Here is a 72,089-nt window from a genome sequence, read left to right on the forward strand (position 1 = left end):
GACAACCATAGATTTTAGTTACCTATATTATATAGTCATCAGTTTTAAATAATAACTTAGCTTGAACATTTGGCTATAAAAAAAGTAACCATATATGGGATTGGTTCCGTGCAAGTGCCATCTTACATACCTTAGTGTGTGGTTTGTAAGCCCATACGTACAGTCATATTTATCCCACTAATAGGTATTCAATGGAGGATCTAATCAATTAGGCCAATAAGATCTATATAAGTACACTCAAGATATTTGCAAGTAGGTAAGTGTAGTCACTAAGGCCTAGATTTGGAGTTCGGCGGTAGCCGTCAAAACCAGCGTTAGAGGCTCCTAACGCTGGTTTTGGGCGCCCGCTGGTATTTGGAGTCAGTGATTAAAGGGTCTAACGCTCACTTTTCAGCCGCGACTTTTCCATACCGCAGATCCCCCTAGCCATTTGCGTAGCCTATCTTTTCAATGGGATCTTTCTAACGCTGGTATTTAGAGTCGTTTCTGAAGTGAGCGTTAGAGCTCTAACGACAAGATTCCAGCCGCCTGAAAATAGCAGGAGTTAAGAGCTTTCTGGCTAACGCCGGTTTATAAAGCTCTTAACTACTGTACCCTAAAGTACACTAACACCCATAAACTACCTATGTACCCCTAAACCGAGCTCCCCCCACATCGCCGCCACTCGATTAAAATTTTTAACCCCTAATCTGCCGACCGCCACCTACGTTATACTTATGTACCCCTAATCTGCTACCCCTAACACCGCCGACCCCTATATTATATTTATTAACCCCTAACCTGCCCCCCACAACATCGCCGCCAGCTACTTAAAATAATTAACCCCTAATCTTCCGACCGCAAAGCGCCGCCACCTACGTTATCCCTATGTACCCCTAATCTGCTACCCCTAACACCGCCGACCCCTATATTATATTTATTAACCCCTAATCTGCCCCCCACAACGTCGCCGACACCTGCCTACACTTATTAACTCCTAATCTGCCGAGCGGACCTGAGCGCTACTATAATAAAGTTATTAACCCCTAATCCGCCTCACTAACCCTATCATAAATAGTATTAACCCCTAATCTGCCCTCCCTAACATCGCCGACACCTACCTTCAATTATTAACCCCTAATCTTCCGATCGGAGCTCACCGCTATTCTAATAAATGGATTAACCCCTAAAGCTAAGTCTAACCCTAACACTAACACCCCCCTAAGTTAAATATAATTTTTATCTAACGAAATAAATTAACTCTTATTAAATAAATGATTCCTATTTAAAGCTAAATACTTACCTGTAAAATAAACCCTAATATAGCTACAATATAAATTATAATTATATTATAGCTATTTTAGGATTAATATTTATTTTACAGGTAACTTTGTATTTATTTTAACCAGGTACAATAGCTATTAAATAGTTAAGAACTATTTAATAGTTACCTAGTTAAAATAATAACAAATTTACCTGTAAAATAAATCCTAACCTAAGATATAATTAAACCTAACACTACCCTATCAATAAAATAATTAAATAAACTACCTACAATTACCTACAATTAACCTAACACTACACTATCAATAAATTAATTAAACACAATTCCTACAAATAAATACAATTAAATAAACTAGCTAAAGTACAAAAAATAAAAAACAACTAAGTTACAGAAAATAAAAAAATATTTACAAACATAAGAAAAATATTACAACAATTTTAAACTAATTACACCTACTCTAAGCCCCCTAATAAAATAACAAAGCCCCCCCAAATAAAAAATTCCCTACCCTATTCTAAATTAAAAAAGTTACAAGCTCTTTTACCTTACCAGCCCTGAACAGGGCCCTTTGCGGGGCATGCCCCAAGAATTTCAGCTCTTTTGCCTGTAAAAAAAACCATACAATACCCCCCCCCCCAACATTACAACCCACCACCCACATACCCCTAATCTAACCCAAACCCCCCTTAAATAAACCTAACACTAATCCCCTGAAGATCTTCCTACCTTGTCTTCACCATCCAGGTATCACTGATCCGTCCTGGCTCCAAGATCTTCATCCAACCCAAGCGGGGGTTGGCGATCCATAATCCGGTGCTGAAGAGGTCCAGAAGAGGCTCCAAAGTCTTCCTCCTATCCGGCAAGAAGAGGACATCCGGACCGGCAAACATCTTCTCCAAGCGGCATCTTCGATCTTCTTCCATCCGGAGCGAAGTGGCAGGATCCTGAAGACCTCCAGCGCGGAACATCCATCCGGACCGACGACTGAACGACGAATGACTGTTCCTTTAAGGGACGTCATCCAAGATGGCGTCCCTCGAATTCCGATTGGCTGATAGGATTCTATCAGCCAATCGGAATTAAGGTAGGAATTTTCTGATTGGCTGATGGAATCAGCCAATCAGAATCAAGTTCAATCCGATTGGCTGATCCAATCAGCCAATCAGATTGAGCTCGCATTCTATTGGCTGATCGGAACAGCCAATAGAATGCGAGCTCAATCTGAATGCGAGCTCAATCTGGGAGGGCAGATTAGGGGTTAATACTATTTATGATAGGGTTAGTGAGGCGGATTAGGGGTTAATAACTTTATTATAGTAGCGCTCAGGTCCGCTCGGCAGATTAGGGGTTAATAAGTGTAGGCAGGTGTCGGCGACGTTGAGGGCGGCAGATTAGGGGTTAATAAATATAATATAGGGGTCGGCGATGTTAGGGCAGCAGATTAGGGGTACATAGGGATAACGTAGGTTGCGGCGGTTTACGGAGCGGCATATTAGGGGTTTAAAAAAATATGCAGGGGTCAGCGATAGCGGGGGCGGCAGATTAGGGGTTAATAAGTGTAAGGTTAGGGGTGTTTAGACTCGGGGTACATGTTAGAGTGTTAGGTGCAGACGTAGGAAGTGTTTCCCCATAGGAAACAATGGGGCTGCGTTAGGAGCTGAACGCTGCTTTTTTGCAGGTGTTAGGTTTTTTTTCAGCTCAAACAGCCCCATTGTTTCCTATGGGGGAATCGTGCACGAGCACGTTTTTGAGGCCGGCCGCGTCCGTAAGCAACTCTGGTATCGAGAGTTGCATTTGCGGTAAAAATGCTCTACGCTCCTTTTTTGGAGCCTAACGCAGCATTTGTTTGAACTCTCGATACCAGAGTTAAATTTATGGTGCGGCCAGAAAAAAGCCCGCGGAGCGTTAACAGCCCTTTTACCGCCGAACTCCAAATCTAGGCCTTAATGTTATAGAAAAACACAAACATTATTTGCTTCATTCATTCCATGTGGAATTACTGTATTTAATCGGAAAATCCAGTTAGTTTCTTTCTGAAGCAATATTTGTTCACAGCTTCCACCTCTTATCCCAGGTTTAACTTTTTCTAAGCCCCAAGATCTGAGCGCTCCAGTATTACCCCCATGGTGGTAGAGAAAATGTCTTGTCACACTTGTTATTTGTTTGTAATTGTCACTGTCTCTTTTTGCATTACGGATATTACTTAGATGTTCAATTTACCTAGCCTTCTAGTAGTCATACCCACATAGAAGCAATTGCATAAACATAATATGCAATATATGACGTTTGTACTTTGGCAATGTATATGTGTGTTCTCCATTTTTTATCAAATCTATGAACCATGGCTTCTTTCTTGACCATATGTGGGCATACTTTACAGTCCCCACAAGGAATGGAACCCCTATGTAATGGGGATTTCTTGGCATTTCTATTAAAATGGCTACTGGTAAGACGATCATTGAGATTAAGGCCTCTTCTGAATGTGAACAAGGGTCTCTCTGGTAATAGTGATCTTAGATGTTCACTCCCATCAAAATATTCCAGTGTTTACTGACTATATTTGCTAATTGTTCACTTTGATGATTATAAGTGAAGATGAATCTAAGTGTATCTGATTTATCACTCTCTTTAGGTTTGAGGAGATCTTTTCTATCCTTAGCCAGAGCTTTCTTATGTGTTCTGGTAAGTGATTTTCTAGAATATCCATGTGATAAAAGTCTCTCTCTTAATTATAAAGCTGCCTTTTTAAAGGATTCTAATGTGGTACTATTTCTCAGATATTCACCATATGGAAGACCTAAATTGTAGAGGGATGATGGTGACTTGATGCATTTAGGATATTATTGGTTGCGGTGGGCTTCTATAAATATCTGTTTCCAGTTTGTTGTCCACCATTTTTATAACCAAATCCAAGAGTTCCACATACTCCACATTAGCTGTATAAGTTAAAAAAAAAAGGCCAAATGGATTAGCATTTAGAATTTTGATAAATTCCTATAAGGTTTCCACTGGTCCATTCCAAATAAATAGAATATTATCTATGTATTTGGACCAGTGGGATATATGTTGTGTGTAGCCCTGTAGTGAGTCATGGAATACTACCATTTCCTCCCACCAGCCCAGATAAATATTGGCATAGGTGGGGGAACAAGAGGTGCCCATGGATGGCAGTGCCACATATTTGTAAGAAAAACCTATCATCAAATACAAAATAATTATGGGTCAATACATATTTAAGCAGTTTTATGATGAAATCTTTAGTTTCTTTGCTCATTTCCTGTTTTTTCTCCAGATAATGTGCTACTGCCTTGCATCCCCATTCTTTTTGTATACTTCTATACAGCGATTCAACATCGCATGTAACAAGTAAAGAGTTTGACGTTACTTTAATATCTTGTATCTTATTTAATATGTGCATGGTATCTCTTGTGTGTAATAGTAGAGCTTCAACTATATATCTAAGTCTAGCATCCAAATATCTGCTAGCTCCTTCGGTAAGGGAGCCGATTCCAGATACAATCGGTCTCCCCGGTGGACAACGAATATCCTTATATATTTTTGGTAGCAGATATAAGGTTGCGACCTTAGTGTTTTTGACTTCAAGAAATTTGTTTTCTTTCTTATCAATGGATTCTTCTGCTAGAGCATTATTAATCAACTTGTTGTATTGATTCAAAAATATTTCAGTAGGGTTCGCCAACAGGCATTTGTAATTATTTTTATTGTCTAATATAGGTTCAGGCACCTTCTTTTCAACAAGCAAAATCTCACACAGAGATATTGTTGTCTTTTCTTCGTTCCCACGGATGGAATGTGAATCTGGTAAAAAGCTCCCTTTCCCCTGCTACAAGAGTAGTGTTCTTAGGGACCATAATAGATTCTCTATTGATGAAGATTTTTCTGACAGAGGTCAGGAAAAACAAAATCATTTCCTCTTGCCTCTCTCTTCAGGCTACTGCTTATCCTTCAGTGGCTCAATGTATGGAGGTAATCGGTCTGATGGTGGCTTCAATGGACATAATTTCTTTTGCTCGATTCCATTTAAGAGCTCCCCATTTGTGCATGCTCAGACAATGGAATGGCGACCATGCAGATCTATCTCAGAGAATACAGTTAGATCAGTCGTCAAAGGACTCTCTCCCGTGGTGGATTTCTCAGGAACATCTGTCTCAGGGCACATGCTTTCGGAGACCTTCCTGGGTGATCGTGACTACTGACAACAGCCTGCTGGGCTGGGGAGCAGTCTGGAACTTATTAAAAGCTCAGGGCCTTTGGACTTGGGAGGATTCTGCTCTTCCCATCAACATCTTGTAGTTGAGGGCGATTTACAATGCTCTTTTGGCTTGGCCTCAGCCCAGTTTATCAGGTTTCTTGACAAAGGCTCCCTGGAGAGCTGAAACGCATAGAAACCACACCAGGACCCAGTTTGTTTGGAAAAGACACAGATGGTTTTTGGCTCCCAGGACCGTTAAGCCAGCACAAGTAGAAGTATCGCAACGTAACGCTGAGCAGACGGTAGGAGTGAAGACTTAAACTGTAAGTGTGCACACTTAGAAGAAAATAGAAACAGCAGTATAACAGTAAAACAACTTTATTACAAGAAAACGCTGCAGAATCATAGGCGAGTGACCGTAGCTTGCCACCTCCCATACCGGAACTCCGGGTAGGAGAGGATTGTGAGAGGGCTTACTAAAGCGGCGAAGAGAGAGAACTGACAGCAGCCGCTCAAACAACCGCCAAAATTCAAAATTGTATTTAAGAATGAACTATTTGCTTGACCGGTAGAAATTTGCTGTCAGTATTCTGACTATATCATCTAATACATCAGACTCTAGTATTAAAGTGTATGACATCCCCTCTGCAAAAAAGCAAAACACATTTGCAGAATAGATACTCAGCCTGCCGAGTCTTGAAGTATATGAGTCCCCAATTCTAACTTTGCTAACGATATTCACAAAGATATGAGCACTGTGTGATATTATCATTGCCTAATTTTTATTTCTTGTAACTTATTTTTAAGGATTGTTTTATTAAATTGGCTAAGTCTTACTTGCTAGTTAGGTTTTAGAATAGACACCGGTGTTTTTAGATAGTGATTGATTGGACCCTTTTTTAGATAGTGATTGAACCTTTATTTCAAAATGATTTTGACCATTATTTAACTTACCAATAAATTGTTTTTTATTTCTCTAAAAACTCACAGCTGTAGCAATTTGCCTTATTTACACATCCATATCTTGGTACACACTTTTTTCTCAATAATCAGATAGCCTTGATTGGCGCCACTTCCACCCACTTTGTATTTTCTGGATAGCCTAAATCGATTGCATATGTGGTGAAAAGTGCAATCAGGAGGTTGGCAAATCTGAGACTCACCTATCTCCAGCTTACACACTCTTTGCCTTTTACTTCTCTTTTGGCTTGGCCTCAGTTGTCCTCAGCCCAGTTTATCAGGTTTCAGTCAGATAACTTAACCTCTGTGGCTTACATCAATCACCAGGGAGGAACTTAGAGTTCCTTAGCCATGAAGGAGGTTACTCGGATTCTTCAGTGGGCAGAGACCCACAATTGCTGTCTATCTACCATCCACATTACAGGAGTAAACAACTGGGAAGCGGATTTTCTGAGCAGACAGAATTTTTCATCCCGGGGAGTGGGAACTCCATTCGGAGGTGTTTTCCAGCTTAGTCCTCAAATGGGGGGTGCCGGAGTTAGATCTGATGACGTCCGGTCAGAACGCCAAGCTTCCAAGGTACGGTTCAAGGTCAAGAGATTGGCAGGCCATTCTGATAGATGCTCTGGCGGTTTCTTGGGTTTTCAGGATGGTTTACCTGTTTCCTCCGTTTGCTCTTTTTCCACAAGTCATTGCTCATATCAAACAGGAAAGGGCGTCTGTGATTCGAATAGCCCCTGCATGGCCTCGCAGGATCTGCAGGATTTGCAGACCTAGTGGAGATGTCATCTCTCCCACCTTGGAGACTACCTCTGAGGAAGGATCTCCTGATTCAGGGTCCCTTCCTTCTTTCAAATCTCGTTTCTCTGAAGCTGACTGCTTGGAGATTGAATGTTTAATTCTGTCTAAGCATGGTTTTTCTGAGTCGGTCATTGAGACCATGATTCAGGCTCACAAGCCTGTTACTAGAAAGATTTACCATAAGATATGACGTAAAATTTCTTTATTGCTGTGAATCCAATGGCTACTCTTGAAGTAGAATTAGAATTCCTAGAATTTTATCTTTTCCTTCAGGAAGGCCTGGAGAAGGGATTGTGAGTCAGTACCCTGAAGGGTCAGATTGCTGCTTTATCAGTTTTACTACATAAACGTTTGGCGGATGTGCCAGATGTGCAATCTTTTTGTCAGGCTTTGGTCAAAATCAGACCTGTCTTTAAGTCTGTTGCTCCTCCTTGGAGCCTTAACCTTGTTCTTAAAGTTTTACAGCTGGCTCCATTTGAGCCGTTGCATTCCATAGACATTAAGTTATCTTGGAAGGTGTTGTTTCTTGTTGCTATCTCTTCTGCTCGAAGAGTCTCGGAATTCTCAGCTCTGCAGTGTGATTCCCTTTATCTTATTTTTCATGCCGATAAGGTGGTTCGTTGTACTAAGTTAGGTTTCCTTCCTAAGGTTGTTTCTAATAAAAATATCAATCAGGAAACTGTTGTTCCCTCTCTGTGTACTAATCCTTCTTCTTCCAAAGAACGTTTGTTACACAATTTGGATGTTGTACGTGCTCTTAAATTTTACTTACAGGCGAATAAGGATTTCGCCAGTCCTCTGCCCTCTTTCTCTGTTTCTCTGGGAAACGTAAAGGTCAGAAAGCTACTGCTACTACTCTTTCTTTTTGGTTACGAAGTATAATTAGTTTGGCTTATGAGACTGCTGTACAGCAGCCTCCTGAGAGAATTACGACTCAATCCACAAGAGCTGTTTCCTCTTCTTGGGATTTCAAACATGAAGTTTCTGTGGAACAAATTGGCAAGGCTGCAACTTGGTCTTCTCTACATACTTTTTCCAAATTTGATACTTTTGCCTCGGCTGAGGCTTCTTTTGGGAGAAAGGTTCTTCAAGCGGTGGTGCCTTCTGTTTAGGACTGCCTGTCTTGTCCCTCCCTATTTATTCGTGTCCTCTAGCTTGGGTATTGGTTCCCAACAGTAATTACTCAAGCCGTGGACTCACCATATCTTAGGAAAGAAAAACAAAAATTATTCTTACCTGATAAATTTATTTATTTCTGGATATGGTGAGTCCACGGCCCCACCCTTTATTTTAAGACAGTTGTTCTTTTTACTATAACCTCAGGGACCTCTACACCTTGTGTTACTCCTTATTCTCCATTTCCCTTCAGTCGAATGACTGGGGGTTGTGGGTAAGGGAGTGATACTTAGCAGTTTAACTGTGGTGCTCTTTGCCTCCTCCTGCTGGCCAGGAGTGATATTCCCCAAGAGTAATTACTCAAGCCATGGACGCACCATATCCGGAAATAAATACATTTATCAGGTAAGCATTCATTTTGTTTTTTTCAATCAGTTGACATTTACACCTCTTAGCCAATAGCCGCGCGGGCCAGCTGGCATTATGCCGGATAGCTAGCAAGCTATTGGCTAAAATCACCTCAGTGATAAAATAGCGTTCTGCCATGGGCGGCCTGAGGCGCTCAGTGCAGCAAATGCTGCAAATAAAGGAACTTTCAGCATGAAATATTTTATACTTCAAGACTGCAAGTCCCCTTTATTTGTTGCACTGGTAAATCCTAGTGTTTCACAAACACTAGGATTTAGTATCACTTTAATTGAAATAATTTAAATATGTATTATAACTCTATTTAAATCGATTTTTTACCTTTCTTTTCTTTTCTTTTTTATCCTACATTTGTGCAGTGTCCTGTACTTCATGTCACAGTTTAAAATGAGGAGGGGGCCTCTGCAGGAAGGTTTATCTTAGCCTGATGTCATAAAACTTCTTGGCTGGTTACAATTAAAATAGACTAGATAAAAGGGAGTCAGACTTGCTCATGCCTAGATCAGTCAGAATGTAGCCTACGTTTCAAAGATGTTAGCTCCCATATCACACTGGGATAGGGCTACACTGAGAATTTCTGAATGCTCATTATGCAACAAGTTTTTTTTTACACAATCTATTTTTTTTTTAGATTTTCTTTGATTTACATGTTTGTTTTTACAGGAGCACTGTTTAATATCGCTTTAATAATATTAACAGCTTTGAAAAATACAGCAGCTCTTCTAATTTTAAAGTAAGGATAAAAACACTTTTATGTTAGCTTTTAATTGTAGGTAAACCGTATTTTCACAATCAAACGGCGAGATTACGAGTTTTGCGGTAACAGGGGTGCGTTGCTAACGAGCCTTTTTTTTCACCGCTCCCTTAAGACAATGCTGGTATTACAGGTTTTTACAAACCCTGTAAAAAGCTGCAAAAAGGTGAGCGTAGAGCAAAATTTAGCTCCACATCTCACCTCAATACCTGTGCTGCTTACGGTAGCGGTAAGCTGGCTAAACGTGCTCATGCACGATTTCCCCATAGGAAACAATGGGGCTGATTCAGCTGGAAAAAAACCTAACACCTGCAAAAAAGCAGCGTTCAGCTTCTAACGCAGCCCCATTGTTTCCTATGGGGAAATAAAAGTTATGTCTACACCTAACACCCTAACATGAACCCCGAGTCTAAACACCCCTAATCTTACACTTATTAACCCCTAATCTGCCGCCCCTGACATCTGCATTATATTATTAACCCCTAATCTGCCGCTCCGTACACCGCCACCACCTACATTATACTTATGATTCTTGAACCCCTAATCTGCTGCCCCCAACATCGCCGACACCTACATTATATTTATTAACCCCTTATCTGCCCCCCCCAACGTTGCCGCAACCTAACTACACTTATTAACCCCTAATCTGCCGCCCCCACTGTCGCCGCTACTATATTAAATGTATTAACCCCTAAACCTAAGTCTAAACCTAAGTCTAACACCCCCCCTAACTTAAATATAATTTAAATAAATCTAAATAAAATAACTACAATTAAAAAAAATTATTCCTATATAAAACTAAATACTTACCTGTGAAATAAACCCTAAGATAGTTACAATATAACTAATAGTTACATTTGTATCTATCTTAGGGTTTATATTTATTTTGCAGGCAACTTTGTATTTATTTTAACTAGGTACAATAGTTATTAAATAGTTATTAACTATTTAATAACTTCCTAGTTAAAATAAATACAAATTTACCTGTAAAATAAATCCTAACCTAAGTTACAATTACACCTAACACTACACTATCATTAAATTAATTACATAAACTAACTACAATTAAATTAAATAAACTAAAGTACGAAAAACAACAAACACTAAATTACAGAAAATAAAAAAATAATTACAATTTTTTAAAAATAATTACACCTACTCTAATCCCCCTAATAAAATTAAAAAGCCCCCCAAAATAATAAAATTCCCTACCCTAGACTAAATTACAAATAGCCCTTAAAAGGGCTTTTGCAGGGCTTTGCCCCAAAGTAATCAGCTCTATTACCTGTAAAAAAAAGATACAATACCCCCCCAACATTAAAACCCACCACCCACACTCCCAACCCTACTCTAGAACCCACCCAATCCCCCCTTAATAAAACCTAACACTACCCCCTTGAAGATCACCATACCTTGAGATGTCTTCACCCAGCCGGGCACAAGTGGACCTCCAGAGGGGCAGAAGTCTTCATCGGATCCGGGCAGAAGAGGTCCTCCAAGCGGCAGAAGTCTTCATCCAGACGGCATCTTCTATCTTCATCCATCCGGAGCGGGTCCATCTTCAATCCAGCCGACGCGGAGCATCCTCTTCAAACGAAGTCCAAGCGAAGAATAAAGGTTCCTTTAAATGACGTCATCCAAGATGGCGTCCCTTGAATTCCAATTGGCTGATAGGATTCTATCAGCCAATCGGAATTAAGGTAGGAAAAATTCTATTGGCTGATGCAATCAGCCAATAGGATTGAGGTTGCATTCTATTGGCTGATTGGAACAGCCAATAGAATGCAAGCTCAATCCTATTGGCTGATTGGATCAGCCAATAGGATTTTTCCTACCTTAATTCCGATTGGCTGATAGAATCCTATCAGCCAATCGGAATTCAAGGGACGCCATCTTGGATGACGTCATTTAAAGGAACCTTCATTCTTCACTTGGACTTCGTTTGAAGAGGATGCTCCGCGTCGGCTGGATTGAAGATGGATCCGCTCCGCTCCGGATGGATGAAGATAGAAGATGCCATCTGGATGAAGACTTCTGCCGCTTGGAGGACCTCTTCTGCCCGGATCGGATGAAGACTTCTGCCCCTCTGGAGGTCCACTTGTGCCCGGCTGGGTGAAGATGTCTCAAGGTAGGGTGATCTTCAAGGGGGTAGTGTTAGGTTTTATTAAGGGGGGATTGGGTGGGTTTTAGAGTAGGGTTGGGAGTGTGGGTGGTGGGGTGGTGGGTTTTAATGTTGGGGGGGGTATTGTATTTTTTTTTTACAGGTAATAGAGCTGATTACTTTGGGGCAATTCCCAGCAAAAGCCCTTTTAAGGGCTATTTGTAATTTAGTATAGGGTAGGGAATTTTATTATTTTTTGGGGGGGGGGGGTTTATTAGGGGGATTAGAGTAGGTGTAATTAGTTTTAAAAAAAATTGTAATTATTTTTTTATTTTCTGTAATTTAGTGTTTGTTGTTTTTCGTACTTTAGTTTATTTTATTTAATTGTAGCTATATGTAGTTAGTTTATGTAATTAATTTAATGATAGTGTAGTGTTAGGTGTAATTGTAACAGGTTAGGGTTTATTTTACAGGTAAATTTGTATTTATTTTAGCTAGGTGGTTATTAAATAGTTAATAACTATTTAATAACTATTGTACCTAGTTAAAATAAATACAAACTTGCCTGTAAAATAAAAATAAACCCTAAGATAACTACAATGTAACTATTAGTTATATTGTAGCTAGCTTAGGGTTTATTTTATAGGTAAGTATTTCATTTTAAATAGGATTAATTTATTTAATTGTAGTTATTTTATTTCGCTTTATTTAAATTATATTTAAGTTAGGGGGGTTAGACTTAGGGTTAGACTTAAGTTTAGGGGTTAACAACTTTAAATATAGTTGCGGCGACGTTGGGGTCGGCAGATTAAGGGTTAATAAATGTAGGTAGGGGTCGACGATGTTTGGGACGGCAGATTAGGGGTTAATATAATGTAACTAGTGTTTGCGAAGCGGGAGTGCGGCGGTTTAGGGGTTAATATATTTATTAAAGTGGCAGCGATGTCCGGTCGGCAGATTAGGGGATAAAATATTTATTATAGTGTTTGCGATGTGGGGGGGGGCCTCGGTTTAGGGGTTAATAGGTAGTTTATGGGTGTTAGTGTACTTTTTAGCACTTTAGTTAAGAGTTTTATGTTACGGCGTTAGCCCATAAAACTCTTAACTACTGACTTTTAAATGCGGTATTAGTCTTGACAGGAGAGGGTCTACCGCTCACTTCTTCCAAGACTCGTAATACCAGCGTTAGGCAAATCCCATTAAAAAGATAGGATATGCAATTGATGTAAGGGGAAATGCGGTAAGCTCGAGTCACGGAAGAAAAGTGAGCGGTACACCTGTACCTGCCAGACTCGTAATACCAGCGGGCGTTAAAAAGCAGCGTTGGGACCTCTCAACGCTGCTTTTTAAGGCTAACGCAAGACTCGTAATCTTGCAGAAAATTTCCTCTTTTTTTTTCCTTTCTTTCTTTTTTTTACTACCTCCAGCTCCTCAACATGAGGTGTCCAGGATTTTCGTCTGGAAAAAAGCTTGTCCCCTTTATTTTACTTTAAAGGCAGTTGAAATGCTGCTGAACGTTTAAATACTGGACATTTGGCAACCCTGGGTATATTTCAAACGCTTGCCTATAATGTCAACCTCATAAGGGCATTGAGAAGAGATGCATTAAAGTATCTGCATCTGCAAACACATGGAGTAATTAAAAAAAACCCCACTGTAATAGTGTGTGAAACTGTGATTTCCAATTGAAAGTCAGGATTCTTCTGAGATACGGTTTTTATGATGGCCACAAGAAACCAGAGATTTGCGCTTCAAATACTCGCGTGTCTCCAACAGAACAGAAGAGAGTGGGATTTAGTCATATTACATAAAAAGGTCGTTTATTTACTTTACATTTCCTATTACTATGTCATTTGTAAAACCTTCTTGTGACCCTTGTTGATCGCGATGTTAGAAGTAGAACACCGTGAATAGTATATTAATATTAAGCAGCGCCACCTACAGTTCAATTTATAACTCCTGCAGGCGGAACCTATTCCACTATTGCAGTTTGCTGACGGAGAGATTTTTAGCAAGAACAGGAAGTTTTTGTTCTAGTGTCAAAGCGGTTGCTTTGTGTGAAACGTGGGACCCATGGGGACGAGTGTGAGTAAAAGGGCAGCTATTGTGTATTGGTGCTGATCTCTAGCAATACAGCAGTTGCCAATTTCTCAGGGGCTTTAGGCTACAGCGGAAAAATGGGACCGTCTGACATCAGCAAGGTACACTGTAGCTGGCGGCGTGTGTAAGCCATCACTGTGGACACTGAGCAGCATGTTATAAAAACCTGAATCCGTATAAGCATACTGGAAAGTCACAGGAAGTTTCGGATTTTGTTTATTATGTATCCACCATTAGCAGCACGTTAAATACTTGGAATGTAAGGTCCTTATAAAATTATACCTTCGTATGTGGGCGGAAATTCATCAGTTCTTCTGGAAAAAGCTGTATCTGGACAGCAATGCTTACAGTTATAGAGAGACTGGCTGGAAAAAATGAACTTAGCCATTCCAGTTAGCCACATTATTCACTTATGAAGACACAAATACTAATTACACACACAGCTAAGCGCACAACTAGGCCAAAACATTTATTCACGCACATATACTTTGGATCAGGGTGGATTTGATTAAAATTAAATTGATTGAAATCACTAGTAAATAAAGCCAATGTAAAGTGATTTAAATAATGGTTTTCATTATTAGAATAATAACTTTTAATTTTATTTTTCCGGTTATATCAGACCTTTACTGATTTGGTTATATATTATTAAATATGCATAGATAGATCATTGAAATTAATGAAAATATTGGGAGGTGAACTATTTCCTGTTCAATACGTTAATCCTTCATATTTGATCAACTTTTCAGCTGTACTTTATTGAAAAGAGAAAAATGATTACCTTAAAGTGATTGTAAGCTTTAATAGTGTAATCCACAGATTATAACAACAACCAATGGCACTTTAATTCATTAAAACATTTAAATATGTTTCCTTTTTAAAATATTTAACATCTAAGGATGGTAAACATGGCACTGTTCCTCAGCCCCCATCTTATACTTCTTTTCTGTCTTAGTTGACAAATCCGGCTTTATCCAATGGTTTTGTGCTCCATGTGGAGCCCAGCTCATTGGATGAAGCAGGTTTTGTCATCTAAGGCAGAAAAGAAGTATAAGATGCGGGCGGAGGAACGGCACAATGTTTACCATCACTAGATGGTAAATATTTTACAAAGGAAACTTTTAAAGTTTTTTAATGAATTAAAGTGCCCCTGGTTTTATAAATATTGTTATAATCTGTGGATTACACTATTAAAGCTTACAATCACGCTAATAATAACAATTTAAATAGTTTTATTTATCTAAAGAAAAAGAAACATAACCTTGACAATACCATTTTAAATAGTTTTATTTAACTAAAACAATAACTTTATATTTCATTTTTAATGCTTGCCTCTCCCTCCTAACACTTGGGTCCTTGTACAGATCTATTCCACTCCAAACTATTTTCTATTCAGTGAGCTTCTTGAAACTTAGTATTGGTTGATTCTGTGTACATAGATTTTCAGGACAGCAATGGCATTAAAGTGCCATAAAACATTTTGAGATATGTGCATATCCTTGCATAAAAAAAAATATTTAAAAATTGCTGGAAAGCATTTTAAAATAATTTAAAAAAATAAGCAAAATAGTAACATAGCCATGCTGTTTGGATTAGTCCGACCCAACACCCCTTATCAGTGTTTAGCATCAGAAACACGGGAATTATATTTCAACTGAGTTCACAGTAGCTTATTTGCTTCTAGGCATGCTCCAGCAGATAATGAGTGTTTAAGTCTTGTATTCTACCAAAGCAAAGGTAAATATAGATACAGCCATAGAAGGAATTGTGTGGGGGGAGTTAGAGCTGTACAATTTGGAAACTTAAAAGAAAGGGTTAATGGTATAAATTTGCAGGTAAAGTAATAAGTACATATTATTATATTTTGTCTGTATCCCAACTTGTTTTATGTCCATTTAAAGGGACAGTAGAGTCAAAATTAAACTTTCTTATCTGATTTGTTTTGTTATCTTGGTATCCATTGTTGAAAAGCATACACAGGTAGGCTCAGAAGCAATGTACTACTGTGAACTAGCTGCTTGTATCTTTACCCAATGTGTTCAGCTAGTCCCCAGTGGAGCCTTGCTCTCCTTCAACAAAGGATTCCAAGAGAATGAAGCAAATTTGATAGAATTAAATCTGAAAATTGTATGCTCTACCTTTTAAGGTCTATTTCTTAACTCTTTTTATGTTTATTTTATAACATTTGCTGTGAAGAAGGGGCATTTTATCTCTTCAGTTTTGAGAACTGCAAAAACAATACAATGTGATGTCTTCGAGATAGAAAATAGTCTGCCAGAAACCTCTGGTAGAGCATGGCATTGTGAATGAATTAACACTTTCCTGACAGGATTTATTTTTCTCCATCGGAACAAAGTTCAGATGGAAATAAATAAGTAAAAATTGAAATCATGTGGTCGCGTGATTTCAATGATGGGATCTGCCTATGATTCTAGTTACACTCTCCAGCACGCAATTTAGCAAGCGACTATGGCTTCAGGACCTTCCATACTGTCGTAATGGAGTTAAAACCCAGCGCAGTTAGGACGTTCCATGCCGTCCTAACAGCGGGAAAGAGGTAATGGAATAAATGTACCCAAAAAATAAACATTACAGCCATGAATATACAGTATCTTGCTATATAATTAAAAAGTAATCTATATTTCAGGATGAGTAACACTATTTTTAAGATATATTATAATCTTTAGATGGATTTTTCCTCAAAAAAGCATTTTGTTTAAAACAAAAAAACTTATCCAAAGCAAATAAATCTAATTTAAATAGGAAAAAGTCATTAATTTTTATCCACCCTGCTTTCAATGTTTTTTTGTTCATGTGACTGACTGCCAATGTAAGGCAAGAAGGAGGGCTGTGGGAAGCATATCCAAATTAAAAGCAAAATTTAGGCAGATCAGACTTACAAAATTGTGGCATACTGTAAATTTCCCCATCATCCAAGTATCATCCAAGTATGCCAGTCTGTCTCTTGGCAAACCTTTGCATCTGTTGAGAGAAGAAAGAAAGAAGTACTTTGGTGGCACACTTGTTATATATGATAGAGATTTACCAACAAGTATAAGGGGCGGGGGGAAGACTTATAAAATACAATTTAATTTTTAATAGTTAAAAAACTAAGACACATATTAAAATCATTAAAAACATACAAAATACATCTGCCTGCCCTCTGGAGAATAAGTCAAACGACTTAAATTAATTGTCACACTGGTGTCTACAAAAAGTTTACATAACGCTCAGTGATTGGTCATCCCGAACCACGTGATCGCTCTGTCAGCGAATCTTGATTAGTCTGTAACTCTAGGGGAAAGAATCCGGGTGCCTTTTGCCTTTGAGAAAGCAGTGGCGAAACGCACATCAGGCGTTCGCCCTGCCCTCTGTTTGATTATATGTTGGTGCTCACGCACAAATTCACACTTTAGAAACTTTAATTTTGTACCTAAGTAGCGAAGGGACTATCCCTGTCTCTGTATTAATTGAAATTTGACTCTTGACATAGGTATTATAGGAGTCCGTATAAGCCCTAGTGATTAACAGTTCAGATAGTGGCTAACACTTGAGCGTAACAGGGATCCCGGTGTCTATTGGCTACGGTGGTGCAGTGTGCATCTCATTAAGGGGTTATCTTTCAATGCGGTCTCCTGGTATAGGCCGGTATAAGTCAATACGCCTAAGACTAATAGCACATAGTGTGATTACCCCGTATTTTATGTATACTGTTTCACTTTTTGTAGACACCAGTGTGACATAATTGATTTGAGTCTTCTGAATTATTCTCCAGAGGGCAGGCAGATGTATTTTGTATGTTTTTAATGATTTTAATATGTGTCTTAGTTTTTAAATATTAAAAGTTACATTTTATTTTCAAAGCCTTCCTTCCCCCGCCCCTTATACTTGTTGGTAAATCTCTATCATATATAACAAGTGTGCCACCAAAGTACTTCTTTCTTTTCTTTCTTTCTTCTCTCAACATATACATTTAGCCAGTACTTGGCACTGCCTTTTGCAGTAACTTTGGTTTTCCTGCCTTAGGATTTTGAGTATTTACCTTACCTCCCCTCTCCTGTCTGAATTTGTTTTCAGACAACATTTTTACGAAACCTTTGAATCTGACATAAAACCTCTGATTCCTCGCTCACCTAAACACTTTGTTTTATAGTTCAATTGTAAATACACACTTTAGTGGTATTTAGAGATGAACTTAAAGGGATGGTAAATTTGTCTATTTTAAAAGAGTGATTATAAATCTGTGGTAGCTAAATATTCAAACTGCTAATTTTTTTTTTAATTTTTTTTTTTAAATAAATGATGACTTTTATCCTTACTGTAATACTGAGGTTTTCTCTGCCTCCTCCATTTCCTTTTTCTTGAAATCAAATAGAGAACTAAGAAAAGGGTCAATAAATAAAATATTACTATTAAATGGCGCATAAAAAGTAAGATTTGATGAATTAAGATGGCACTATAAACAAAAGTTTTGTAAGATTTTTATTTGTACACTGTCTAAAGTTACCATCAGTTTAATACTAATCAAATAAACAGCCTTGTATTATTACTGTGCAGTTTCAAATCAGAGCTTTATATATTAAAGGGACAGTTCACCCAAAAATGTTCTCCCCTTTAAATTGTTCCCAATGATTCATTTTACCTGCTGAAGTGTTTTAAATTGTTTACAAGTAGCTCCTTTACCCCTAATTTGGCACTTGAAATAGATGATTCAGCTTGTGGTTTCCCAACCTATACTGAAAGTTTCTATACTGGAGTATATTCTATTGAATAGCCTAAGTAAACACAGCCAGCAGAAGAGATTACACTCTCAGTGGGGGGCATGGTAGTTAAGTAATAAAATGAAAAATTTCCATTGTTCTCTCTAAGTATTGAGCTTTGGTTTTCTAGACAAATTTAAGATAAGGAAGCAAGTGTGTGTACACAAAGTGATAACATAATGAGATCTGATATTACCTGAAGCTCAACCCATTATAATAGGCTGTGGTTTAAAAGTACAAAACCAGCTACTTCATATACACAAATAAACCTGAAAATGCAATTTCTCATAAATTTTATACTCTGCAGCTGTTATAACAAGTCATTGAAAATACATTAATATAAAAACAATTTTACAGTGTACTGTCCCTTTAAACACGTTAGTGGTTATTACCTGGCTATGTGGAAAACACTTAGGGGCATATTTATCAAGCTCCGTATTTCTGGCGAGCCTTCAGGCTCGTCAGAAACACAAGTTATGAAGTTCTGAAGACCGCTGCTCCATAACCTGTCCGCCTGCTCTGGGCCGGCGGACAGACATCGCCGGAAATCAACCCGATCCAATACGATCGGGTTGACACCCCCTGCTCGCCGCTAATCTGCAGGGGGAAGCATTGCACCAGCAGTTCACCAGAACTGCTGGTGCAATGATAATTGCAGGCAGCGTATGCTGTCGACATTGATCGATGTGCAGCGGACATGGTCCGATATTGCTCGCACGATATTGCTCGCACAATGTTAAATCGGCCCCTTAATGTTTTAATTATGGTTATTATTATTTTTCAGGATTTTAGAACTGATGTAGATCTGGCATGCAGAGCAGCAGAAGAATTTGTCACTCTTTATTATGAAACAATTGATAAGCGCAGAAGGGTAAGTCTTTCCTTCCTTCCCTACCTCCCTAGTGGGGTATAACTTGTGACTACACACTTGTCATTGGTTCGCTAGGCGTTTTCAGCTACGTCCTAGTAGCAGACTTTGATTATGTGTTTAATACTTTTGCCGGGGTTAAACACACGGTTATGTACAATAATAAAATCCTCTAACATGTTAGAGTATTTCCCATTTTCACTTTTATATGCTTTTCCATAGGTTTATGGAAGTGAAGAGTGGAGCATTGAGGCAAAGTGCAATCATAATAAATATCCATTTATCTGAGATATTTCTTAAATTCCACATGGTGTTCTAAAAAATCATTAACATCTACTTAAAGTGAATGTAAAGTTGAATGAATTAGTGCCAGTTTTTTAACAATACAGTACTATTAAAAACAGGGGCACTTTCATTCATTAAACTTTACTTTGCAGTGTTTTTAATTTTTTTATTTTTAACTACTTACCGTTTTTCTTTAGGAAGCCCATACCGACGATCCTCTGCCCACAGCTCCTCTGTACTTACCTCAGCAACGATGACATTGTCTTCCTCCAATCATGGTGTGCACCCCGGAGTGTCCATCTTGTGAGGCCACACAACGATTGTAGGAAGCCGGTTTCGTCATCGATATGCTACGTACAGGGGAGCTGCAGGCGGAGCATCGTCGGTCTGGATTTCCTAAAGAAAAAGATAAGTATTTTAAAAATAAAAACGCTGCAAAGTAAAGTTTAATGAATGAAAGTGCCCCTGCTTTTAATAGTATTTTTAAAAACCGGGCACTCATTCATTCAACTTTTACATTTTACTTTAACTATATCATTTTGTTTTAAGTTAGAGAAAAAATAAAAAATTATTAATTTATGCAAAAAACCTTTGCAATATACCTTAATTATTAGTTTTGCTACTTTTCCTGTAATCGTGTTCTTTACACTGTCCCCAGAGAGGCTGAAGTATTTCCTATGGAATTCAGATCCCTGAAACTCCAACATTTTACACAACCATTGTTTGGTCATTGCAAAGACTTGTTTATATCTGTCCTTATTTAAGCGCAGCAAAGATGATGATGATCATAATCGGGGCATATCAAGGAGTGTGCCCCTGGATTGAAAACAACATAATTTGTTATAAAAGACGGAGAACATAATATGCATGGTTGTATGCAGGTTAACAGTGTTATTTGTAAAGACGGTACCCAATAGAATTCTGTGTATTAAATAGAACATCTAAAGGGAGTGATGAGGTGGTTTCTGTTTATGGTTATCTATGTGTTAGCAACACACCTTTTATTTTTATTGTGATTCCTTATTAAAAAAAAAAAAAAGGCATTTTTATTTGACACATACATTATGTATTTATATCTGACTGTATGTTTTCTCTTTCAGCAACTGATTAAACTTTATATGGACACAGCTACATTAGTATGGAATGGGAACCCTATATCAGGGCAAAACGACCTTATTGAATTCTTTGAAATGTTGCCGTCAAGTGAGTTTCATGTCAATATGCTTGATTGCCATCCTGTCCATGGTAAGTATCCTTTATGTGCATCCAAACATTGTAATAATAATATTTGTTTATATTGTGCCAATGGCATTGCGTTGCACAAGTTTATGGTTATAGGTGAGAAATGGAGTAAGCATAAAGATACAGGACTCTGACGCTGTTACTGTAATATCTATGTATGGTGGAGGAAGATAAGTGTATAAGAATAAATTCTGTTTTAGCAGAATTTTCTCTTCCTTTTTGACCAATTCTAATTGTACTGTATATCAGGTTAACATAGGAAAACTATAACCTCAGTGTGATGGTTACTGTAAACACTATGGTCAAGAATGTTTTCTTCATTTTTTGGTATATCTCCTTACTATATATGTTTTTTTATATTGGTCAAGAAACAAAAAATGTTTTTCTGTTTTTGTTGATCATCTGTAATTTTTCTTTCTTTGCTGTTGTACAAAATGTTCAATAAAAAATTTATTTAACTAAAGAAAAATAAATTGTTTGCTGCAAGATAAGTGATACAGTGAGACTAGAATTGTGTTTTAATGAGATATGTTGGTTGAGACAGGTTGCATGGTGCGTATTAGGTGAGAGTAAGGCCTATAAAATAGTAAGAGGAATCTATTAAAAATGAATGCTTAGAGTAGTTAAAGGGACGTGAAACCGATGATTTATATAGAGCATGCAATTTTAAACAACTTTCTAACTGGCAGCACTATTTTCTGCCATGTAGTGCTCTAAACACCTACCTAGGTAATCTCTTTAACAAAGAATACCATGGGAACTAAATAAATTTGATAATAGAAGTAAATTGGGAGCTTTTGTTTTTTAAATTGTATGCACTGTGTGAATCGCAAAACAATTTTTTGGGGTTACATATACCTTTTAATGTTGAAAGTACAATATATACCCAAACTATGGCCCATGGATGATGATTATTGTTGTCATTGAAGAAAACAATACAAAAGGAGAAGGGTGCAGATTCAAGGGGCACATGTGATTTGTATTTTAATGCACTTACATGCTTCCCTTTAAATCACCACCTCATAGTGCATGAATAGCTCTGCTGCAATCAACTTCTACTTTAACACTTGTAACCTGCTTCACACTATAGAATTACAAAAAATATCACTGTTCAAGAGGAGCGATAGCTAAGCTTCTTAATAGCGACAGTCTACACCAGAATTGTTATTGTTTGAAAAGGTAGATAATCCCTTTATTACCCATTCCCCAGTTTTGCATAACCAACACAGTTATGTTTTACCTCTGTGATTACCTTGTATCTAAGCCTCTGCAGACTGCCCCTTATCTCAGTGCTTTTGACAGACATGCAGTTTAGCCTATCAGTGCAGACTACTAAATAACTCCACGGGAGTGAGCACAATGTTATCTATATGACACACATGAACTAGCCCTGTCTAACTGTGAAAAACATTCAAAATGCTCTGAGCTAAGAGGCGGTTTTCAACAGTTTAGAAATCAGTTTGAGCCTAGCTAGATTTAGCTTTTCAAAAATACCACCAAGGGAACAAAGCAAATGTAATGATAAAAGTCAATTGGAAAGTTGTTTAAAATTACATGCCCTATCTTAATCATGAAAGTTTAATTTTGACTAGACTGTCCCTTTAACCATTAAAATAATATAAGAAACAAGGAGGCTTTGACCAGTAGTAAAGTAGTTATATTATACTAGCACACCAGTCAAACACCTAGATTACGAGTTTTGTATTACTGTGCGGTACGACTTTTAATGCTGAAAAATTGTCCATTGCCCTGGAATGGCCAGTAACGCATATTACGAGTCACGGCGGTATAGCTATACTGCAAGCATTTTAACCTGTAACACAACGTCCATTCCGCACTCAGAAAAAAGTGACGTTTGAGTGTGGGATTTCCATAGCGCTGGTATTGCAGGTTTTGCGGTCTGGCTAAAATGCTAGTGTTATAGCCAATACCGACACGATCCATACCGCAATCTGAAAGCAGTAGTTATGGATTTTGCAAAACAAAAATGTTTCATAAAACTCATAACTAAAATGTTACAAAGTTCACTAACACCCATAAACTACCTATTAACCTTTAAACCTCCACCCTCCCGCATCGATTTAAAACGTACTAACCCCTAATCTGCCGCCCACCCACACAGTTAGATTTTTTTTATTTTGGGGGGTTGGGTGGGTGGGTGGGTGGGTGGTGGGTTTTACTGTTGGGGGACTTTGTATTTTTTACAGGTAAAAGAGCTGTTTAACTTAGGGCAATGCCCTACAAAAGGTCCTTTTAAGCGCTATTGGTAGTTTATTGTAGGCTAGGCAGTGTTTTATTATGGGGGGATTTTTTATTTCTATAGGGCTATTAGATTAGGTGTAATTTTTTTTTTATTTTTGATCATTTCGTTTATTATATTTTGTAATCTAAGGTTAATTTATATTCTAAACTTAGGTTTATTTTTATTTCACAGGTAAGTTTTTATATATATTTATTTTTATATATATTTATTTTTATTGAGGTTGTGAGAAATGTTACATAAAATATTTGTCCAATGACAATGATAACATAGCATTAAGACATACATTATTAGCACATAAACATAGCAAAGAAGCAGAGAGGTATCGGCTCTAGGCATACATTCTGTGCGTCTCTAGAAGAACATAAGTACAATAACATGGAATATACAGCTATGTCTAGTATTCAAACTGCCTGCATGAAGATAAAGACATTTACAACATGTAACAAGTAAATGGAAGTGATATTGCAATACATGCATAACTAGTATGTCAGTAAAAAAAAAAAAAATTGTACCAAAGATAATGGAACCTCAGTTTTATATTATATAAATAGGAAATATGGTCCCCACATTGCCATAAAGAACATTCATGAAGTTATTTATTCTAGTAAAATTGGGGCAAGTGTGGATTAGTTTTTGTTTTGGTCGCTCTTGGACCAAATTAGTCAGGAAGGGGGAAGGGAAGTCCAGCGGGCAAGAGCCGCTCCAAATGAAGTAAGGGAGGGGATGAGGAGTGGAGCCATTTAGGATTAGCGCTGCGGAATCTGTTGGCGCTCTACAAATAACCGATAATAATAATAATAATACCAGTATGGTAATGTGGAGGGAGTGAATGAAGGTCATGTTATATAGCTATAGAGGTGGACTCCATAAGAAACGACTTACTGTTTAGATGACTAATAGGGAGGGACATGGCTAGTTCAAGGTATCATAATTAACGAAATGGGACTTGTCCGTTACATATGATACACATAGAGAGCCCTAGATATAACGTTGTGTTTTAGCATCAGTTAGATATTGTGAGTAATGCTCCATATGATGTGCAGCGACTGAAATATTTCACTGTTAATATTATCTAGTATTGAGCCATATATAATAGGTGATAATACTCTGAGGTCCCGGCCGCAGACCCAGTAGTACATTACTGTAAATGTTAGGCATGTTAAATACAAGAAAATTAGCTGCAACAACAAAAGATGTCTTGAGCATATATAGTACTATATACTGCTATCATGGAGGGTTACCACTCTTCTAGGTTCATACTAGAGCCCAAATCCTTGTAGATATGGAAGGAACGTCTATCTATCCTATGAAGACTGAGAGGATCAAAGATTTATTTTTATATATATATATATATATATATTTACAGGTTAATGTTTAGTTCTATACAGATCTCTCATATCTAATTGCCTTGATACGTATAATTGATCCTACTATTGACACATATTAGCACCAAAAGGTAGGGCTGCTCATAGGTATACACCCTCTTGAAGCCATAGTGCAGACATTAGTGTGAGTGTGTGTGTGTGTGTGTGTGTATGTATATATATATATATATATATATATATAATTTGGTTGCACCATATATAAAGTTATGTAGTTATGTAAGCTAAGTTCCTGGAGAGAGAGTATTAATATTAGTATGAATAGATAAAATCAACTTACTTAAAAGTTTATCATTCGATGGGCTTTATGTTTTTGGAGTAAATAGTAAGGCTAATTCTAGGGCTAGTTACTTAAATATATACATTATAACTACATTATGTTGAAAGTTCTAGTAGAACAGTCATTTAACCATATATAAAATAACACAAGTAACTAAACCTATCAAACCGTAAAGATGTATGCATTAAAGGTATCTGATGAACAGCATACTAGGCTTGGACTGAATTGGACCTATAATTCGTATACCAGTTTTGGAAAGTGAAGCGTGGGGAAAAGGCATCATACTACTTATCCAAATAATATTCTAGAGGGCTAAAATAGTATGTATAATTGAACAGTGGTCTGTAGTACTGTACGTTTATTTATTACTAGCCTTTTAAAATTAGTATAGATCTGAAGTAGATTGTGCCTATAACAAGTGGGTTGACAGACTGCACTCTTGCCGTCTTGCTAAGGTGGGAATAGTAATACAAAATAGATAATGATAGTCAAAGTATAATGAAATAAAAAATAATACAACAGCAGCAGAAGAAAACAAATAGTACAAAAAAAATTGTACAGAAAATGATAATAGTACTATAAAATAAAAAAGATAGAAAAAACAGAACACAATGCAAACATATACCTAAAGTCCAAATGTACTAATAATGTAATCCCAGACTCGAATGAGAAGGAATAGTAGACTTATAACATCCAAAAGTGGCTTTAGGAAACTGTAGAAGTCGATGCTCATTTGGTGATAATTCCACTGATCACCGGAAGTTTGAAGAAGCTGGAGCAGAGATGTAAGAGAAGCGCAAAAACGACTTAAATAATTTATTAAATATATAGAAACAAGAATACATAAAAACTTACACTCAGGTAAGCGCAGTCAAAAGTCCCCAATCAGGAAAAAGTCTAAGGCAGCAGCAGTCTGAGTCCTACTTGACATGAAACAACGTCCAAGTTCACAAATTGGCCGTCTCAAAGAAAGACAGACATCATCTGACGTCAACATGGAGAAAGGATCCGGAGCGTGCCTCTCAGGTTGTACAGCTGTCAGTGAAGTCTAAGTGAGAATATTCCTACGCGTTTCGTCCGTGACTCGGCCGGACTTTCTCAAGGTACCTGAGGGGTACTTGCCTGACGGGGGACGCTCCGGATCCTTTCTCCATGCTGACGTCAGACGCTGTCTTTCTTTGAGACGGCCAGTTTGTGAACTTGGACGTTGTTTCTTGTCTAGTGGGACTCAGACTGCTGCTGCCTTAGACTTTTTCCTGATTGGGGACTTTTGACTGCGCTTACCTGAGTGTAAGTTTTTATGTATTCTTGTTTCTATATATTTAATAAATTATTTACATCTCTGCTGCAGCATTCCTACAGCCAGACTGCAGTCAGTGCACTAAGTGCATGCGCAGTTTAACACAGGAGGGAAATGCGAATCAAGAAGTAATTTGATCTAACAATATCACAATGGGTTAGTTGGTCATAGTGAGTGACACATTAAGTACAAACTATAAGAAATAGAGCTTGTAATAGGAGGGCACAGGAAGAAATTCTGATGATTTGTAATTATTATTATTATTTCCTATATTATATGTTTTTAAAATCAGAGAATAACATAAATATATAACTTTAAAAAAATTGAATTTCAAGCATTACTGCTGGTGGTGGACTTATTAAGGTTAATTTGAAATCCAAAATGGTAATGATAACGTTGACAGGCCCCCACATTTCCTCCTGTGCTAAACACCCTCTCTGATGGTGAACTAGTTGCAGGAACAAGTTTTGTGCAAACTTGCTTAATTTGGGAAAGTTCATCTGATGTAGTTTTCCCACTATTGCAGAGGATTGTTCTCACTTTCAATGGAGGGAGAAAGCAGGTAGCTCTTCTGCTCTGATGCTATGGCTTCAAGTTGCAGAGATGGCTCAGCGGACTCATTCTTGAAAATGCTTCCTAAGACTTTCTTGATTACCTTGTGGGAGAAGGACCATCTGCTGCAGTTGCTGGCACTGTGTGTTCTACATCTTCTACAACATTTACAATTACTTTGCATGGGGGACTGCCAATTGCTTGACTTGGCTCCTTCATGACTTGCTGCTCAGACACAATGGCCATATCAGACATCACCCTGGCCTTGATGCTTGGAATTTTATCCACATTTATGTAGCTTGTCTTGAATCGTGGATCAAGGAATGATGCCATATCTAGAGCAGATCTTGAGTATCTTCATAATTTCTATTCATATATTCAAGAATTTTGGATTTATTTTCATTGTCTTGGTCAGGTCAGAATCATCTTCCTCCAGAGCCTCTATCTTTGTATTTAATAGATGCAGAAATGGTTTCAGATTTGATGCACTGACATAGTTCTCTCCATAAAGGGCATCAGTAAAATCTTGAAATTGACCCAGTGCCTTACTCAAAGATTCAAGAACATCTGTGCCCTGCATTTGTGGAACCAGATGTCTGGTTTTTCTGTCTGCAGAGAGAACCTGAGTCAATGCTCTCTGTTGCGCTAAAACTCTCTATATCATCTGTTGTCTTCAGCTCCACCTTGTTGGGCTTTCTGTTATAAGTGAATGCTTTGGCATTTGAAGTTCTTCCTGGGCTTGAGTTAATGCCATCTTCTTTTTGATGAAGTAGTGCACGGTTAAACTCCTATATGGCTCCATTGGTCGTCTTGATCACATATCTGTTGTTGTTGCATATAGTATTCCAATTGTTTTATCTCAGATTCAACTACAGTTTTGCATAAATTTCTGAGATTGCAACTACTGCAAAGTATTTGCGAGATGGCAGTTGGTATCTCTTGTCGAGTGTGTGTATCATATATTTTTTTTTTTTTTTTAAGCCTTCGTTACTAACCATGTATGCAGGCGCCATGTCTTTAAATATATAATATGCAACAGCGTTGGTTATTTCTATATGCCTTTTTGAGTTCTCGAATATGGTGATGTGCTTGCAAATGTCTTCATAATTGATTGTTGCACTTTCTGCTCAACTTTACCTTCACAGCTTTTTGGTGTTGTCTTTTCTCTGCCTGTGGTGTGTTTTTTTTTTTTTTTTTTTTTGCCATACATTGTTCAAAGATTTCCTTATGCCACTTTTTAAAGTGCTGGAACAGGTTTGTTGTGTTACTTCGTTTTGTTGCAACACTCATTCCACAAATCTTTCAAATTACTTGGTTCTATGTCACGTCAACTTTTCTGAATCCAAAATATTGCCAAACAACTGATGTTGAATTTCTCTTTGGCAACAAGTCATCATAATCATCATCATCATTGTTATTGTTAGACACGGACAGCTCTGGATCAGAACTCGTCTTGAATTTTATCTACTGCACACACTACCAACTGGCACAAAAAATGAGATTTATACTACTGCTCACACTGCCAGGATCAGTAGGGTGGCACAATGAGAGACAAGAGATCACACTCATGCTTGCACTTGAATAGAAAGACGACCATTGAATGGGTTTGATGATGCAGTTGGCTGTTACAGCTTAGCTCTGATGATGCTAGTATAGATTCTTCAAGTTGCAGAGATGACACAGCGGAAGCAGTCTTGAAAAAGCTTCCTAAAGATTTTTGAATCTCAATTATATTGCATCAAGAATGAGGATGATCTGCTTCTGCTGCAATTAAGACAAGAGACCGCAGGCTTGCACTTGAATATATAGAAGGCAACAATGCGCTTGATGATGCAGTCATCTTGATTGAAGAGGCCACAGGCTTGTTGCACTTAAAGAATATAAAGAAGATAAAAATTGGATTGATGATAGTCACCTTGAAGAGGCCACAGGCTTGCTGCACTTGAAGAATATAAAGAAGACAACAATGTGCTTGATGCAGTCACCTTGATTGAAGAAACCACAGGTTTGCTGCACTTGAATATAAAGAAGACAGCAATGGGCTAGATGAGGCTTGATTGAGAGACAAGAGACCACAGGCTTACACTTGTAATTAATTGAATATAAAGAAGACAACAATGGGCTTGCTCATCGTGTTTATTTGAGAATGAGGCAATACTGGCTTTCACTGGAGGAGACTGACCTTGCAGTTGTAAAATACACTGTCTCTGGAGGACTGACCTTGCAGTTGTAGAAGACACTGGCTTTGGAGCACTGACCTTGCTGTTGTAGAAGACACTGGCTTTGGAGGACTGACCTTGCTGTTGAAGAAGACACTGGCTTTGGCGGACTGACCTTGCTGTTGAAGAAGACAATGGCTGACCTTGCTGTTGTAGAACACACAGGCTTGCAGTGTACTTTGCTGTTGGTTGAACAATGAACATAAAAGAGTTATAGAATAATGTAGTAGGATGGAGGCAGGGAGCAAAAAAAAAGAGAATGGTCGGGGGTGGCAGGGGAGACATGTTCTACTTTTTGGAAAGACAACAAACACACACAGAAGCAGTAAGGGACTGGGAGGGACATCGTAAAAAAAAAAAAACACTTTTTTTTTCTTCATTAACCCCTTAAGGACCAAGGACAAACGCCACACGTCCTCAAAAAAAATACAGTTAATGACCGAGGACGTGTGGCGTACGTCCTTGGTCTGGAAAGCAGCTGGAAGCGATCCTACTCGCTTCCAGCTGCTTTCCGGTTATTGCAGTGATGCCTCGATATCGAGGCATCCTGCAATAACCCCCCTTGGCCATCCGATGCAGAGAGAGCCACTCTGTGGCCCTCTCTGCACCGGACATCGGTGGCCGGTATCGTTGTTAGGTGGGAGCAAGTCTGGGAGGCGGGTGGGCGGCCATCGGTGTGCCGGATGAAGTGGAGGGGGGCGGGATAGGCGGGAGCGTGCACGGGGGGCGGCGGGCGTGCACGGGGCGGGAGGGAACCGCTACACTGCAGAAAAATAAATGGTAATAAAAGAAAAAAAAAACACATTTAAATAAATAAATAAACAATCTAAGGTATCTGGAAGGGGTGGGGGGTTGGTCGGGGGGGGGGGGGGGAAGCTACACTACAGAAAAGGTCAAGTAAATTAAAAAAACAAACACTTTTTTTTACTAAACTGGGTACTGGCAGACAGCTGCCAGTACCCAAGATGGCGCCCATTAAGGCAGAGGGGGAGGGTTAGAAATCTGTTTGGTGGGGGATCAGTGAGGTTGGGGGCTAAGGGGGGATCCTACACAGTAACATATGTAAATATGCTAAGAAAAAAAAAAACCCAAATATAGCTTTTATTTTAGTACTGGCAGAGTGTCTGCCAGTACTTAAGATGGCGGGGACAATTGTGGGGTGGGGGAGGGAAGAGAGCTGTTTGGGAGGGATCAGGGGGTCTGATGTTTCAGGTGGGAGGCTGAACTCTACACTAAAGCTAAAATTAACCCTACAATCTACATAATTAACCCCATCACTGCTAGCCATAATACACGTGTGATGCGCAGCGGCATTTGGCGGCCTTCTAATTACCAAAAAGCAATGCCAAAGCCATATATGTCTGCTATTTCTGAACAAAGGGGATCCCAGAGAAGCATTTACAACCATTTGTGCCATAATTGCACAAGCTGTTTGTAAATGATTTCAGTGAAAAACCTAAAATTGTGAAAAATGTAACGTTTTTTTAATTTGATCGCATTTGGCGGTGAAATGGTGGCATGAAATATACCAAAATTGGCCTAGATCAATACTTGGGGTTGTGTACTACACTAAAGCTAAAATTACCTCTAAAAGTTCCCTACATGCTCCCTAATTAACCCCTTCACTACTGGACATAATACACGTGTAGTGCGCAGTGGCATTTAGCAGCCTTCTAATTGCTAAAAAGCAATGCCAAAGCCATATATGTCTGCTATTTCTGAACAAAGGGGATCCCAGAGAAGAATTTACAACCCTTTAAGCCATAATTGCACAAGCTGTTTGTAAATAATTTCAGTGAGAAACCAAAAGTTTGTGAAAAAGTGAACAATCTTTTGTATTTAATCGCATTTGGCGGCGAAATGGTGGCATGAAATATACCAAAATGGGCCTAGATCAATACTTTGGGATGTCTACTAAAAAAAAAATATATACATGTCAATGGATATTCAGAGATTCCTGAAAGATATTAGTGTTCTAATGTAACTAGCGCTAATTTTGAAAAATAATCGTTTGGAAATAGCAAAGTGCTACTTGTACTTATTCCCCTATAACTTGCAAAAAAAGCAAAGAAGATGTAAACATTTGGTATTTCTAAACTCAGGACAAAATTTAGAAACTATTTAGCATGGTTGTTTTTTGGTGGTTGTACATGTGTAACAGATTTTGGGGGTCAAAGTTAGAAAAAGTGTGTTTTTTTTTCCATTTTTTCCTCATATTTTATAAATGTTTTTATAGTAAATTATAAGATATGATGAAAATAATGGTATCTTTAGAAAGTCCATTTAATGGCGAGAAAAACGGTATATAATATATGTGGGTACAGTAAATGAGTAAGAGGAAAACTACAGCTAAACACAAACACAGCAGATATGTAAAAATAGCCTTGGTCCCAAACGGACAGAAAATGGAAAAGTGCTGTGGTCATTAAGGGGTTAAATTAATTTTATTTAATTTCTGTTCTGAATCAAGAGCAATAGACTACAACACTCAACTCAATTTTTATATTATATATATATATATATATATATATATATATATATATATATATATATATATATATATATATATATATATATATATATATATTAAAAATTATCATCTATCTAAAAATAGATTTTAAAATTGAAAAAATAGATGCGGTGGATCCAGGCTTTTTAGTAAAAGAAAGTTCACTTTATTTATTGATTAAAATCCAACATCAACATAAAGCATGGTGTAAAATTATTCGGTCTTACGCGTTTCAGCTTACAATTGTGCCGTAATCATAGACCATACTCAAAAAAAAAAAAAATTATGTCTCAGACCTTCCCCTGAGACATAAATACACAGGTAATTACACCACTCCCACTTGACTCTCCCTACTCCTCCCCCCTTATACAGATACTAAGATATGGAACGATATAACCTGATTATGTTTTTGACATAAATTTTACCTTTTGCATTTTATACTCTAATCATTTGTGTATAAAAAGATTGAACCATATTTAATCTACATAAGTTGATTAACAGTTTGGACCCCACATTTTATCCAACAAATAGATAATTAAGTCTGTGTGCATAAAGCCACAACAGATATTAATAGATGCTCTTGATTTGTTAAAACCAGCAATTAATATCATGTTCGCAATTGAAATCTAGAGGTATTTGGGTTTTTAACTTAAAAATCTATTAGGCTTCCTGTCTTTTTAAAAGGTTAAGTCTATCACCTCCTCTGTGTGGTTTTCTAATCACCTCTATAGCACTCCAACTAAAGAGTTTAACGTCTTGGTTGTGTTCTATAAAATGTTGGGCTAGAGCTGAACAAGGTATATCATTCTCAATATATACGTGAGATACTCTCGTATTCGGGTTCTCGCGTCTCGAGTAGTCATCCCAATATATAGTTTTTTTGTGTTCTTTCCATTCTATCAAATCTACTACATATTCAGTGGAGCAATTGACACACTCTTTTACTTTAAACTCTTCACCTGTAGTAAAAGACTTTAAACTTTTTCGTCACTTTAATATATCCACAGTCTCTATACCTTTTGCTACCGCACCTATAAGTGCCATTTGTCTGAAACCAGGTGCTTCCTTGATCTTTATTTCTCTTTTTTTTAGCTCACTATGGGACAGGGAGTTACCCAGTGTTTTACCTTTCTTATACACAAACCTACAGCCTTGTTCTATTGTTGTCTTTAGGGCCTCATCTCTGTACATCATGGGCAAATATTTTTTAATTATGCTGTATATTGGTTAGAATATTGAGTAATAAACAGTGGTTTAAGATCTTTATTCTTATCTTTGTCTTTTTAGGTGCTAAAAGCTCCCCTCTATCCGTAGCATCAACTTGTATACCGATGCTATCAATTTGATTTATATTATATCCCCTTTTCACCATCCTTTCTGTAAGCTCGTTTTTTGGTTTTATGTATCCAATTTTTTGGGAGCAATTTCTTTTCACTCGCATCATTTGCCTTTTAATGATACCTTTGACTACATGCTTAGGATGCTTACTAGTAGCGTGTAACAGGGCATTGCCTGCTATCGGCTTCCGATACAGGTCTGTTCTGACTCTGTTAGTTGTTTATATCTACACTCAAAACCAGATCTAGATAGTTTACTGAGTTTTTACTCCATTCAAAGGTAAATTTCATACCCATTGTATTTCTGTTAAGGAAGGAGACAAATAAATCAGATCTTTCATTGTCTCCATCCCACACCATAATTGGGTTGTCTATAAACCTTTTATAAAGGAATATAGAGTTCCGAAAGGGATTATCATTTTTCATAATCGGACATTTTTTCAAGCCACCCCATAAACAGGTTAACATATGAGGATAGCTGTACCTTGTTTTTGCAGATAAAACTCCCTCTCGAACATCAGATAATTGTGTTCAAAGAGGAATTTTATAACATCCAAAACAAACACTTTGAAACCAGTGTCAAAATTGTCCTCTAAATCTAGGAAATAGGCGATTGCTCTTAGACCGAGATCATGAGGGATAATAGAGTATAAAGAGACCACATCCACTGTTAACCAACTGAATGTCTCCTTCCATTCAAACTCTTTAAAGATATTTAAAACATGTTTTTAGTATCTTTAGGATAACTATCCAATTTTTGAACAAGGGGCTGCACAATTTCATCTACCCAATTGGATAATGGTTCAAGTACTGATCCCAGTCCTGAGACAATCTGTCTTCCTTTTATATCAGTTAGCTCTTTGTGTTTTAGGCAACTGATAAAAAATGGGTATTTTAGGATGTTCCACATAGAGACATTCAAATGTAGTTCTATCTATGTGGCCATTTTCCAGCCCCTCATCCAAAATAGCAATTTTTTATGTATCCATTTGGTTGGATTCATTGATAATTTTAGATAGACATTTTCGATCATTTAACTGCCTTGGAGATTCCTTAATGTACCAACTTTTATCACAGACCTGTAAAGGACTTTAATTCCTATAAGAGGTTTTATATTGTATAATATTTGATTTTAACCACAACTGCAGATTCTTTTTATTTTTATTAGTAATTCATTTTATGTAGCTGAAATCTTGCAAAGTGAAATATAAAACAAGTAGGATCGCAACAGGTTGTTGTAAATAATTCACAGAATTGAGCAAAGATTTTGCTTAATTATTCTTAGGTAAAGATTTTAGTTTAACTCTAAAGTTGCCTTATGGTTGTAATGGGTAAGCGCAACAGAGTAAACATGAAATCACAACCTTTGTATAATTTGCTATAGTTATAAATATGTTGGCAAATATGTGCACAGATGAATTGTATGAGTATATATTTATGTATAACGTTTAGCATATGACAAGTTAAAGAGTTACTTTTATATTTAAGCAAAAGTAATGACATGAACGGTTCTACCTGAATCAATGAATGATGAGAAACCCTGCAGCTATTTTGAAATAAAGACCAAACCTTATCCAGAAATTGGAAGTTGAATCCTGTGCTGTGCAAACTGTGAAACAGATTAAGTTGGAGTGTGATGTCACAGCTGAAGGCAGAGTTTAACCCCTTAATGACCACAGCACTTTTTCATTTTCTGTCCGTTTGGGACCAAGGCTATTTTTACATTTTTGCGGTGTTTGTGTTTAGCTGTAATTTTCCTCTTGCTCATTTACTGTACCCACACATATTATATACCGTTTTTCTCGCCATTAAATGGACTTTCCAAAGATACCATTATTGTCATCATATCTTATAATTTATTATAAAAAAAAATTATAAAATATGAGAAAAAAATGGAAAAAACACACTTTTTCTAACTTTGACCCCCAAAATCTGTTACACATCTACAACCACCAAAAAACACCCATGCTAAATATTTTCTAAATTTTGTCCTGAGTTTAGAAATACCCAATGTTTACATGTTCTTTGCTTTTTTTGCAAGTTATAGGGCCATAAATACAAGTAGCACTTTGCTATTTCCAAACCATTTTATTCAAGATTAGCGCTAGTTACATTGGGACACTGATATCTTTCAGGAATCCCTGAATATCCCTTGACATGTATATATTTTTTTTTAGAAGACATCCCAAAGTATTGATCTAGGCCAATTTTGGTATATTTCATGCCACCATTTCACCGCCAAATGCGATCAAATACAAAAAATAGTTCACTTTTTCACAAACTTTCGGTTTCTCACTGAAATTATTTACAAACAGCATGTGCAATTATGGCACAAATGGTTGTAAATTTTTCTCTGGGATCCCCTTTGTTCAGAAATAGCAGACATATATGGCTTTGGCATTGCTTTTTGGTAATTAGAAGGCCGCTAAATGCCGCTGCGCACCACACGTGTATTATGCCCAGCAGTGCAGGGGTTAATTAGGGAGCTTGTAGGGTTAATTTTAGCTTTAGTCTAGTGTAGCAGACAACCCAAAGTATTGATCTAGGCACATTTTGGTATATTTCATGCCACCATTTCACCGCCAAATGCGATCAAATAAAAAAAAAAGTTCCCTTGTTCACTTTTTCACAAACTTTCGGTTTCTCACTGAAATTATTTACAAACAGCTTGTGCAATTATGGCATAAATGGTTGTAAATTTTTCTCTGTGATCCCCTTTGTTCAGAAATAGCAGACATATATGGCTTTGGCGTTGCTTTTTGGTACTTAGGCCACTAAATGCGCATCACACGTATTATGGCTAGCAGTGAAGGGGTTAATTAGGTAGCTTGTAGGGAGCTTGCAGGGTTAATTTTAGCTTTAGTGTAGAGCTTAGCCTCCCACCTGAAACATCAGACCCCCTGATCCCTCCCAAACAGCTCTCTTCCCTCCCCCACCCCACAATTGTCCCCGCCATCTTAAGTACTGGCAGAAACTGCCAGTACTAAAATAAAAGCTATATTTGGGCTTTTTTTTTTTTTTAAAGAAAAGGCATATTTACATATGCTGCTCTGTAGGACCCCCCTTTAGCCCCCAACCTGACTGATCCCCCACCAAACAGCTCTCTAACTCTCCCCCTCTGTCTTAATGGCCGCCATCTTGGGTACTGGCAGCTGTCTGCCAGTACCCAGTTTAGAATAAAATTGATCATATTTTTTAATTTTTCCCCTTTTCTGTAGTGTAGCTCCCTGCCCCACCAAAGACCAACCCCCCCCCCACCCCCTCCTACCTTCGATTTATATTTTTCAAACTAAAATACCCCTTTCTCAAACTTTTATACACTTTCATATTTTCTGTAGTGTAGCGTTCCCACCCGCTCCCTCCCCGTGCACGCGCCCGCCCGCCGCCCCCCGTGCACGCGCGCGCGCCCCCATCGGCCCTTCCCCCGATCCCGCCCCCTCTACATTACCCGGCCCATCGATGGCCGCCCACCCGCCTCCCAAGTCGGCTCCCACCCACCAACGATACCGGCCATCGATGTCCGGTGCAGAGAGGGCCACAGAGTGGCTCTTTCTGCATCGGATGGCCATATAGAGTTATTGCAGGATGCCTCCATATCGAGGCATCACTGCAATAACCGGACAGCAGCTGGAAGCGAGCAGGATCGCTTCCAGCTGCTTTCCACACCGAGGACGTGCAGGGTACGTTCTCAGGCGTTAACTGCCTTTTTTTTGAGGACGTACCCTGCACGTCCTCGGTCGTTAAGGGGTTAAACAGGACAGCAAGCAAATGCTGTAAGAGAATCCAAAAGGAGATTTAATCTGTGCAATTAAAGTGTAGATCCTGCAAACAAAGTTATCAGAGGCAAATAAGTTGTTTTAGAACAGACTTAGCTTCTCAGATCCTGCATCTCCTGAAGTGAATGAGAATTGCCAAGCATTGAGAAAAGGAAGTGCTGCTGATTTATACAGGTGTTGGATTGAGGAGGTTTGTTTTCTTAAAGCTGTAGTACAAAATTAAAGAAGTTTGTTTTCTTAAAGTTGTAGTAAATGAATTAAGAGGTTTGTTTCTTAAAGGTGAAGTACATGATAAATAAATCTATGACAAGACCACAATGCTGTTTCCTTTGTCTGATTTTTTTAATAACAATTGTATCATTTTCTTCAAGTGCTTTCCTAGCTTTTCTTTCTTTTCTCGTAAGGTTAAATTTTGAATGTTCTAGTTTTTCTTGATTTTTAAGTGTGATTAGTTATTCGATCCCTTTTTTTGAAACAATTCAAGCTTTTGTACGGTAAAATCTAGACCCCTGTCTTGTTATGTTATGACTGTTAATTTTGCTTGTCTGTGTTTCTATCTCAAAATCTTGGTTGGTATGTATAGTATCCGCTTCATTTTGTATAGATACACCTTTATCTTCTGATGTGATCTCTTTTTTGTTAAAGTATTTCCTAAGCGTTAGGGATCTTATGAATTTGTTCTCTTCTAAAATGGTGTGAAACAGGTTAAATTCATTACTTGGACAAACCCCCAATCCATAATTAAGTACCTTAATTTCTGTGTCATTTAAGGGGTAAGATGACAAATTCAAAACTGCACCTTCTAAGACTATTTCTCCTTTAGGTTTGTCTGTCTTAACTGATACCTGTTTTTGGGTTTCTGACTCTCTATACCTATTTTCTGACCTCCGCTTTTGGCTACATCATGGCCCTTCTGAAAAACCTGCTGTTTAGGATGATAGCTTAATTTCTTGGTCTCACTCTTATCTTTGACTAGAATGTTAGGCCTAGCTCCTAGTTCTACTTGTCTAGGCTCTTCTAGTGAGCGGCTGACAGCTATTTGAATGGCTTCCTCCTCTACTTCAGATTAAAGGGACAGTCAACCATAGAATTGTTATTGTTTTAAAAGATAGATAATTCCTTTATTACTCGTTCCCCAGTTTTGCATAACCAACACAGTTATATTAATATACTTTTTACCTCTGTGATTACCTTGTATCTAGGAACCTTCTTCCAGCCCCCTGATCACATGACTGTGACTGTTTATTATCTATTGTCTTAAATTTAGCATTGTATTGTGCTAGATCTTAAAGGATTACTTTCTGTTATAATTTTTAAGCTAAACAACTAACATATTAAAGTTAATAAACATTAATTAAAACCTACTGACCTATATTTTCTCCAAAACGAAGTTTCATAACGTTCTAAAAGTTATATCTTTTATTCGCCGATGATGTCACTTTATCCTGCCCACTATTTTCAGCACTGCATGTTCAAAATACTTAAACCAATAACTTTGTGTTTAAAGCGCCATTTTGAAACCTAGGTATTGTAAACGGATTGGTACAGAGCAAAGGATACCCACGGAGTGGGTTTGGAAAACAATTAAATTTGCAGACAAGATTTCTGATATACGGTAGAGATATGTTAATGAAATGCTATTGATAAAAAGCGTATTTGGGGTAGTTAGTTAGTAACAGGCATAGAAAATATTTACTTACAGTGGCCCTTTAAATAACTCCCTGTGCCTGAACACAGTGTTATCTATATGGCCCACGTGTACTTTCTGTCTCTTTGTGTTGAAAAGAGATTTAAAAAGCCTGTGATAAGAGGCAGCCCTCAAAGGCTTAGAAATTAGCATATGAGCCTACCTATGTTTAGTTTAAACTAACAATACCAAGAGAAAAAAGCAAATTTGATGATAAAAGTAAACTGGAAAGTCGATTAAAATTCAAATTCCTATCTGAATAATGAAAGTTTAATTTATACTTGACTGTCCCTTTAAGAAAACTTATCTGAGGTTATAAAATCGGTCCCTGATGCAGAACCATCATCCTCTGTTTGCTCTATATCGCTAAAAGTAACTTTTTTATTTTTATTATTCTGTCTCTGTCTGTTATCTTCTATTTTTATTTGTATTGGTATTTTTATGAGGTTTATTGGTTTCATCAGCCTCATTAGGTCCCTGTAAGATAGCCTTCTGCCCTCTCCTAAAGGGCTTCCTAGAGTTTTTAACCCATAAATAGACTTTATCATTAGCATAGTCTTTGCTATCTCTTAAAATTTTTGAATGTTTGGTATTTGACAAGCTGTCTAGCTTCTTCGACTGCCTCCTGGAGTAAGGTATCATAGGTAGCATATTCAGAAATCTCTTTAAACGTATTCATTTCAGATTGAGTTTTAACACGTTCTTCTTTGTTTAACTAATTGTTCCATTTTATGTTTAAAAGTCCCATTAAATGTATAGTATGCCATTCCATTATAAATTCTTTGTTTTCCACCTCAAAGGTGGGGAATTTTTGCAGCCTCATGCCTCTTGGCACCATTTCTCTCTTTAAATACTTGTTGAAAAGCCAATTATCTAGGCGTAGCCTCTGTTCTTTAGTTTTAATTCTTTCCATGGTTTGGAATAAATCCGTCAGTTTTACATTGTCAGCGTCCTCCTTAAACAAATCCTCCAAAAAAAAAAAAAGTTATCTATGTTCCAGTTATCTGTAGTTTGGAGCGAGTAAAAGTCTTTATGTGATTTTATAGAGGTGACCGCTAGATATACGGAGGTGGCTCCTATGCCATACTCATGTACCGAGTGACATTTAAGCTGCTAAGCAAAAACCCTTATGAGCATCTCTTTGAAGAATGTATCTGCATTTTGTTGTGTATGCTGCTAGTCTCCGAGGTATATTAATGTATGTACTGGCTGGACTGTGTCCCCCCCCCCCCCGAAAGTGATATCGTTGACAGAGATTGAGCCTAGCTAACCTATTTACTGATTTTAAAATTGACCCAGACAGGGAATGGAATCAGTTATGCGTCACAGAAGTTAATAAAAAAAGCCACTTTAAAGTTTTTGTACACTACTACTACTCACTTAATTGCTCATACTATGATGATTGATGATCTATCTACACTCAACTCAATTATCAGGGAATGGAATCAATCAATGTTATGCGTCACAGACGTTAATAAAAAAAAAAGGCAAGTGGCACTTTAAATTTCCATCTAAAGGGGAGGAGAGTCCCCGGCTTCATTCATTACTTATGGGAATTAAGAACCTGGCCACCAGGATGAGGCAAAGACAACCCAGCCAAAGGCTTAAATACCTCCCCACTCCCCTCATCCCCATGTCATTCTTTGCCTTTCGTTACAGGAGGATGGTAGAGAGGTGCCGAAGTTTCGGGGTTCTCTTATGGAGAGTACTACTCTTCGCTATGGGACGGACGTTTAAGTAGCCCTATCAAGCCTTTCAGTTGAGGGCCTGGGTGAAAGTTTGAGTCCGGAGATGCAGGGAGAGCTCTCCTCTGCGACTCCATCCCGACTCATATTAACAGCTCCTACAGCAATCGGAGTAGTCCATGTCAGTAGCGATGTTACGGCCTGTCACACTTAAAGGGCCGTGTTCCTGTTCCACGGCGTGGATTCTGGTAAGATTGTTTCATTTTTTATTATATTGATAACACAGAAGGCAGGGCCACAGTGTGGCGCCTTTTATCTTTATAGAATCAAGGGTTAATATTCCTGGTAAGGGGATTATTGAACAGGGGGGTTTATACATGATATTCTTTATTGTGTAATTGCTGCGTTATGTGCGGGATGAGGCTCTGGCAATGTGGTGGAACTGACAGGTTCATTTCCGTTAGTTTTGCACTCCCTTTTTTGGCGTGTTTTTCTCTTTTAGGCAGGGGCGGCCCTGTTAGGGCTTGTCACTTCCGCTCTTTTCTGCAACGGAGGAGACGAAGCGGTACTCTAGTCCGGGTCCTAGGAGGTGGTGAGTGCCCCGGCCATTGGCGGTTATAAAGGGGCCTGTTCCTAATTTTTCTAATTAAGATAAGAGCTATGGAGGACTCTGACGCGTTGGAGGGTACTCCCTCTTTATCTAAGTCTTTTACCTGTGTTTATTGTGAAGTTCCGGTAGACCAGCCTGCGTAACCATGTTCCATATGCCTTATAAGAGCTACAACATCTAAAAATAAGAGAATGTCTAGTACTACTGAGCTGTCCACCTCTGAGGGCTCTCCGTCCTGTGAGGTGCGTTCCCTAATTGCGTCCCCTATTCCACATGCAGCGCCCCAGGGTCCGACTGTTACCCTGTTCGGGGGAGATTTGCTGGCCTCCAGATTTTGCGGACCAACTTCAAACGGTGGTTTCTAAAGTGATCCATGCTTTACCGCGTTCTGCTAACCGCAAGCGTAGAGCTTTCCAGAGCGGCCCAACTCAGGATTCATCTATGTCGGAAACTCCTGCGGAGTGGTACGACGATGAGGCCCACTCCGACGCTTCAGAGGGGGTTCCTTCCGGTTCGGAGTCCGTGTCATCTAAACCTCCGGCGGCGGAGGAGCCTGGCTATAGGTTTAAGATGGAGAATTTGTGCTTTTTGCTGAAGCAAGTGCTTGCTACTCTGGAGGTTCCGGAGCCGAAGCTTCCGGAAGAACCTTCCATTCCTAAGCTAGACGGGGTGTATGAGGACAGGGTAGTGCCCCAGACCTTTCCGGTTCCTGTAAAGATGGCAAATATTATAAAGAATGAATGGGAGCGATTAGGTTCTTCCTTTTCCCCTTCGTCTAACTTTAAAAAGCTTTTCCCCGTCCTGGAGGCCCAGCTTGAGCTGTGGGGAACCATTCCCAAGTTGGATGGGGCTATCTCCACTCTCGCTAAAAGTACGACTATTACTCTAGAGGATAGCTCGTCGTTCAAGGAGCCCATGGATAAAAAGTTGGAAAACATGTTAAGGAAAATGTTTCAACACACAGGGTTTGTTTTTTAACCGGCTGCGGCCGTCGCCACGGTTGTCGGAGCTGCGTCTTATTGGTGTGATTCTCTGTGCGAGATGATTGAGGGTGAGCCCTCTTTCGAAGAAGTTCAAAAAAGGATTAAAGCGCTAAAGGTTGCCAATTTTTTCATTTGCGACGCCAATATGCAGATTATTCGCCTGAACGCTAAAGTGTCAGGTTTTTCCGTTTTAGCACGCAGGGCACTGTGGCTAAAATCTTGGTCGGCGGACATGACTTCTAAGCTGAGGTTACTGTCCCTGCCTTTTCAAGGTAAGATTTTGTTCGGTCCAGGCCTGGACTTGATCATTATCCACGGTTACGGGAGGCAAGGGTGCCTTCCTGCCCCAGGATAAGAAGGCTAAGCCTAAGGGCTCTAATTTTCGCGCGGACATGGCTTAATGCCAACAGCCCGCCGCGAAGGCGGTCCAACCTAAGGGAGCCTGGAAGCCTGCTCTGGCTTGGAACAAGTCTAAGCAGAACAAGAAGCCCGCCGAAACAAAATCAGCATGAAGGGGCAGCCCGATTGTCTCTCTTCTCCGACGCCTGGTTGCAGGATGTTCTGGACCCTTGGGTTCTGGAGGTTGTCACCCAGGGTTACAGGATAGGGTTCAGGTCCCTTCCGCCCAGGTGCAAATTCCTTGTCTTCAAGGCCGGTAAAGAGAGAGGCCTTTCTTGAGTGTGTGAGGGATTTCTCATCTCTAGGCGTTATCGTACCAGTTCCCCATGCGGAAAGGGGTCTAGGGTACTATTCAAATCTGTTTGTGGTTCCAAAGAAGGAGGGCACGTTCCGCCCGATTCTGGATTTAAAGTGTTTAAACAAGTTCCTGTCTGTTCCATTATTCAAGATGGAAACAATCAATCAGGTCCATTTTGTCTCTAGTTTAAGAGGGGTTGTTCATGACCACAATAGACTTGAAGGATGCCTACCTACATGTTCCAATTCACAGGGACCACTTCCAGTTTCTCAGATTTGCGTTTCTGGACCAACATTTTCAATTTGTGGCCCTTCCCTTCGGTCTGGCGATGGCCCCGAGAGTCTTCATGAAGGTTCTGGGAGCCCTGCTTGCAGTGGCCAGATCCAGGGGTATTGCGGTAGCGCCCTACCTGGACGACGTTCTGGTTCAGGTGCCGTCCATTCATCTGGCAGAAGTCAACTCAAGGACTCTGCTTCTGTTACATTTCACGGTTGGAAGATCAACTCCGGAAAGAGCTCCCTGGTTCCCAGCACCAGGGTGGAGTTTCTGGGCACGATACTATACTCCGTGTCCATGAAGATATTCCTCACGGATCGGTGACGCAGGAAGATTGCGTCCGCCTGTCTTGCCCTTCAGTCCTCAAGGAGTCCCTTAGTGGCTCAGTGTATGGAGGTGATTGGGCTCATGGTCTCCAGCATAGACTTTGTTCCATTTGCAAGATTTCATAACAGACCTCTTCATCTGTGCATGTTGAGACAGTGGAACATCGATCATTCCGATCTGTCACAGCTGATATCCATGGATGTGCGGACTCGGACTTCCCTCTTGGTAGATCCGTCCGGTCCAGTTGTCCATGGGGACATCCTTCTTGAAACCGTCCTGGGAAATTGTGACCACGGACGCGAGTCTGTCGGATGGGGAACTTTTTGGGGGTGCCAGGATGGCACAGGAAAAATGGTCTTGACTGGAGTCTCTTCTTTCGATAAATATCCTGGAACTGTGAGCGATTTTCAACACTCTGAAGGCGTGGCCCTGTCTGGGGGAATGCAGCTTCATCAGGTTCCAGACGGACAACATTACCTCGGTGGCATACATCAACCACCAGGGGGGTACGAGGAGCCCCCTACCAATGAGGGAGGTGTCTCGGATTCTGAAGTGGGCGGAGACCCACGGCTGTTCGCTCTCAGCGATCCACATCCCTGGAGTGGACAACTGGGAAGCGGAATTTCTCAGCAGGCAAACATTGCATCCTGGAGAATGGTCTTTTCACCCCGAGGTGTTTGCAGAGATTTGTCTCCAATAGGGGACGCCAGAGATCGATCTCATGGCCTCCCGATTAAATTGCAAACTTCCCCAATACAGATCAAGGTCAAGAGACCCCCAAGCGGAGCTGACAGATGCGTTGGAAGTACCCTGGGAGATCAGTCTAGTGTACATTTTTCCTCCGTTACCACTTCGACCTCGTATAGTGGCACGCATAAAGCAGAAGAGAGCGTCGTCCATTCTGATTGCTTCTTCATGGCCGCGGAGGACGTGGTTCGCGGATCTGGTGGAGATGTCATCCTTTCCTCTGTGGAGGTTACCCTGTCACAGGGATCTGTTGGAACAGGGTCCTTTTCAACATCAGAATCTAGATTCTCTGAGGCTGACTGCGTGGCGATTGAACGCTTAGTCCTAGCCAAGAGAGGTTTTTCTGAAACCGTAATTGATACTCTAGTTCAGGCAAGGAAGCCAGTCACTCGGCACGTCTACCATAAGGTGTGGAGAGTTTACTTGTTTTGGTGCGAGAGACATGGATATCCTTGGCACAAGGTGAAGGTATCCAGGATTTAATCCTTTCTCCAAGAGGGTTTGGAGAAGGGTCTTGCCGCTAGTTCTGATGGGACAGATTTCGGCTCTATCAGTGTTTTTGCATAGAAAGCTTGTTGAGCTTTCTAACATTCAATCCTTTGTTCAGGCCCTGTCTAGAATCAGGCTTGTCTTTAGGCAGCCTGCTCCCCCGTGGAGCTTGAATTTGGTTCTTAAAGTATTACAGAGGGCTCCGTTTGAGCCTATTCATTCTCTTGACATAAGGATCCTGTCTTGGAAGGTTCTTTTCCTGTTAGCCATCGCATCGGCCCGCAGAGTTTCCGAACTGGCGGCCTTGCAACATAAGCCCCCTTATCTGGTGTTTCACGCGGATAAGGCTGTTCTTCGCACAGGCTTGGGTTTTCTTCCCAAGGTGGTGTCTGACTGTAACATCAATCAGGAAATAGTTGTTCCGCTTTATGCCCTAGCACCTCTTCTTCTAAGGAGAGGCTACTTCATAATCTGGATGTGGTTTGTGCCTTGAAGTTCTATCTTCAGGCGACTAAGGATTTCAGACAATCTAACTCTTTTTGTAGTCTATTCAGGGAAGCGCAGGGGTCAGCGGGTCTCTGCTACATCTTTGTCTTTTTGGCTGAGGAGCTTGATCCGCTTCGCCTATGAGACGGCGGGAAACAAGCCCCCTCAGAGGATTACGGCTCATTCCACTAGAGCAGTGGCTTCATCTTGGGTCTTCAAAAATGAGGCTCTATGGAGCAGATTTGTAAGGCGGCTACCTGGTCCTCCTTGCATACTTTCACAAAGTTTTTCAAATTTGACGTCTTTGCTTCTGCGGAAACTGTTTTTGGGAGAGAGGTTCTACAGGAGGTGGTGCCCTCAGTTTAAGGGTCCGCCTTTTCCCTCCCGGTTTCTTTCAGTGTCCTCTAGAGCCTGGGTATATGTTTCCCATAAGTAATGAATGAAGCTGTGGACTCTCCTACCCTTTAAAAAGGAAACATAAATTATGCTTACCTGATAATTTTAATTTCTCCTGTTAAGTGTAGTCAGTCCACGGGTCATCATTACTTATGGGATATTAACTCCTCCCCAACAGGAAGTGCAAGAGGATCACCCAAGCAGAGCTGCTATATAGCTCCTCCCCTCTACGTCACACCCAGTCATTCTCTTGCACCCAACTAATAGATAGGATGTGTGAGAGGACTGTGGTGATTAAACTTAGTTTTTTATATCTTCAATCAAAAGTTTGTTATTTTAAACGACACCGGAGTGTGTTGTTTCCTTCTCAGGCAGAATTTGAAGAAGAATCTACCTGAGTTTTTTGTATATGATCTTAGCGGACGTAACTAAGATCCGTTTGCTGTTCTCGGCCATTCTGAGGAGTAAGGTAACTTCAGATCAGGGGACAGCGGGCAGGTTCACCTGCAAAGAGGTATGTTGCAGTATATTATTTTCTAAGGAATGGAATTGACTTTGAAAATACTGCTAATACCGATATAATGTAAGTACAGCCTTAAATGCAGTAGTAGCAACTGGTATCAGGCTGACATGTATATATGTTAACACTTAAGTATTTCTGGGGAATGGCACTTCACTGGGAAAATACTGTATGCATATAACTTTTAGCCTAACTTGCAGTGTGAGCGACTAGCAGCAGGCTTTTTAATGACATTTCATATATTAGATTTTAAACGTTTACTGGCATGTTAAATCGTTTAATTATCTGAGGTACTTGGTGAAAATTGTTTTGGGCTTTATTTTCCACATGGCTGTCGTTGTTTTAAATTAAAACAGTTTACTGAGCTTCCGTCACTGTTGTAGTGTGAGTGGGAGGGGCCTATTTTGGCGCTTTTACTACGCATCAGAAATTCAGTCACAGTCTGTCTTTTTCTCCCTGCATGATCCAGGACGTCTCCACAGAGCTCAGGGGTCTTCAAAACTAGTTTTGAGGGAGGTAATCACTCACAGCAGACCTGTGAGACTGTGCTTGACTGTGATAAAACGCTTATATTGTCAATTGTTATACGTTTTTTTTCTGATATAAAGGGTTAATCATCCATTGCTAATGTGTGCAATCCTTTGCTAAATTTGGTTTATATAACTAATCCGGTTCATTGTTATTCAACTGTGACAGTTTTTGTGTGCTTCTTAAAGGCACAGTAACGTTTTTACATATTGCTTGTAAATTTAGTTGAAAAGTATTTCCAAGCTTGCTAGTCTAATTGCTAGTTTGTTTAAACATGTCTGACACAGAGGAAACTCTTTGTGCAATATGTTCAAGAGCCAAGGTGGAGCCCAATAGAAATTTATGTACTAATTGCATTGATGCTACTTTAAATAAAAGTCAATCTGTACATGTTAAGCAACATTCACCAGACAACGAGGGGGAAGTTATGCCGACTAACTTGCCTCGCGTGTCAGTACCTGCATCTCCCGCTCAGGAGGTGCGTGATATTGTAACGCCAAGTACATCAGGGCGGCCATTACAAATCACTTTACAAGACATGGCTAATGTTATGACTGAAGTTTTGTCTAAATTACCAGAACTTAGAGGTAAACGAGATCACTCTGGGATGAGAACAGAGTATACTGATAATGCTAGGGCCATGTCTGATACTGCGTCACAATATGCAGAGCATGAGGACGGAGAGCTTCATTCTGCGGGTGACGGATCTGATCCAAATAAATTGGATTCAGACATTTCAAATTTTAAGTTTAAGCTGGAAAACCTCCGTGTATTGCTAGGGGAGGTGTTAGCGGCTCTGAATGATTGTAACACAGTTGCAATCCCAGAGAAAATGTGTAGGTTGGATAAATATTTTGTGGTACCGACGAGTACTGACGTTTTTCCTATACCTAAGAGACTTACTGAAATTATTACTAAGGAGTGGGACAGACCCGGTGTGCCTTTCTCACCCCCTCCTATATTCAGAAAAATGTTTCCAATAGACGCCACCACACGGGACTTATGGCAAACGGTCCCTAAGGTGGAGGGAGCAGTTTCTACTTTAGCTAAGCGTACCACTATCCCGGTGGAGGATAGCTGTGCTTTTTCAGATCCAATGGATAAAAAGTTAGAGGGTTACCTTAAGAAAATGTTTGTTCAACAAGGTTTTATATTACAACCCCTTGCATGCATTGCGCCTGTCACGGCTGCGGCAGCATTTTGGTTTGAGTCTCTGGAAGACACCCTTGACTCAGCGACATTAGATGAGATTTCACTTAAGCTTAAAACCCTTAAGCTAGCTAATTCATTTATTTCAGATGCCGTAGTACATTTAACTAAACTTACGGCTAAGAATTCCGGATTCGCCATTCAGGCACGCAGAGCGCTGTGGCTAAAATCCTGGTCAGCTGATGTAACTTCTAAATCGAAACTACTTAACATACCTTTCAAGGGGCAGACTTTATTTGGGCCCGGTTTGAAAGAAATTATCGCTGATATTACGGGAGGTAAAGGCCATGCCCTGCCTCAAGACAGAGCCAAACCCAGGGCTAGACAGTCTAATTTTCGTGCCTTTCGTAATTTCAAGGCAGGAGCAGCTTCAACTTCCTCTGCTCCAAAACAGGAAGGAGCTGTTGCTCGCTACAGACAAGGCTGGAAACCTAACCAGGCCTGGAACAAGGGCAAGCAGGCCAGAAAGCCTGCTGCTGCCCCTAAGACAGCATGAAGTGAGGGCCCCCGATCCGGTAACGGATCTAGTGGGGGGCAGACTCTCTCTCTTCGCCCAGGCTTGGGCAAGAGATGTCCAGGATCCCTGGGCGTTGGAGATCATATCTCAGGGATATCTTCTGGACTTCAAAGCTTCTCCTCCACAAGGGAGATTTCACCTTTCAAGGTTGTCAACAAACCAGATAAAGAAAGAGGCGTTTCTACGTTGTGTACAAGACCTTTTACTAATGGGAGTGATCCATCCAGTTCCGCGGTCGGAACACGGACAAGGGTTTTATTCAAACCTGTTTGTGGTTCCCAAAAAAGAGGGAACCTTCAGACCAATATTGGATTTAAAGATCCTAAACAAATTCCTAAGAGTTCCATCATTCAAGATGGAAACTATTCGGACAATCTTACCCATGATCCAAAGAGGTCAGTACATGACCACAGTGGATTTAAAGGATACTTACCTTCACATACCGATTCACAGAGAACATTACCGGTATCTAAGGTTTGCCTTCCTAGACAAACATTACCAGTTTGTAGCTCTTCCCTTCGGGTTGGCTACGGCTCCAAGAATCTTTACAAAGGTTCTGGGCTCTCTTCTGGCGGTACTAAGACCGCGAGGAATTTCGGTAGCTCCGTACCTAGACGACATTCTGATACAAGCGTCAAGCTTTCAAACTGCCAAGTCTCATACAGAGTTAGTACTGGCATTTCTGAGATCACATGGGTGGAAAGTAAACGAGGAGAAGAGTTCTCTCTTACCACTCACAAGAGTTCCCTTCTTGGGGACTCTTATAGATTCTGTAGAAATTAAAATTTACCTGACAGAGGACAGGTTAACAAAGCTTCTAAATGCTTGCCGTGCCCTTCATTCCATTCAACACCCGTCAGTGGCTCAATGCATGGAGGTAATCGGCTTAATGGTAGCGGCAATGGACATAGTTCCTTTTGCACGCCTGCACCTCAGACCGCTGCAATTGTGCATGCTAAGTCAGTTGAATGGGGATTACTCAGATTTGTCCCCTACGCTGAATCTGGATCAGGAGACCAGAGATTCTCTTCTATGGTGGCTTTCTCGGCCACATCTGTCCAGGGGGATGCCCTTCAGCAGGCCAGACTGGACAATTGTAACTACAGACGCCAGCCTTCTAGGTTGGGGTGCTGTCTGGAATTCCCTGAAGGCTCAGGGATCATGGACTCAAGAGGAGAGTCTCCTTCCAATAAACATTCTGGAATTGAGAGCAGTTCTCAATGCCCTACTGGCTTGGCCTCAGTTAGCAACTCTGAGGTTTATCAGGTTTCAGTCGGACAACATCACGACTGTGGCTTACATCAACCATCAGGGAGGGACAAGAAGTTCCCTAGCGATGATGGAAGTATCAAAGATAATTCGCTGGGCAGAGTCTCACTCTTGCCACCTGTCAGCGATCCACATCCCAGGAGTGGACAACTGGGAGGCGGATTTCCTAAGTCGCCAGACTTTTCATCCGGGGGAGTGGGAACTTCATCCGGAGGTCTTTGCCCAAATACTTCGACTTTGGGGCAAACCAGATATGGATCTCATGGCGTCTCGCCGGAACGCCAAGCTTCCTCGTTACGGGTCCAGGTCCAGGGACCCGGGAGCGGTCCTGATAGATGCCTTGACAGCACCTTGGACCTTCAGGATGGCTTATGTGTTTCCACCCTTCCCGATGCTTCCTCGTTTGATTGCAAGGATCAAACAGGAGAAAGCATCAGTGATTCTAATAGCGCCTGCGTGGCCACGCAGGACCTGGTATGCAGATCTAGTGGACATGTCATCCTGTCCACCTTGGTCTCTGCCTCTGAGACAGGACCTTCTAATTCAGGGTCCTTTCAAACATCAAAATCTAATTTCTCTGAAGCTGACTGCATGGAAATTGAACGCTTAATTTTATCAAAGCGTGGATTTTCAGAGCCAGTAATTGATACCTTAATACAGGCTAGGAAACCTGTTACCAGGAAAATTTACCATAAGATATGGCGTAAATACTTACACTGGTGCGAATCCAAGGGTTACTCATGGAGTAAGGTTAGGATTCCTAGGATATTGTCTTTTCTACAAGAAGGTTTAGAAAAGGGTTTATCTGCTAGTTCGTTAAAGGGACAGATCTCAGCTCTGTCCATCCTTTTACACAAGCGTCTGTCAGAAGTTCCAGACGTTCAGGCTTTTTGTCAAGCTTTGGCCAGGATTAAGCCTGTGTTTAAATCTGTTGCTCCGCCGTGGAGCTTAAACTTAGTTCTTAACGTTTTACAGGGTGTTCCGTTTGAACCCCTTCACTCCATTGATATCAAGCTGTTATCTTGGAAAGTTCTGTTTTTAATGGCTATTTCCTCGGCTCGTAGAGTCTCTGGATTATCAGCCTTACATTGTGATTCTCCGTATCTGATTTTTCATTCAGATAAGGTAGTTCTGCGTACTAAACCTGGGTTCTTACCTAAGGTAGTCACTAACAAGAATATCAATCAAGAGATTGTTGTTCCATCATTGTGTCCTAACCCTTCTTCAAAGAAGGAACGACTTCTGCACAATCTAGATGTAGTCCGTGCCCTGAAATTTTATTTACAGGCAACTAAAGATTTTCGACAAACTTCTTCCCTGTTTGTCGTTTATTCTGGACAGAGGAGAGGTCAAAAAGCATCTGCTACCTCTCTATCCTTTTGGCTTCGTAGCATAATACGTTTAGCTTATGAGACTGCTGGACAGCAACCTCCTGAAAGGATTACAGCTCATTCTACTAGAGCTGTGGCTTCCACTTGGGCCTTTAAGAACGAGGCCTCTGTTGAACAGATTTGCAAGGCTGCAACTTGGTCTTCTCTTCATACTTTTTCCAAATTTTACAAATTTGACACTTTTGCTTCTTCGGAGGCTGTTTTTGGGAGAAAGGTTCTTCAGGCAGTGGTTCCTTCCGTATAGAGATCCTGCCTGTCCCTCCCGTCATCCGTGTACTTAGCTTTGGTATTGGTATCCCATAAGTAATGATGACCCGTGGACTGACTACACTTAACAGGAGAAAACATAATTTATGCTTACCTGATAAATTCCTTTCTCCTGTAGTGTAGTCAGTCCACGGCCCGCCCTGTTTTTTAAGGCAGGTCTAAATTTTTAACTTATACTCCAGTCACCACTGCACCCTATAGTTTCTCCTTTCTCGTTTGGTTCTTGGTTGAATGACTGGGTGTGACGTAGAGGGGAGGAGCTATATAGCAGCTCTGCTGGGTGATCCTCTTGCACTTCCTGTTGGGGAGGAGTTAATATCCCATAAGTAATGATGACCCGTGGACTGACTACACTACAGGAGAAAGGAATTTATCAGGTAAGCATAAATTATGTTTTCCATCGTAGGGAGGAGAGTCCACGGCTTCCGCCCGTATCTCCAGTGGGCGGCCTTAAATTTAATATTTTCTTCTGGCACCATTTATACCCTGATATTTCTCCTACTGTTCCTTGTTCCCTCGGCAAAATGACTGGGGGATGAGGGGAGTGGGGGAGGTATTTAAGCCTTTGGCTGGGTTGTCTTTGCCTTCTGGTGGCCAGGTTCTTAATTCCCATAAGTAATGAATGAAGCTGTGGACTCTCCTCCCCACGATGGAAATGAAATTATCAGGTAAGCATAATTTGTTTTTTTTGTACAATACTACTCACTTTAGAGTTACAACTTTGAGCGCATGTCCCACCGCCACACCACCGCTTGACCACTGCCACATTCCCAGATGAAGGGCTGTTGCCGTTGCTCCCACATACTCTGCAAAACAAAATGGCCATTTCACAGGCTTCTCAGGTCCGCCCACGGGTTCGCCTCTCATCCTCCCTCATACAATTGAAGCCTGGAGGAGTCCGCCTCCGTTTTCATTACAAACAGAGTAATTTATTTTTCAAAAAAGACTTGCGGTTTTTTAAATTGCGGCGATTAATCGCGGTTTAAAGGCACCCCTGACCATTTATAAATAATTGGGTGTTTGGATCAGCAATTTCATTTTGATCTATCAAATAACTGAAGGACACAGTAATATTTCAGTAGTGAAATTAGGTTTATTGGATTAACAGAAAATGTGCAATATGCATCAAAACGAAATTATACAGGTGAATAAATTTGGGCACCCCAACAGAAATATTGCATCAATATCTAGTAGAGCCTTCTTTAGCAGAAATAACTGCCTCTAGACGCTTCCTATAGCCTGTAATGAGTGTCTGGATTCTGGATGAAGGTATTTTGGACCATTCCTCCTTGCAAAACATCTCCAGTTCAGTTAGGTTTGATGGTTACCGAGCATGGACAGCCCGCTTCGAATCACCCCACAGATTTTCAATGATTTTCAGGTCTGGGGACTGGGATTGCCATTCCAGAACATTGTACTTGTTCCGCTGCATAAATGCCAGAGTAAATTTTGAGCAGTGTTTTGGGTCGTTGTCTTGTGTAAATATCTAGCTCCGGCGTAACTTCAACTTTGTGACTGCTTCCTCAACATTATTCTCAAGTATCTGCTGATATTGAGTGGAATCCATGCAACCCTCAACTTTAACAAGATTCCCAGTACCGGCACTGGCCACACGGCCCCACAGCATGATGGAACACCCACCAAATTTTACTGTGGCTAGCAAGTGTTTGTCTTGGAACGCTGTGTTCTTTTGCTGCCATGCATAACGCCCCTTGTTATGACCAAATAACTCAATCTTTGTTTCATCAGTCCACAGCACCTTCTTCCAAAATGAAGCTGGCTTGTCCAAATATGCGTTTGCATACCTCAAGCGACTGTTTGTGGTGTGTGCAGAAAAAACTTCTTCCGCATCACTCTCCCACACTCTGAATTGTTGAACAATGCACAGTGACACCATCTGCAGCAAGATGATGTTGTAGGTCTTTGGAGGTGGTCACTGGGCTGTTTTTGACCGTTCTCACCATCCTTTGCCTCGCCGATATTTTACTTCTGGCCTTAACAAGGACTGTACCTGTGGTCTTCCATTTCCTCACTATGTTCCTCACAGTGGACACTGACAGCTTAAATCTCTGCAATAGTTTTTTGTAGCCTTCCCCTAAACTATAATGTTGAACAATCTTTGTTTTCAGGTCTTTTGAGAGTTGTTTTGAGGCCCACATGTTGCCACTCTTCAGAGGAGAGTCAAAGAGAACAACAACTTGCAATTGGCCACCTTAAATACCTTTTCTCATGATTGGATGCACTTGTCTATGAAGTTCAAGGCTTAATGGGCTCACCAAAGCAATTGTGTGTTCCAATTAATCAGTGCTAGGAAGTTACAGGTATTCAAATCAACAAAATGACAAGGGTGCCCAAATTTATGCACCTGTATAATTTCATTTTGATGCATATTGCACATTTTCTGTTAATCCAATAAACCTCATTTCACTACTGAAATATTACTGTGTCCTTCAGTTATTTATTAGATCAAAATGAAATTGCTGATCCACACACACACAAAACACAGAAGGGAACTGCACTCTCATACCAGACCGGGTACACATCCCATGACCCTGCAACATCCTCAGCCCTGGGTGCCACTGTCACTCACAGGAAGCTGTGCTATCCCCAGAGTCACAAGCAGTTAACCCCAGACAGGTCTGGGTGCAAGAACCATAGGGAAAAATTTGGATTTGAAAGCTTGCATTGTGTGGCTGTTTTAGGGTCTCAGGTATTGGAAAGGACCTTGACGAGGTACCTGGGCTTGTCCCATTTGGCCAGATGCAGTAACTAACCTTTCCATTTTTGCTTTTAAATCTTCGCTGAGAGCTTGTGAGTGCTGGGTTTTCTCTGTGTGTTGTATTAATTTGTTTTGTAATTTTCCCTATGGTTCTTGTACCCAGACCTGTCTGGGGTTAACTGCTTGTGACTCTGGGGACAGCATGTTGCAGGGTCATGGGATGTGTACCTGGTCCGGTATGAGAGTGCAGTTCCCTTCCGTGTTTTGTATATGTCTAGGGTGATTACATATGCCTGTGTATCCTTCCCTTGTTCCCAGTTTGTTTGGATTTGAAAGCTTGCATTGTGTGGCTGTTTTAGGGTCCCAGGTATTGGAAAGGACCTTGATGTGGTACCTGGGCTTGTCCCATTTGGTCAGATGCGGTAACTAACCTTTCCATTTTTGCTTTTAAATCTTAGCTGAGAGCTTGTAAGTGAGTGCTGGGTTTTCTCTGTGCGTTATTTATATATATATATATATATATATATATATATATATATATGTCGCATTTGGTGGTGAAATGGGCCTAGATCAATACTATGGTTGTCTACTTAAAAAATATATATATATATTTTTATAGTTTTGACAGGCAAATCAAAAATTTTGTTTCAATGGAGTGGTGGCAAAAATGCTAAACATTCTCCGGTATTTTGGGCAAGTTCTTCTCTGAAAGTCCCGGTAGCAAAGGGGTTAAATACCAGTTATACCTTTGCCAGGATTAAGTCTCGGGATAACACATCTACAAGGCATCAATGTGGTCAACACCACACATTTTTAGGTAGAAGTACAGATTTGTTATCTCGAAATCCTCTGCAGGTTTTCATTGCAATATCATTGGTACAGTTCAGCTGCTTTACAAATAAGATAATCTTTAATGGTCTGTATTTTACATAGACATATGTTTTTGTGCTGCTTCTTATTGTTCAACTGGCTTTAGATTGCTTGAAATTCAACAGTAGGATAGCGAGTGAGGTCCTTTTTAAGACCTCTTCAGGAGTGTTACAGGGTTTCTATAGATTGCAGATTTTTATGGAGGTGGTCTTAATGTTGAGGCATGCATTTTTGCAAATAGCTTTTCTAGGACCCTTTTATGTATCAGAAATTTAGTTTCATAATAAAAGTGTGATTCATAATCCATATTTGAGCTATTATCAAAAAATGGTATTGTCCCAGTTATGACTGTTTTCTTATAACTGCAACTTCTGTAATGTAGGGATAGTTGACTTTTTCCAAAATTATGGAATCAATTGTTTGGGACAATTGATAAGTATCCCACAAAGGCTATTGAGTATTTTATATTTACATTGACTTTAAACCTAAAAATTTTCTTTCATGATTCAGATAGAGGATACAATTTTAAACGATTTAAAAATGTATTTCGATGATCAAATTTGCTTTATTCTCATAATATCCTTTGTTAAAGGAACAGCAATACACTACTGATAGCTAGCGAAATATATTAGGTGAACTAGTGACGCAGCATATATTTGCATCCACCATTCAGCAGCTAGCTTCCTGAGCCTACCTAGGTACATTTTTCAATACAGGATAGCAATAGAACAAAACAAAGTAGATAATAGAAGTAAATTGGAAAGTTGTTCAAAATTGAATGTTCTATCTGAATCATGAAAGTTTAGTTTTGACTTTACTTTCACTAAGTTCTGGAGGTAAAATAAAAATGAGTGTGTTTCAGAACAAGCTGACTGTGAAAAAATGTATTACTGTTTTTTGGTATTAGTGTAGCTGTTCAAAATTGTTAATGTAGGGACAAGACCACTAAATGTGGTACAGGGTAACCGTTTCTGTACATCTGCTCCGTTTGTCGTCCCTTCAAAAATGTTTCAATCTTTGTGACGTTAAGTACCAGGGGGTGATAATTACTTGATTACTAATTACATATTTAGCTGTGTTGTTATTCATGTGCTTTTATTTGGTATGTGAGATTTCTAGGGACATGTCCTTTATCCAACTTTTAACATGAGTGGAGCTTTTCTGTATCTGATAGTATCAAATAAGTATAAGAAAGTGAAAAGCTTGTCTTAATGGGAGTTCTGTAATTCAGTCCATACAGAAAGCAAAGCCTGATGAAACAGATCAGAGATATGACATGTTTTATGGATAGTTTTGTTTGTTTTACATTTTCTTTTCTCTTTACAGACCAAGCTACCCAAGGGCAGAAAACCGTACTTGTTGTTACTCATGGATCAGTAAAATTTGAGGGTAATAAACAACAGTACTTCAACCAGCAGTTCCTGTTGACTCTTCATGTAATGCCGGCCAACAGCGTATGGAAGATAGTGAGTGACTGTTTCCGATTCCAGGAATTGGTTAGCTAGGGCCCAGTGTTCACAGAAGTCTGCAATAAGCTGTGTTCTGTTTCAGAACTCATCTGTAGTTTTGGATCTTCACCATCCGGCAACTTGTTGAAGGACGATCGATTTTTCAACGTGTATTTCATCACAAGTATAAGCCAAGCTTTGTGTAAAGTTCTGTTTAAACCAGAATGAAATCTAGCTACAAGCGCCAGCTGTATTGTTTGCTGATATAACCATCTTGTGGTTTTAATTTTATATTTAAAACAGAATAACCATTTATGTTGGTGTTCATACCAACAGACGTATTTCTTTCTTAATATTAATGTTTTGTTTTTTTTGTAAAGTATGCTACTCCAAAAGATCATTGTTTATGTAAACAAATGAATTTTTTTTCTTTTTTTGAAATTTTATAATAAAAACTCCCTAAACTGATTGGACTGTATGTGTTACAATAAGTTATCAATTTTCAAGTTTATTAGAAACCTAAAGCTATATTAAAGGGACATTCCAGTCAAAATTTAAATGCACATAGATTTATTACATCTTTGAAAAGAAACATATTTGCAATATACATGTATTAGCAAAAATGCTTCTAGTAAAATTTATCATTGTTTTAGTGCTAACATTTTTCTTTGCACGTGCATGTGAAGCATAGCTAAATATTGTCACTGCACCCACGTTTTAAATGCTGCAGCTGCTCAGATCATCACTGGGGCTTGTATCATGTCAGCAATTAACAAATTGAATCATTACCAGATGGTACAAGCAGCCAAGGCTCTCTGAGCAAGTGCTGTAGTTAAAATGCTGGTGCACGTTGCATATGTAAATACTCTTTTAAAACAGCTATAACTTTTATTAGAAGCATTTTTGCTAATACAAGTATATTACAAAAATGCTTCTGTTCAATACTGAAATGCATCCATGTGGTTTCCAATTTTGGCTGGAATATCCCTTTAACTATAAAAAACAAACTATGTACTGCAGTTTATTCTCTTCAGTTTTTCTTTGTAATGGCAGTGAGAGTCTACAAATTCATCATAACCCATGGGAAATACTTCACCTGGCCACCAGGAGAAAGCAAAGATACCCCAAACAAAAGCATTAAATATCCCTTCCACTTCTCCTACCCTCTCAGTAGTTCTTTGCCTCGTTTTATGGAGGTTGAAAGAGATAGGTGCTCTGTTGAAGATTGTTTGCCCTCAATGGATTGTTTCCTGCAAGAAAGGGCAGGGGAGTGGGAAAAAGCATATAATTCTCTTAGTAAGAGTTTTGGTGTCTCTTAGCCTCTGGTGGTTGTATGGAAATTACCATACCACCTTCCAGATACATAGGTGGTCCTCCCTTTACAGATTAACAGTGTTAGTTACACTGATTTATGTATTGCAGCGGCTACTGGATTCAGGGAAAGGGACTAAATTTATTTCAACTTACTGCACAAAGGGGCTTCTTGTGGGGGTCGGCAGTTTCTCCATAGGGTGCATTAGACTAGCTACAAGCTCCAGTGGTGCTCTTATTCTGTAGTGGGGAGACAGCCACTGCCATCATAATTAGTAGCAGTTTTTCCTATATTGACAGCAACAACAATTCTATTGGTAGGGAAGGGGCCTCAGAGAAATCACTGTGGCTTACATCTGGGACAGTGTTACCTTTTGTTGGCCACCTAGCAATTACTGCAGTATTTGAACTAAACACTGTTATACCAGACATAGTTCGGGGACTGAGTAGGTGGTGTATGCCGCATGGATGCACTTGCGTATGAAGGCATCTGGTTTTGGCACCACTCCACCCCGACCTCGCTTTCATTTTGCATGCTGACATTCCTTACTTGTGGATCGGCAACGTAGTAGTGCGGTGCTATTTGGGAGGTGGGGTCTCATTCTGGAGGTCCTGATCACTAGACTCCTGTACTGTCTACTCCTGTGCAGGCTAATGTTGGTTGCTCTGCGTCCTCACAAATATCTGTTTGCCCTGAGATGCCAGTATTGCAACCCCAGGCTTTCGATCCTCTCCTCTCACAGGCGGTACCCTGTGACCCTGTCCCTCAAGACTTTGCAGCCCAACTACAGTCTGCAGTTTCTGCTGCCTTGAATGTGATGCCACTTGCAGGAAAAAGAGAAAATTTAAAAATGATTCCTCTGATTCAAGGACCAGCAGTTCTATGAGAACTGCAGCAGTCAGTCATAGGCAACTTTCTGAAGATGATTCCTCGGCCAGTTCTGAAGGGAAATTTTCATCCTCTAAATGAATGTTGGTTCAGCAAAGCATTAAAATAATTAGCTCCTGGATTAAAGGAGTTCAGGCACAGCTAGGTTTGTGTATTAAATGTTAAAGAGTGGTATAATTAATATGGGATAATGAATGGGCTATTTTAGCCACTCTCCACTACTGAGTAAAAACACCACAACTTAACTAACTGATGGCTAGTGAAATCGTTGAATCTACCTTCAAAATACCAGTATAGACAAACTGATTATTTGTTTAAAATAAGGGAAAATGAATAATATGTAATATTAGGACACACCTAATTAGCTATAAGGCAAAAAATTGTATGTCTGTCCGTTCTCATAAAAACTCATATTATAATTTCTCCCTTTTAATAGTTCCTTATATTTATTTAGTGAAGTATTTTATGTTTAGTTCCTGTACTAGGTCCATTGACAGCAGATACTTTTTAACCTAATAAATAAGTTGCATCTTAATCTAGAATGTTTATATTCACATAAGATTCATATGATCTTATTTTGTAACTATCATGTATACATATGTGAAAAAGGCTTTCTTTTGTAAGTATTTATTTAACTTAGTATAACCAAGTAACTCTCTAATTGCTGTCTTTCACACATCTGGCTTTCTATTAAAGCCACAGGATACAATAAACACATTACTCTCCCCATTTCTCATAAACTAATAAAATTAGAGGGATACATGAGAAGGATTTTTCTTCAAGGAGGTTTACTCTTCCAGCCTGCTCTAGGCTTTGCAGCAGCAGCTGTGGTGGCCAGCTTTTGGTGCTACAGCTTGTCTGACCTTATTCCGGTGGAATCTCCCTTAGACATTCAAGACTGCATTTAGGCCTTAAAAATGGTCAATTCCTTTTATTTGTGATGCAATCATCCAAATTATTTGTCTTAATGCTAAGACCTCTGGGTTTGCTGTTCTAGCGTGAAGGGCTCTTGGGCTAAAGTCCTGGTAAGTGGACATGGTCTCCAAATCAGGGCTCCTATCTCTGGCCTTTCAAAAAAAAAAAATCATTGTTCGGGCCAGGCCTGGATTCAATCATTTCAACTGTCACTGGGGGTATGGGATCCTTTCTGCCCCATGACAATAAATCTAGAGTTAAGGGATTTCTTATGGGACACTTTCACTCCCTTCGTCGGAATAAGAAACAAAGGAGCAACTCCTCATCTAAGTCGTAAACTCTGAAAAGTACCTGGGAACCTAACCTGGTGTGGAACAAGAGCAAACAGCCCAAGAAATCGAACCAAGAAAATAAATCGGCATGAAGGATCGACCCCTGACCTGGTATTAAGTCAAGTAGGGGGCAGATTATCTCACTTTCATGAGGTTTGGGCTTGGTCCGTGCAGGACCCTTGGGTTCTGAACATTATTTCTCATAGGTTTCAGATCTTGCCCCCCAAGGGGAAGTTTTTTTCTATCAAGGATCTCGGAGAAGCCAGAAAAAAGATCACCCTTCCTGCGCTCTTTTGAGGATCTGATATCTATGGGAGTCGTCCCAGTACCTCAGGCGGAGAGAGTGTGAGGATTCTATTCAAACCTCTTAGTTGTTCCTAAAAAGGAGGGAACCTTTTGTCCCATTTTGGATCTGAAGTGCCTCAAGAAGTTGTTATGGGTTCCTTCTTTTTTTCAAGATGGATACCATCAGGTCCACTCTTCCTCTCATGCAAGAGGGTCAGTTCTTGACCACCATAGACTTGAAGGATGCCTACCTTCACATCACTATTCACCAAAATCACTACCAGTATCTTTGCTTGCCTTTTTGGACACACATTACCAGTTTGTTGCACTCCCATTTGGTCTTGTTACGGCTCCCAGAATTTACAAAGGTTCTAGGGGCCCTTCTGGCTGTAGTTGGACTACAGGGGATTGCATACTTGGATGACATCTTGGTTTAGGTGGCATCTTTACATTTAACGACATCTCACACAGAGAGGTTACTCTGGTATCTTCGGACGCATGGCTGGAAGTTAAATCTGGAAAAAGTTTCCTCTTTCCTAGCATGAGAGAAAATTTTCTGGGGATCATCATAGATTCTATCTCACAGATCAGCACAAGGAGAAGTTGCAGTCTGCCTGTCGTCTCCTTCAATCCACTCCTCGACCTTCGGTGGCTCAATGCATGGATGTGGTAAGCCTCATGGTGGTGGCCTCGGACTCTATTCCTTTTGCTCGTTTTTATTTTAGACCTTAGTCTTGTATGCTCAGTCAGTGTCCAAAAGATTGTGGTTTTCCTTGGCAAAAGATGAAGATTTCCATGCATTCTTCAGTTTCTACAGGATGGTTTAGTGAAGGGCTTGTCGGCTAGTTCTTTTAAAGGTCAGATTTATGCTCTGTTTTGTTACATAATAAATTTGCTCGTGTCCCAGATGTTCAGTCGTTTGTTCAAGCTCTTGCTAGAATTAGACCGGTTTTCAAACCTGTTGCTCCACCATGGCGCCTTAATTTAGTTCTTAATTTGGCTCCTAAGCTTTAAATTCATGCTTTTTAAATAAAGATAGCAGGAGAATGAAGAAAATTTGATAAGCGTAAATTAGAAAGTTGCTTAAAATTGCATGCTCTATCTTTCATGATTCAGAGAGCATACACTTTGAAATTAACATATATTATCAAATTTGTTTATTCTCTTGGTATTAGGGTTTGTAGAGAGGAGCGCCAATTAAGTCAAGGTCTAGTGTGTGTGTGTGAGTGATGTGTTCACACTGGAACAGAAGAAATCCCTTATGATGGGGGTTATTTCTAATGTTAATTATAATTGCTGATATAGTAAAAAATGGATATGAAATGTATAGTTTTACACAATTTATTACAAATACAATATATGATTCATAGACATGGATCCATGGTACAAAAAGACGTATGTTAAAAATATATAAAGGTGATAAAATGAGTTAAAAAATTAAATAGTCAATAACTGATTGGTGGATTGGTGTCCACTAAATTTAAGACTGGTTTGGGGCAAGATAAAAAAATGTCCTATATAAACATAATCTTATACATATATATGCAGAACTAAACTCTAAACAATGTGTCGATGGGGGTCATATGTGAAAAATAGTATGCAGTGAAATATATGAAAAATAAAAAATTATAAACAAAAATACAAAAATTGAAAAATAGTGTTGAAAAGCAAACTAGTGTGTACACATCTAGAAAACTGTGATATCCAAAAACAATGTGATATCAAAATATGATTAAAGTGATTTTAATCTCAAAAATATATAAAAAATAGAAAAATAGAAAATTTAAAAATGGAAAAATTAAAAATCCAGGTGAGTGAGAATATGTGTCAACAAAAATGTGACAATATGTGTCAACAAAAATGTGAAACAATACACACTAAATCGACAATAATAGCTAAAATACGGCAGTTAACAATGTTTTAGCATAGATAATGAACAGATATATGGATAAACAGATAAATATGCAATCAAAAAATTATACAGAATGTTCTACAAAATCATAACAGTGTGGTATATGTCCTAGTAACTGTATGTCCTAAAAAGTCCTTATGAAATGTCTCTTTTCTTCCAATGCGTCCTATTTATCTAATGTTAGGGTGTAAAAAATATATTTCAGATGCCTCAATTCCTGGGCATTAGAGATAAAAAATGGCTTTTGCAAATAGAGATGTATAAAAATATAAAAATGTAACGATAAAGATAGCAATGAAAGGGCTGGGATATCCTCAAAGCCTAAAAATAAAGAAAAATAACATAGTATAATACTGTTAAAATGTAAATAAATCAAGTCTTGAGAAAGGCCCAAGCAGTGGGCCGAAACGCGTTGACATCTATATGGTGAGCTATATTTCTTGATTTATTTACATTTTAACAGTATTATACTATGTTATTTTTCTTTATTTTTAGGCTTTGAGGATATCCCAGCCCTTTCATTGCTATCTTTATCGTTACATTTTTATATTTTTATACATCTCTATTTGCAAAAGCCATTTTTTATCTCTAATGCCCAGGAATTGAGGCATCTGAAATATATTTTTTACACCCTAACATTAGATAAATAGGACGCATTGGAAGAAAAGAGACATTTCATAAGGACTTTTTAGGACATACAGTTACTAGGACATATACCACACTGTTATGATTTTGTAGAACATTCTGTATAATTTTTTGATTGCATATTTATCTGTTTATCCATATATCTGTTCATTATCTATGCTAAAACATTGTTAACTGCCGTATTTTAGCTATTATTGTCGATTTAGTGTGTATTGTTTCACATTTTTGTTGACACATATTGTCACATTTTTGTTGACACATATTCTCACTCACCTGGATTTTTAATTTTTCCATTTTTAAATTTTCTATTTTTCTATTTTTTATATATTTTTGAGATTAAAATCACTTTAATCGGGGGGGCGGAGCCAACTCTCAAGCTGAGCAGACGCAAGTGCTAGGAGCTCCAGCTTTAATAAATCTATAGAAGCCTCTAAGTAGTACTAAAATTATATTTTGTTTAGCACAACTGGCGTGAGACTAACTGACAGTCTTCTAAGACCACATTTTGCAGCAAGCGGCTCAATCTTCAAGGAGAGACCTGGTTTCCCACCCAGCTGAAGGGATGAACTCTCGAATCTTAGATGCATTGTCTCTACTTGGCTCTCACATGGACTCCCAGTTCCATAGCCTTTCTCATCTCTTATTGTCCGGCCGGGAGGACTCGCCTAAATTACCCGAAGAAGATGTTCTCATTTTATCCTCCCCGGCCGCGCCTATGCCTCAGCAAGTTAAGATGGCGGACATAGCCAATCAAGATTTTACTACGCCACAGCTGCGACTAGCTCCCACTCTCGATAACTCTGGGACACTTTTAGTTTCAGATGATAAAAGGCCGGTGGAGATGAGGACCGAGAATGACACGACCGCACACTACTGCTATGAGGACAGAATGCCTGATCTACTGCTCTCTCAAGCTACTAACCTCTATTGTGCCGAGAGGAGAACCGATACCGATGTCATAGCCCCAGATGGAGAGGGTCAGTTACAGCCGGTTGAATCAGATCTCCCTTCTTCTATACCCCTGACACCTGGAACGGTAACACTCTTACCTAAGCTTAGAGACCTCCCAGACACCCCGGTCTATCGGCTGTATGTGGAACAGGAGACGCTATTAAACCTAACTACCCGATACAGTCTGCAAGATCTTCAAACGTTCAGAAAAGGAACTATTGGACTGTTAGTACAAGCTCCTATAGGACTGTTGAATGGTCTGTTTGACCCAGGTGGCAAATGGTGTTACCCTGAACTTTTCTCTTGTCATGGGTTATATAGAGCACGACACGGATTTCACATTTGTGACTTTGCCGGTCCGTTGCAAATTACAGAGGTCTGCATGTTCTTTCAATTCTACTCGACCCACATCTGCTATTGAGAGTTGGAATAGGCCAAAATACTAGCTTCTAACTGTCAGTTTAGTAGTTATAGTGATGTCTGCTGGGTGACTACTGTACCTTGCATGTTTTTTCTGTTATTTATAGTTACTATTTTTATTTTTTATTTTGAGCATAATAGTTATATCCAGTATCAGTAAGACAACCTGGAACATTATTTCCCCAAGCGCTTAGGATCACATATGTCATTAAGTTCCCTAATATTTTTACTTCTTATAATTTAATGATCACAATATCCTAAGACATAGTTAGCCTCTTAGTAGATTATTTCCACACCTCCTGAGGTCCCTCCTGACATTTTCAGCCCTAAAGGTGAGAATAAATTTTAATGTAATTCATCACATCTAATATATATATATATATTTAGCTCATAAGTATTCATTTATTTTCCTAAGGTGAGATGGGATCTGCTTCCTATGTGGGTCTCTCATGTCAGTTTGTCCTTGGTAACTCGCCATATACTCTATTTTCACTTTTTGCACCTCTGACGACAATATTTGAATCTCTTGATCCCCATATTGTGTATATCTGCTGTTCTTCCTGTATTAGCACCTACTAACATCTGGTATGACCACAATTTTAATATTTATTTTAGATAGTGAGTCACTGCCACTCTGCTGACGCCCTGTCATGCCTCTCTTTGGTATATTCTGCCTACTGTAAATATTGTCCCTATGATTAGAGGTCCTAAACACTAGTAAATGTTTTCCTTTTCAGGTCTTATTCCTTACACTGATCCTTGCCTCGAGATTGGGAACCTCATCCCCATATACCCCCCCCTGATATAGGCTATATAACTCATTATAAGACAATCACTAGTGCTCTTCTTATATTGTTATCTTAATTATAATGTATCCTGACGCATGTTATATATGATTGTTCCTCATATAATATTGATTACCACCTACTCTACTTTTTTATATATTGTATACTATGCTACGGTATGTTCCTCCATAGAGTTTTATATATGCTAACTAGAGAAACCTAATAGTCTCTAATCCAGGCACCTTGGTCTGCCGTTAATCACTACTTGCTCATAATAACAAGCCTAATACAGTACCCCCAGTTTATAGGTCCCGCAGGTGTATGATAACGCGTTTTCCATAGTGCCCTCCAGCATGTAAGTACAGCCTCTGTTAGCAACAGTTCTTTTATCTAGATATATATTAGCTTGCTGCACCTAGTTGGGTTTCTAGCCAACATTAACGCCTTGGGCTCAGGTATTTACTACTTTTTATTGTTTCTTTTCTGATATCCTGTCCCCTGATACTGTTGATATGTTTTGCACATTTATTTCCTCTTTATATTTAATATGAGTATATCAGCTCCATAGAAAACTAAGAGAGCTACATTTACTACAACCTTCCTTTATTGCTATTATTTCTCTTGCGTCTACATTAATATTACATAGTTTCCTTAGGACATTATTTTATCACTACAAGCATGGAAATTTCCATATCAGTAGTATTATTTTATATCTATACTGGTTATACGTAATTTTAAGTTATGGAGGAAAGATCTGCCCTCGGCACATAAGAGAGATACAGATTAGGCCTTGAGATTAACCTCATTATGGTCCCATATTGATGCCCACAGATGCCCTATACCTTACCTAGCTATTTTAAGACTTTACTTATCTATTAAAACTACAGTGCACTTTGTGTCCTGATAATAGTAACTATAAGCTCGCCATGTTGATAGGCTCCGCCCTCCACTTCCCCTCCACCCCACCTACTTTATTTCGAGCGGCTTTCGCCCGCTGCATCCCTCCCCCATAAAACCATAAAGCTACCTCCCCCCTGCCCTAATTATATCTGAGTGGTAACTCTAATTTGCTTTCTATACGGCACGGAGGGGACCATTTTTGTTTTCTCTACTACCTTTATTTTAAAACTGAAGTCTCACTATTGATTGCCCTAATATGATAAGAATGTTTGAGCTATATGGATATATTATGCCCTTTCTACAGGGCTTTTGTCTGTAATACTTTTTTAACAATATTGTATTTACACTTCTCTGTAAATGTTTTGAGGCATTCCCTTTTGTTGTACTTGTGCACGACTTCAATAAAAAAAAAAAAAAAAAAAAAAAATCACTTTAATCATATTTTGATATCACATTGTTTTTGGATATCACAGTTTTCTAGATGTGTACACACTAGTTTGCTTTTCAACACTATTTTTCAATTTTTGTTTATAATTTTTTATTTTTCATATATTTCACTGCATACTATTTTTCACATATGACCCCCATCGACACATTGTTTAGAGTTTAGTTCTGCATATATATGTATAAGATTATGTTTATATAGGACATTTTTTTATCTTGCCCCAAACCAGTCTTAAATTTAGTGGACACCAATCCACCAATCAGTTATTGACTATTTAATTTTTTAACTCATTTTATCACCTTTATATATTTTTATATTTTTAACATACGTCTTTTTGTACCATGGATCCATGTCTATGAATCATATATTGTATTTGTAATAAATTGTGTAAAACTATACATTTCATATCCATTTTTTACTATATCAGCAATTATAATTAACATTAGAAATAACCCCCATCATAAGGGATTTCTTCTGTTCCAGTGTGAACACATCACTCACACACACACACTAGACCTTGACTTAATTGGCGCTCCTCTCTACAAACCCTACTAACAGTATTCTTTTGTGGGCAGTGGGGGCCCACTCCAGATAGGAGCTACAGGTCCTTCTAGCGCTGTGAGTACAACATATATCTGATATTCTCTTGGTATTCTTTGTTGAGAGAGCATAAATGCACTGGCTGGACACCAATCAGCAGCTAGCTCCCAGTAGTGCATTGCTGCTCCTGAACCTACCTATGTATGTTCATCAACAAAGGATACGAAGAGTACAAAGCAAATTAGATAATAGAAGTAAATTGGAAAGTCATTTAAAACTGTGTACTTTAGCTGAATCATAGAAGTTTAATGTCGACATTACTGTCCCTTTAATATGCATATGTCAGGGAAATTCTAAAATAAAGGCTGCAGTACATACAAAGTCATTTCTGATGACAGAAACTAGGAGCAAGTAAAGCTGTAAAAACACTACATCTGGAAAGTTTTTACTCAAACGTTGTGGGTGAGAGGAGAACATTATTTTAATTTAAAGATAGGAATTGAGCTAACTATTAACAATTCAATCAAAACAAAATATATACTGTACTTCTAAATAAATAAAGAAATAGTGTTATGAATTAAAGTGCTACTTGATTAGGCGGTAACATTCAATTTTGCCTTTGTCATCTTGATTACATGTCGTCATTGTTTGGCTTCCAATCATTTAGAGCAGACATCCTCAAACTTGGCCCGCCAGAGGTTTTGGAACTACATTTCCCATGATGCTCAGCTAGCATATCAGCTGGCTGAGCATCATGGGAAATGTAGTTCCAAAACCTCTGGCGGGCCAAGTTTGAGGATGTGATTTAGAGGTTTAAATTTGAGTCACTTCCATATTTACTTGTTTGGAGTAAAAGAGGTCCTTATATTTGCTAAGCTAACATTATGTAGTTTGGTGACTGAAAATGGAGAATAGGAGGAAAGAGCCTGCTTGTGCATCTCTATATTTCCAAATTCTACTTAGATAATGTTTTTTTGTTGTTTTTTTAAATGACATATCATTTTAGAAAAACTGAAAGGCTGCTTAATATTGTCCTGGAAACGGATCCTCATTCCTTTGCCAGATGTAATTATTATTATCATTATTATTATTTATTTGTATAGCGCCGCCAAATTCCGTAGCGCTGGATTGCAATTACTTGACGCTTCAGACTATTGTAATGTCTTTCTTCAAATCGTTTAGAATGCTCTGGCATTAGACTGGCACAATAGCACTTAATTCTATCTAAAGGGGAGGAGAGTCCACGGCTTAAATACTTCTCCCAATCCCCTCATCACTTAGTGATTCTTTGCCTTTCGTCACAGGAGGTGGCAGAGAGGTGCCGAAGATTCATGGGTCTCTTATGGAGGGTATTACTCTTCACAATGGGACTGGAGTTTTAAGTAGCCCTATAAGGCTTCTCAGTGAGGCCTTGGGTAAGAGTTAGAGTCCGGAGATGCAGGGAGGGTCTCTTTTGCGAAACCATCCCGACTCATATTAACTGCTCCTACAGCAATCAGCGTTGACGAGCTTCGCAGACTGCTTTCTTCTCCATGTCAGGAGCGCTGCTATGACCTGTCACACTTGAAGGTCTGTGTTCCTGTTCCACGGCATGGACTCTGGTAAGATCGTTTCATTTTATACACAATGTTAACATAGAGGACAGGGTCACAGTGTGGTGCCTTTTATCTTTACAGAATCATGGGTTAATATTCCTGGTAGGGGGATTATTGAACATGGGGGGGTTATACATGATATTGTTTATTGTGTCATTGCTGCGCTTGTGCGGGATGAGGCTCTGGCAATGCGTGGAACTATTGGGTTCTTTTTCTGGGAGGTTTTGTGCGGCCTTTTTTGGCATGTTTTCTCTGTGTCTCTGCAATGGAGGAGAGCTGTTTCTGTAGTCCTGGTCATAGGAGGTGGTGAGTGCCCTGGCCATTGGCGGTTATAAAGGTGCTTGTTATTTTCTCTTTTATTCTACTTAAGCGCAAGCTATGGAGAATTTGCGCTTTTTACTAAAGCAAGTGCTTGCTACTCTGGAGTTTCCGGAGCAGAAGCTTCCGGAGGAACCTTCTATCCCTAAGCTAGATAACAGACCTTTCCGGTTCCTATAAAGATGGCTAACATTATCAAAAACGAATAGGCTCGATTAGGTACTTCCTTTTCCCTTTCCTCGTCCTTTAAGAAACTTTTCTCCGTTCCCGAGGCTCAGTTGGAGCTGTGGGGGACCATCCCTAGGGTGGATGGGACTATCTCCATGCTCTCTAAGAGAACGGCTATTCCCCTAGAGGATAGTTAGTCATTCAAAGAGCCCATGGATAAAAGGTTGGAGAACATGCTGAGAAAGATGTTTCAGCACACAGGGTTTGTTTTTCAGCCAGCCGTAGCTGCGGTTGCTGGAGCTGCGTTATATTGGTGTGGTTCCCTGTGTTGAAATGATTGAGGGTAAGACCTCTTTCGAAGAGGTGCAGGAAAAGATTAATGCTTTGAAGCTAGCCAATTCTTTCATTTGCGACACCAATATGCATATTATTTGCCTGAATGCTAAGGTTTTTCGGTTTTAGTGCGCAGAGCCTTGTGGCTAAAATCCTGGTCGGCGGACATGACCTCTAAATTGAGGTTGCTGTCCCTGCCTTTTCAAGGGAAGATTCTGTTCGGTCCAGGCCTGGACTCGATTATATCCACGGTTACGGGAGGCAAGGGTGCCTTCCTACCCCAGGATAAGAAAGCTAAACCTAAAGGATCTATTTTTCGTCCCTCTTATGCAGAAAGGGCCCAGCGTCAGCAGCCGCTGCGAAAGCGGACCAATCCAAGGGAACTTGGAAACCTGCTCAGTCTTTGAACAAGTCCAAACAGAACAAGAAGCCCGCCAAGAACAAGTCGGCTTGAAGGGGCGGCCCCCGACAGTCCTACGGACCGAGTAGGGGGCAGGTTATCTCTATTCTCCGAAGCCTGGTTGCAGGATGTTCAGGACCCTTGGGTTCTGGAGGTTGTCTCTCAGGGTTACAAGATAACAGGGTTCAGTCCTTTCCACAGAGGGACAGATTCCTCGTATTAAATCTGTCATCGAGGCCGGAAAAGAAAGAGGCCTTTCTAGGATGTGTGAGGGATCTTTTCTCTTGTACCAGTACCCCTTGCAGAAAGGGATCTAGGGTATTATTCAAATCTGTTCGTAGTTCCAAAAAAGGAGGGCACGTTCCACCCGATTTTGGATCCGAAAGGTTTAAACAAGTTTTTGTCCGTTCCATCGTTCAAAATGTAAACAATCAGGTCCATCTTGTCCCTAGTTCAAGAGGGGCAGTTCATGATCACAATAGACTTGAATGATGCCTACCTCCATGTTCCAATTCACAGGGACCACTTCAAGTTCCTAAGATTTGCTTTTCTGGACAGTTTGTGGCCCTTCCTTTTGGCCTGGCAACGGCCCGAGAGTTTTCACGAAGGTTCACGGGGCTTGCAGTGGCCAGATCCAGGGGCATTGCGGTGGCGCCCTATCTGGACGACATCCTGGTTCAGGTGTCGTCCTTCAGTCTGGCAGAGGACCATTCAAGGACTCTGCTCCTATTGCTTCAATCTCACGGTTGGAAGGTAAACTCCGGAAAGAGCTCCCTGGTACCCAGCACCAGGGTGGAGTTTCTGGGCACGATCATAGACTCTGTCCATGAAGATTTTCTTCACGGATCAAAGACGCAGGAAGCTTGGGTCCACCTGTCTGGCCCTTCGATCCTCAGAGAGGCCTCGGTGGCTCAATGTATGGAGGTGATCGGGCTTATGGTCTCCAGCATAGACGTCATTCCATTTGCCAGGTTTCATCTCAGGCCTTTTTTAATTATGCATGTTGAGGCAGTGGAACGGCGATCATTCAGATCTGTCACAGCTGATATCCATGGAAGTGCGGGCTCGGACCTTGCTCTCGGTGGATCCGCCCAGAACAACTGCCCATGGGGACATCCTTCTTGAGACCGTCCTGGGAGGTTGTGACCACAGACGCGGGTCTGGCAGTATAGGAAGCTGTTTGGGGTGCCAGGTTGGCACAAGGAAAATGGTCTACGCTGGAGTTTTACCGATAAATATCCTGGAACTTCGAACAATCTACAATGCTTTGAAGGCGTGGCCCTGCCTGGGGACGTTCAACTTCATAAGGTTTCAGACGGACGACATTACCTCGGTGACTTAAATCAACCATTAGGGGGGTACGAGGAGCTCCCTAGCAATGAGGGAGGTGTCTCGGATCCTGGAATGGGCGGAGTCCCAGAACTGCTCGCTTTCAGCGATCCACATTCTGGGTCTCGACAAATGGGAAGCGGACTTCCTCAGCAGGCAAACTTTCCATCCGGGGGAATGGTCTCTTCACCCCGAGGTGTTTGCGGAGATTTGTCTCAGATGGGGGATGCCGGAGATAGATCTCATGGCGTCCAGACTCAATTGCAAACTTTCCGGATACGGGTCTAGGTCAAGGGACCCCCAGGCAGAACTGATAGATGCATTAGCAGTGCCTTGGGGGTTCGATCTGGTGTACATTTTTCCTCCCTTACCACTTCTACCTCGTAAAGTGGCACCCATAAAGCAGGAGAGAGCGTCGACCATTCTGATTGCTCCTTTGTGGCTGCGGAGGACGTGGTTTGCGGATCTGGTGGGGATGTCATTCTCTCCGCCGTGGAGGTTACCCTGTCACAGGGATCTGCTGGAACAGGGTCCTTTCCAACATCAAAATCTCGATTCTCTGAGGCTGACTGCGTGGAGATTCAACGCTTAGTCCTAGCCAAGAGAGGTCTGAAAGTGTGATTGACATTCTTGTTCAGGCAAGAAAGCCAGTCACTCGTCGCATCTACTATAAGGTGTGGAGAACTTACTTGGCCTGGTAAACATGGATACCCTTGGTACAAGGTGAGGGTTTCCTGAATTCTGTCTTTTCTTCAAGAGGGTTTAGAGAAGGATCTTGCTGCTAGTTCCTTAAAGCGAAAGATTTTGGCATTATCTGTTTTGTTGCATAGGAGACTCGCTGAGCTCCCTGACATTCAATCCTTTGTTCAGGCTCTGTCTCGAATCAGGCCTGTCTTTAGGCAGTCTACTCCCCCATGGAGCTTAAACTTGGTCCTTAAGGTTTTGCCGCAGGTTTCGTTTGAGCATATGCATTCTCTTGACATTAAGTTTCTGTCCTGGAAAGTTCTCTTCCTGTTGGCCATTGCATCGGCTCGCAGAGTATCCGAACTGGCAGCCTTGCAACATGGGCCCCTTTATCTGTTTTTTCATACGGATAAGGCTGTTCTTCGTACTGGCTTGGGTTTTCTCCCCAAGGTGGTGTCCAATCGTAACATCAATCAGGAATTAGTTGATCCTTCTCTGTGCCCTAACCCTTCTTTTTTGAAGGAGCGGTTACTTCATAATCAAGATGTAGTCCGTGCCCTGAAATTCTATCTTCAGGCTACAAAGGACTTCGGGCAATCTACATCTCTTTTTGTCGTGTATTCCGGGAAGCACAGGGGTCAGAGGGCTTCTGCTACTTCCTTGTCTTTTTGGCTAAGGAGCTTGATCCGTTTGACTTACGAGACAGCGGGACATAAGCCTCCTCAGAAGATCACAGCTCATTCCACTAGAGCGGTGGCTTTGTCTTGGGCCTTCAAAAATGACTCCTCTATTGAGCAGATTTGTAAGGCGGCTGCTTGGTCTTCCTTACATACTTTTACAAAGTTTTACAAATTTGACGTTTTTGCTTCTGAGGAAGCGGCTTTTGGGAGAAAGGTTCTACAGGCTGTGGTGCCCTCGGATTAGGGTCCGCCCTTTACCCTCCCGGTTTCATTCGGTGTCCTCCAGCGCTTGGGTATATGTTCCCAATAGTAATAAATGAAGCCGTGGACTCTCCTCCCTAAATTTAATTTATCTTCTGGCACCTTTTTTACCCTGATATTTCTCCTTTTGTTCCTTGTTCCCTCGGCAGAATGACTGGGGGGGGGATGAGGGGAGTGGGAGAGGTATTTAAGCCTTTGGCTGGGGTGTCTTTGCCTCCTCCTGATGGCCAGGTTCTTAATTCCCAATAGTAATTAATAAAGCCGTGGACTCTCCTCCCCATGATGGAAATGAAATTATCAGGTAAGCATAATTTATGTTTTTCTAGTTCTTCTCATAGGTTCCATTCCTTTGCCAATAAGTA

At 39.8% G+C, this 72,089-nt stretch overlaps 1 protein-coding gene across 2 annotated transcripts; it reads left to right on the forward strand.

Annotated features, from left to right (window-relative positions):
* Nucleotides 1-13,599: 13,599 nt before the first annotated feature.
* Nucleotides 13,600-56,097, forward strand: NXT2 (nuclear transport factor 2 like export factor 2). Of its 2 annotated transcripts, none has more exons than XM_053699147.1 (4): nt 13,600-13,720; nt 19,280-19,366; nt 20,749-20,893; nt 55,508-56,097. In XM_053699147.1, exons 1-4 carry the CDS (start codon nt 13,709-13,711, stop codon nt 55,684-55,686), a joined length of 423 nt encoding a protein of 140 aa, XP_053555122.1. In that variant the 5' UTR covers nt 13,600-13,708; the 3' UTR covers nt 55,687-56,097. The 2 variants fall into 2 exon arrangements, with proteins under 2 accessions (XP_053555122.1, XP_053555121.1); XM_053699146.1 differs by having other exon boundaries at nt 13,714-13,836.
* The last annotated feature ends 15,992 nt before the right edge of the window (nt 56,098-72,089 follow it).

The sequence above is a fragment of the Bombina bombina genome, chromosome 1 (genome assembly GCF_027579735.1).
Source record: "Bombina bombina isolate aBomBom1 chromosome 1, aBomBom1.pri, whole genome shotgun sequence".
Lineage (NCBI taxonomy): Eukaryota > Metazoa > Chordata > Amphibia > Anura > Bombinatoridae > Bombina > Bombina bombina.

Coding starts and splice junctions, on each gene's coding strand:
- NXT2 (XM_053699146.1), top strand. CDS start 13,813: ATGGGACCGTCTGACATCAGCAAG. Junction 13,837..19,279: donor GACCGTCTGACATCAGCAAG/GTACACTGTAGC, acceptor ATTATTTTTCAG/GATTTTAGAACTGATGTAGA. Junction 20,894..55,507: donor TGATTGCCATCCTGTCCATG/GTAAGTATCCTT, acceptor TTCTCTTTACAG/ACCAAGCTACCCAAGGGCAG.